Here is a 71,676-nt window from a genome sequence, read left to right on the forward strand (position 1 = left end):
CTGACAAACTGTGAGTCCTGAGTCTAACTTTGACAATTGAAAAGATCAGTTTTTTTAAAATAAAGATTCTTTATAACTGTAAGAATCATTTTTGTTTAAGATCATTTGAAACTGCCATCTTTAACATTGTTACTTTAGCACAGGCAAACTTTTTGCCCCGAGGGCCACATCTGAGTATGGAAATTGTATGGCGGGCTATGAATGCTCATGAAATTGGGGGTTGGGTTGCAGGGGGGATGAGGGCTCTGGCTGGGGGTGCAGGCTCTGTGGTGAGGCTGGGGATGAGAGGTTTGGGGTGCAGGCTCCAGGTGGCACTAACCTCAAGCAGCTCCCAGAAGCAGCAGCATGTCCCCTCTCTGGCTCTTACACAGAGGTGTGGTGCTGGCCGGGTGGCTCTGCATGCTGCCCCATCTACAGGTGCCGCCCCTGCAGTTCCTATTAGTTGTGGTTCCTGGCCAATGGGAGCTGCGGAGGCAGCACTTGGGGCAGAGGCAGCGTGCACAGCCCCCTGACTGCTCCTACATGTAGGAGCCGGAAGGGGGACCTGCTGCTTCCGGGAGCTGCCCAGAGAGGCCAAGCCCCCGACTCCACTCCCCGGCAGGAGCTCAAGGGCTGGATTGAAAGGTCTGATGGGCCAGATGTGGTCCATGGGCTGTAGTTTGCCCACCCTGCTTTAGCAGCTCCAATTAAATGATTTTTAAAAATGTATAACTTAAGTTGTTTACAAACATAATGTACCATCATATATGCTTAGCTTTATTACTAAAGAGTAAGGCCAAAATAATTGTCAAGAGGAAGAAAAAGGAAACTTTCAAAGGACAATATAATGGCAAATCATGTAGAAAAGGAGCAATGCTGGGGATCCAGTACTTATGCCACTGGCACAAGAGATCAAAGATTTCTGTGGAAGCAAGGACAAAAATGCAGTTATTCCTCTACTATATTTGATCCAAGGAACATGCTGTCCTGCACTGACCTACTAGTTAATTTATTGATGTAACTTAGCCTAAACTGTGCTGGATCATGAAAAATATTTTTTGAAATCTTTGTGAAAGTTTTACACTTCAAACTTGTGTAATTTTTGTTTTTGTCTGTTCCCTGTCTTTAAAAAGCATGGGGTTTGGGAGAGGGGCTGGACAGCTTGCAGGCTGATAGCTAAAGGTCCTGTTTTTGTGGTAAGGGACAAAGAGTCCTGTGGCACCTTTATAGACTAACAGACATCTTGGAGCATAAGCTTTCTTGGGTGAATACCCACTTCATCAGATGAATGTAGTGGAAATTTCCAGAGGCAGGTGTCATCCCAATACCTGTGCTACCTCTTCAATGTGGCAAATGCAACTTCCCTAGCAGTTGTTTATCACCTTCTGCATTGTAGATAACTGTAGGAACAACAGTATCAAGTGGCCCTGCCCTAAAATATATCCTCATTCTTCTTGCAAGTTCAAGTGTATAAGCAAAAGTAGTACTAATCAGCCCTATCTTTTTGAGGGCTCATTTTTCCAGATCTTGGAAACTTTGGATGCAGTAGCATGCTGCTTCAGCCATTACTGTACGGTCAGGTGTGCCTCCAGCTCTTCCAAACATCTGTTTCCGGTCACACCTGGTGATGCCAGACATAATGGCCTGGATACAAATACACCTCTACCCTGATATAACGCGACCCAATTAAAGGCAGGTTCACATACAAAGCGGTGAAACTCTGACAGGCTGCTCTGAGCAGTATGTTAAGGGTGCTGGGCCAGGCCGGGGCTGAGGGGTTTGATAAGGGGTAGAGGGTCTTGGGTGGTCAGGGGCTTCCCCCAGGGTCTGGGGGGCAGGAGCTGTGGGAGGGCATTTTTGGGGGCCTCGCAGTCCTAGAGTGGCCTGTGGGATTAGCAGGGGGCCAGGAGCAGCCTGCTCTACTTCCCTTGCCCCGGCCCCAGCAGTGTCGCTCGAGGGAGGGGGCTTGGGGGAAGGGATCCCCCACACTCGCCAGCAGCGGCGGAAACGGAGCAGTCTGGCCTCAGCCTGCTCCCAGCTGCGGTGCTCTGCTTCCTGCCAAAGGTGAGTACAAGGGGTGTGGGGGGCATCCTTTCCCCAATCTCCCCGCACTCACCAGCGGTGGGAAGCAGAGCGATGCAGCCCCAGCCCACTCCACTTTCCTTGCCCTGGCCCAAGCCATGTTGCTGGTGAAAGGTCCTGCACTCACCTGCCCAGCGGGAAGCGGAGTACCACGGCTGGGAGCTGGCAGAATGGAGCTGGCTGGGGCTGGCTGGCGTGGGATGTGGCAGAGTGGCCTATACCACTCTGCCACATCCCACGCCTGGTCTACACTATGCATCTAAACCGATTTTAGCAGCGTTAAACCGATTTAACCCTGCACCCGTCCACACAACAAGGCCCTTTATATCAATATAAAGGGCTCTTTAAACCGGTTTCTGTACTCCTCCCCGACAAGAGGATTAGCGCTGAAATCGGTATTACCATATCGGATTAGGGTTAGTGTGGCCGCAAATCGACGGTATTGGCCTCTGGGCGGTATCCCACAGTGCACCATTGTGACTGTTCTGGACAGCAATCCGAACTCGGAGGCACTGGCCAGGTAAACAGGAAAAGCCCCGCGAACTTTTGAATTTCATTTCCTGTTTGCCCAGCGTGAAGCTCTGTCAGCACGGGTGGCGATGCAGTCCCAAATCCAAAAAGAGCTCCAGCATAGGCCATACGGGAGATACTGGATCTGATCGCTGTATGGGGAGACAAATCTGTTCTATCAGAGCTCCATTACAGAAGATGAAAAGAGAAAGCATTTGAAAAAAATCTCCAGGCTATGATAGACAGAGGCCACAGCACAGTGCTGTGTGACAAGCGTAACGGAAAGCCAAAGAATCAAATGGACGCTTAGGGAGGGAGGGAGGGTGTACTGAGGACTCCAGCTATCCCGCAGTCTCCGAAAAGCATTTGCATTCTTGGCTGAGCTCCCAATGCCTGTAGGGTCAAACACATTGTCCGGGGTGTTTCAGGGTATATGTCATCAATATACCCCCCACCCTGTGAAAGAAAAGGGAAAAAAATTGTTTCTTGACTTTTTTATATGTCAACCCTATTCTACTGAATGCTGCCTGGTAAGCACAGTCTGCAGCAATGATAGAGCATCCTCTCCCCGTCCCCGTGCAACGTACAATATGACTGCTATCCATCACGCAAGCATTCAAGCCCATGAAGTGCTCCTGGCTGGTTCTCAAGTGAGCGTTTGGCTGCGGGCGCCTGGGGTAAAAAGGCATGACTCCTGGTCATCCTGTAGATGGTAACAGAATGGCTGGTACTGCTCCTCATCATGCAAACTGGGGGCTGAGTGCCATTAGCCCCCCCCCACCTTATCATGGTCTAAGAAAAAATTCTGAACGCCTGGACTATCATGAGGGCATGGGATCTGCGCTCCTCTCCCCCGCCACTGTTTAATGTCCTGCTGACTATCATAGAGTCTGGAGGCTGCCTCCCCTCATTTTATCTCACTGAGAAGTCAGTGTCTTCTTATTCCTGCATTCTTATATTAACTCATCAAACAAATGTGAACACTGCATGGTAGCTCCAGGAAAGGTGGGGGAGAAGGGCATCAACGGTGGGTTGGTGCATGGCACCCCCGTGAATGGCATGCAGCTCATCAATTTTCTGTAGCGGGATCTGACATGGAGCGGCTTGTGTTCTCGATACCTGGTGTTCTGATGCACACTTACCCATATTCTAAGGCAGACTGAGTCTATTTAGATGAAACCATAAAGAACGGGATTGACTCAGGGAAAATCTTCCCATTTTGTTTGTGCCCGTGGCCAACCTGCAGCTAAGCCACCTAGGAGCACCCATTACAGCAGCAGATGTACGAATGACTGATACCATCATCTTATGCCAATTACAGTGGCACAAGCAGACATACAGAACACTATAACCACCCTACCTTCATATGCAAATAATACTGCTGCTGTGTAACACTGCAGTACCGCCTCTGTCAGCAGCATCCAGTACACATATGGTGACAGTGACAAAAGGCAAAATGGGCTCCATAGTTGCCATGCTATGGCGTCTGCCAGGGCAATCCAGAGAAAAAGGGCACGAAATGATTGTCTGCCATTGCTCTCATGGAGGAAGGAATGAGTGATGACATTTACCCAGAATCACCTGCAACACTGTTTTTGCACCCTCATGCTTTGGGATCTCAACCCAGAATTCCAGTGGGTGGGGGAGACTGCAGGAACTATGAGATAGCTACGGGATAGCTACCCACAGTGCAACGCTCTGGAAATCAATGCTAGTCTCGGTACATGGACGCACACTGCCAAATTAATGTGCTTAGTGTGGCCGCGTGCACTTGACTTTATACAATCTGTTTTACAAAACCGGTTTATGTAAAATCGGAATAATCCTGTAGTGTAGACATACCCCCAGCCATGGCTTTCCCCAATCTCCAGGCACTCGCCAGCAGCGGGAAGCGGAGGGATGTGGCTGGGAGGAGGTGGAGTGGAGTGAGTGGGGGCTTGGCTGCTCTACTTCCTGCCTCTGCTGGTGAGTGCCTGTCTGGGGGTGAGGCTGGATACGGGGGCTGGGGAGCAGTCAGGATACAAGAGGGTTGTGTAGGGGGTGGGGTCCTGGGGGTGATTAGGGACAGGTGCCTCTGGAGGGGGCTGTCAGGGAACAAGGGGGGGGGGCAAAGCAAGTTTGATATAACGTGGTCTCACCTATAATGCGGTGAGATTGTTTTGTCTCCCCGCGGACCGCCTTACAACGGAGTGGAGGTGTATCTTAGAAACAGTTTTAAAAAGTGAACAGTGTTTGTATTAAAAATGACCCCAGTCTCTCCCTCCAAAGTGAGCCCGCCCTCTAGGCGGGGCAGCTCTCTGCAGCTCAGGTCCTCTGGAGAATCAGAGACCCATAGAGTAGAAGGAACCAGCAGGCTCACGCAGTGTAACCCCCTGCCCAGCTGCAGGTTGGGTTGTGGCTCGGAGGTGGGTGTAGCTCTTCCTTCCCTAGTTACTCCAGCGGGCTGCACGGCTAACGCCGCCTGCTGAACGTTTCCCGCCGCTGCTGGCTGCCCGCAGGGGGGAGCGCGGCCCTGGCTCCCGTTTCGGGGGCGCTGCGGAAGCGTGTCCCCGAGAAGCCGGGGTAGGTGATGTCCTGGCTCACAGCCGCTCCTCAGCAGCCGGGCAGGGGCCAGGGCGTTAGGCACCGGCCAAGGCATGTCCTAGGGCCTGATCGTCCGCGGAGCTGAGCCGAGCCCCTGCAGCAGGGCAGCTCCCCCTGGCTGGAGCGCGGTGAGCCCTGGCAGGCCCGCCGGCCGGGGAGGGTGCCGCTGCCGCTGCCCTCGGGGGAGGAGGAGACGGAGACGCCTTGGGGTTGCGACATCGTCTCGCTCTCCGCGGCTGCTGGCGGGGCAGCTCGCTCAGTCAGCGTCGGGCTCCTGCGCGGTGCAGCGGAGGGGAAGCGCCCGGCGGAGTCGCTCTTCCAATTCCCGGAGGCACCGAGCAGCGCGCGGTGCCCCCGTGTCCGGCCTGCTCGGGGCAGCAGCAGCGCCGGGTCCCGGTCAGGCGGCCTCGCTCCTCCCCTTCCACTTGGTGTCCCCACGCGCGGCCGCCCCGCCGCCGCGGTGAGTCCTGCGCGCGCCGCGCTCACCCTGCTGCGCCGGGGACTCACAGCGCTGCAGGCAGGAGAGATGGGGTGTGTCACAGTGATGGGGGAGGGGCTGCCTGGGGGGGTCTCAGTGCTAGGGGAGGGGCTGCCTGGGACAGGAGAGCAAGGGGGTCTCAGTGCTGGGGGCAGGAGAGATGGGGGGGGTCACAGTGCTGGGGGGGTGGCTGCCTGGGGCAGGAGAGCAAGGGGGATCACAGTGTTGAGGGGGCATGTCACATGGTTGTGGGTGAGGCCTCGGTGAGATGAAAGAGGTCAATGACTGCAACTCACTTCTACAGCTCAAGCTTCAGGGTAGCTGGTTGGGTTCTGTGGCTGCCCCCTGCGGTTCCTTTCCAGAGATCTCATCCCTGTAGTAGGTTTTGAGATGCTACTGCTTTATGCAAAATAAAGAGTCAAGCATCTGAAAACAAATGCAGTTCTTCTAAAACCGTGACTGGGGCACACTTCCCTGGACACCTGGGCCAGTGGCCACTTGCAGAGTTGTGAATGAATGTCATTTGGGTTTGGCATAGGTGTCCCTCAAAGTAGGGTTGCCAACTCTCCAGGGTTCCTGTGGAGTCTCCCAGAACTAAAAATATTTAGTTAAAGATTATGTCGTGACGAAACTTATAGGAATACATCCAAACAAAATTGGCAACCCTACCTCAAAAATATCTATTAACTGCCAAGAGGTGGTGTGTTAAAGGAATAGTAAGGACTTGACTTAAAACACCTGCCTCCAGGATTGAAAGCCCTCGGTTTCGGTTGCCAGCTGCCTGATGACTGTGTGTGTTGTGAGTAGTGGGAGAATTTTCTTTACCCCAGTCCAGTGGCCCATAAGTCTGGCCCGGTGCTTTGTGAGAGCTGGGTTTCCCACTGATAGGTAGGTTGGTTCTGTGCCTCTTTACTGGCTCTTTGCATGGCTGTGCCAATGTTGAATTGTTTTATCTGGGATAGTGGTGGAAGGAAAGAGAACCACTAAGAGATCCAGAGCTGTGGGAGCAAAATATTTCGGGTAGCACATGTCTTTGAAAGAAGTGGATATAAGAGGGAAAGGAGCAGGAAACCAAGGAGGTATCGGATAATGTGGGATGAATTTGTGTGGGAGAAAGGCCAGTGAAGCAAGTATGCAAGGAGGGAATAATGGGACAAATGGGTTAGTGGAGTTGAGAGGAAAGTTAGAGAAATGTACATGGTTAATTAATGAAGTCTAGAAAAATGAACTAGATGTAACTGAATTTGCTTTGACATTTTGGGAGGTGTATTTTGAAATCCTCTCATTCAGTCCGGATGTGTCATCAGGAGTTTGGTCAGTGAGATACAGCCAAACTCAAATTACTAGGTGACATGGAGACAGTAATGTTTTTTTATAGCTACATTGTACAGGCATTAAGTATTTATGATTCTTATTCTAGTTTAATTTTTTTTTTAATCTAGGCCAGGGGTTGACAACCTTTCAGAAGCGGTGTGCCGAGTCTTCATTTATTCATTCTAATTAAGGTTCCGCGTGCCAGTAATACATTTTAACATTTTTAGAAGGTCTCTTTTTATAAGTCTATAATATACAACTAAACTACTGTTGTATGTAAAGTAAATAAGGTTTTTAAAATTAAGACACTGAATTTAAAATTAAATTAAAATGCAGAGCCCCCCTGGCCCAGTGGCCAGGACCCGGGCAGTGTGAGTGCCGCTGAAAATCAGCTTGTGTGCCGCCTTTGGCATACGTGTCATAGGTTGCCTACCGCTGGTCTAGGCTTTGTTTGTTAGTCTAATATTTCCACTTTGTAAATCTGTACTCAGGCTGTGTTTCTAAATTGCAAGGTTTGTGTTTCATGTTTCTTCAGTGAGAGACACTCCCATTCCTCAGAAATTTGGCAGAGGACAAACCACATTCAGCAGGGCTTGAAAAGTGTGCTGAGCAACTTTTAGGCAGAGAATTAAACATAACAGCTAGAGGCTAATACGGGAACCCCACTAGCAAAGCCAGGAGGAAAACCCAAACCCAGCTGCTCCTCCCCAGTGCCACCCCCTGCTGCTGGCAGAGGGAAGGTTCTGCAGGAATACAGTGCATCTACATTACAATAGCAGATCCTGGGTTAACTCTTTTTCCTGGTTACCAGTAGCAAAGCCAGAATGGTCAGGCCTTACGCATGATCCCTGTAAATGGAATATGACCATCAGCAACCTGACAAAGGAATTGCAAGAGAGCCCTATTGAGCTAGTTGTTGTGTACCCACTTAACAAACAGATGGTCCCTGGCAGGAATTAGTCTTACTCCAATCCTTAAGAGACCAAGCATGGAAAATTTCTAGGGCTGTCAATTAATCGCAGTTTACTCACTTGATTAATTCAAAACAAATTAACTTGATTACAAAATTAATTGCAGTTTAAATTGCTCTGTCAATAATTGAATATCAATTTAAATTTATTATAAATATTTGGATGTTTTTCTACGTGTTCAAATGTATTGATTTCAGTTACAACACAGAATACAAAGTGTACTGTGCTCATTTTATATTATTTATTATTACAAATATTTGCACTAAAAAGACAAAAGAAATACTGTATATACTCATTCATTAACCCGTTCGTTTATAAGCTGACCCCCCCAAGATGGTTAGGTAAAAATAGCAAAAACTGTATGAGCCTTTCATAAGTCAGCCCTATATTTCAGGGGTTGGCAAACTTTGGCTCCTGGCCCGTTAGGGTAAGCCACTAGTGGGCCTGGTCGTTTTGTTTACCTGAAGCGTTCACAGGCACAGAGCCCCTCAGCTCCCAGTGTCTGTGGTTTGCCATTCTCAGCCAATGGGAGCTGCAGGAAGTGGCGCGCCACAGGGAGCTGAGGGGCTCCATGCCTGCAGACGCTCCAGGTAAACAAAACAACAATGTATTAGATATTCAATTCAATGATTCCATAGAGTTTAAAATCATCATTTTTTGGTGTAGACCTGTTTATAAGACGACCCCTGCTCTTTGATGTGTCACTTTATTACCAAAAATATTCGGCTTATGAATGAGTATATACAGTAGTATTTTTCAGTTCACCTTATACAAGTACTGTAGTGCAATCTCTTTATCATGAAAGTGCAACTTTCAAATGTAATTTGTATCAGGAGGTAGCTGTGTTAGTCTGGACCTGTAAAAAGCGACAAAGAGTCCTGTGGCACTTTATAAACTAACAGATGTATTCCGTCCTCCCTGACTGAACTAACCTCATTATCTCTAGACTGATTCTTGCCTGCATATTTATATCTGCCTCTGGAAATGTCCACCATATGCGTCTGACGAAGTGGGTATTCACCCACGAAAGCTTATGCTCCAATACGTCTGTTAGTCTATAAGGTACATTTGTTTTTGTTACATAACTACACTCAAAAACAAAACAATGTAAAACTTTAGAGCTACAAGTCCATTCCGTCCTACTTCTTGTTCAGCCAATCACTAAGACAAAGAAGTTTGTTTACATTTACAGGAGATAATGCTCCCTGCTTCTTATTTACAATGTCACCAAAAAGTGAGAACGGACGTTTGTATGGCACTGGTGTAGCTTGCATTGCAAGGTATTTACATGCCAGATATACTAAACATTTGTATGCCCCTTCGTGCTTCGACTACCATTCCAGAGGACACGGTCTGTGCTGATGGCACTCATTTTAAAAATAAAAAATGCATTAATTAAATTTTTGACTGAACTCCTTGGAAGAGAATTGTATGTCAGCTGCTCCATGGTTTTACCCGCATTCTGTCATATATTTTGTGTTATGGCAGTCTCGGATGATGCCACAGCATATGTTGTTCAATGTAACAACACTTTAATTGCAGATTTGACAAAACATAAAGACGGTACCAATATGAGATTTCTTAAGATAGCTACAGGCTAGCACTCGACTCAAGGTTTAAGAATCTGAAGTGCCTTCCAAAATCTTAGAGGGATGAGGTGTGGAACATGCTGTCAGAAATCTTAAAAGAGCAACACTCTGTGACTTTCTGTACCTCGTGGGAACACCCTACACACCCCATGTTCATCGTTATAATATGATTGTGTGGTCTCTAATGCAAAGTTTGTCATGTTGGGTGTCTTTGGAAGGCTCATGATGTACTGAGCATTGTTGCTATGGCAATGTTATTGGTTGTAATTTCATGTATATAGTTATGAGGCTGAAAATGTGTCCTCATGGCTTAAAGCAAGCCCAGGCAAAAACTCCAGAAGCAGAGGGGCAGTTCACACCTCATCAGGGCATGTATGGGACAAACCCAGCCCAGCATCACAGGAACAAAGGACACTGCCCTAGGCAACAACAAAGGATCTGTTGGATTCTCCAGTGAGTCACCCTCTTCCTTTGATCAGTTTGGGACTGCGACGAGGTAATGTTCACCTGACTCTGAAATGGGGGCAAAGCCAAGATGGAAGAATGGGCATGATAAAAGGGAGAGATGTTTGCCATGCTCTTCCTCTCTTCCATCTCCAGCTACAAACACTACCAGCACCAAGCGACTGAAGCGCTGATCAAAGGGTAGAGCCTGGCTGAAGGGCAACCAGCCACTCTGTGGTGAGACGCATCTAAGTTTGTAAGGGAATTGAAAGAGTTAAGATCAGCTTAGAATGCGTTTTGCTTTTATTTCATTTGACCAAATCTGACTTGTGTTTTGACTTATAATCACTTAAAATCTGTCTTTGTGGTTAATAAATCTATTTATTTATTCTACCTGAAGCAGTGCGTTTGGTTTGAAGTGTGCCAGAGACTCCCCTTGGGTTACCAAGCCTGATACATATCAATTTCTTTGTTAAATTGACGAACTGATATAAGCATGTAGCGTCCAGCGGGCATAACTGGACACTGCAAGACGGAGGTGCCTAGGGTTGTGTATGGGACCTGAGATATTGGCTAGTGTCATTCGGTTGCATAATCCAAGGAACAGCTTACATGCCAGAGGCTGTGCGTGAACAGTCCAGGTGTGGGGGTTCTCACAGCAGAGCAGGGTAAGGCTGGCTCCCAGAGTCAAAGATTGTAGAGGCCTAGCAGATCACCAGTCCAGATAACACCAGAGGGGAATGTCACACACTCCAATTCGAAATCTACAGAAAACCATCAAAAAAGAAAATTAACCTTCTGTTGATGACATCTGGCTCAGATGATGAAAATGAACGTGCGTCAGCACTGCTTTGGATTGTTATCAAGCAGAAACAGTCATCAACATGCAAGCATGTCCTCTGGAATGGTGGTCGAAGCATGAAGAGGCATATAAATGCTTAGCATATGCTTAGCACATAAATACCTTGCAATGCTGGCCACAACAGTGCCATGTGAACACCTGTTCTCACTTTTAGGTGACATTGTAAATAAGAAATGGGCAACATTATCTCCCAGAAATGTGAACAAACTTGTTTGTTTTAGCGATTGACTGAACAAGAAGTAGGACAGAGTGGACTTGTAGGCTCTAAAGTTTTATATTTTGTTTTTGAGCACATTTATGTAAAAAAAATTTCTACATTTGTAAGTTGCACTTTCAGAATAAAGAGATTGTACTGCAGCACTTGTATGAGGTGAATTGAAAAATACTATTTATTTTGTTTATCCTTTTTACAGTGCAAGTATTTGTAATAAAAATAATATAAAGTGAGAGCTGTCAAGAGTACAGTATGTTTAAAAACATTAGGAAAGATCATATACTATGAATTTGCCATGTGCAATTTTTAAAAATTTACACCTCATTTCTAAATTTATCTTTAAGCATGTGCTCATCCCATGACCTCAGTGAGACTTTAAGTTAAGCACATGTTTATAAAGTAATGTCCTAATTAGGCATGCTTTCCTGAATTGAGGTCTTAGATACTGTCTTGAAGGGTGCTATGGAAAAGCCTAAGATAAATAAGTCTCTGACTCCTAGCAACTAGTTCAGCTAGTGATGTGTCATAGTTGTTGTTGTTTTCAGAGTCAGTAGGAATGGTTTGTTTTGGACAATCAGAACAGAACTAATACGGGTTGGATTTTTCATTTGGTTTAATTCTTTGAAGAGAAACTATTAGTTTTAAATTAGTTTTTCCTTTACTTTAAAAACAAGTACCAAGGGAAGATCTTCAGACTGATTTTGCTTCCCCATCTTGTATACTCTCTGCCTGTGATTAGGCAGTTTAATCAGAAACCAAACTTAATGGATTAAATATTTTTCATGCTGTTATTGCAGGCCTTCACCCCTTTCCCTGTTGCATGTAAGTTAAGAGGCTTCAATAAGATCCTTTGGCAATAAGTATTTACACTATCAATGAACCACAATATTCTTCACTACCAGATTAGGTGAGCTTCTTGCATCACCAGGCGAGGGAATGGCAGGCGTGAGCAGTGGTTGTGATGGGATTTGAGCAAAAAGAGGATGTGAACAGTAGAAAGCAGAGCCAGTTTTTTTTGGCTGCACAAAGATGACCATTTTAAAGAGCTATTGTAATCAGCAGACTGACTACATCAAAATGGCATCATCTTACTCATCCTTGTGTGACTCCAGCTCAGTGATTGTACAGCACCTTGGTGGAAGTGCTAAGTATATTGTATCTACTTACTATGGCAAGTCTTCACCTATGTCCCCCTTTCACTTCTCTCTCGCCCCAGTCCCCTCCCATCTTCCATTATCCCCAGCAATTCATGCTTCTTTCCCTCTGTTTCCAGCATTGCTATTGTTTCCCCTGTCCTACAGATCCTTTCCACCTTCCTATTGTTCTAATTCCCTTCTCTCCTTTGCTTTTAAACTCCTTGGATGAGCAGTCTTCTCCGTTGATTGCTCCTCCTCCAGTTCTTTGAGCTCATGCATTCTGGCCTTCGCCCTGTTCAATCCACTGAAACTGCTGTCCTCAAACTAACAGCCTGTGCAGTTGGTTACTCCATCTTCCCCTCTTCCACAGTCTTCAAAGCTGTTCCATGGTTATGAGACTAAGCATGCGTAAGGCTCCTTCAGCCTTTCTTCGTAAGCTTTCCTGCTCTCATTCCTTTCACTGACAGAGTTCTCCAAGGCTCAGTCTTTGGCTTTCTCACTTTGGGTAATCTTTGAGACCACTTGATTCAACTCATATCTACACCCAAGGCTCTCAAATCTCTCTCTCCATCTCCATCTTTTTGGTAACCTGTGCAGTCCCACATCTCTCTCTGTCTCTGGTTATTTTCTTTCAGATGTTTCTATCCCACCTCAAGCTCTGTATGTCTGAAATCAAACATACACTATTTTTTACACATAACCTTGCCCCTCTGTCAGTTCGTTACCCAGGTTTGTGGCTTTGAGGTACTGTAAGCGAGTGGAAAGTTTACATCCAATAACAGTTTTAAAATCCACCCTTTCTCCTCCATCCTTGAAAATTCTACCTCCTTTCTGGGTGTTTAGGCCACTCAGATCTATGTATATATGTATCTCTGTTTTAGCTAGCCCATGCTGATATGTTCTGTCTACTTCTCAGAGAAACGCACATTAGCTGTACTTGCAGGCTGGTGTGGTAGGGTTGCTATAGGAGGAGTTCCACTTGCATATCAACTGAGTGATGTCTTATGATGGATGGATCCTAAAATAGCCACTACTAGTCATAAAACAATCCTGAGGTTCAAAGGTCACGTGAGGATTGTTTGTATTCATTAACCCCATCACAAATGCTACATCAGTTAAATAAAACATTTCTTGACTCCAAAATTTTTTAAAAGCTATTTAATATACTAAAATACCTGCCATTGCCTTGTACCCCCAAACTTTTCCAGCAGAATTCTACACGCTGGATAATTGCATTGAGTCTGGAGCCAGCAACTGGAGTGGCTGAGATGGATGCACCTCTGAGCTTAGCAAGTGGATTCTTTCAGCACCTATTTCTAATTTGCAAAAAGATTCACACATCACCTTTAAAAGTAGTGTGTGCATGTAAAATTGATTAATAATAAAACGAATATTGCAAGCTTGTAATGACAAACACACAATACTTCATAACAATACAAGACAAAGTAAGACACATCTCAGAAGACGTAATGGTAGATCAACTGTGTCAGGGCTGGTCTACACTACGGGGTAAAATCGATTTTAGATACGCAATTTCAGCTACGTGAATAACATAGCTGAAGTCGAATATCTAAAATCGATTTACTCACCCGTCCTCACCGCGCGGGATCGATGTCCGCGGCTCGCCATGTCGATTCCGGAACTCCGTTGGGGTTGGTGGAGTTCCGGAATCGATATAAGCGCGCTCAGGGATCGATATATCCCGTCGTGATTAGACGTGATATATCGATCCCCGAGCAATCGATTTTAACGCGCCGATACGGCGTGTAGTCTAGTCGTGGCCTCAGATACTGTTCCTGCTACAGAAATGGCCTATGGACATGCAGACAAGTGTATCGGTATGATGATGTCACCATACTAGTCCTGGGGTTTAAGCGATGAGTGAATAAAGAAGATTAGGTTAGCAAGAATTGTACTACCTAGTTTCTAGTTGCAGGCTCTTCTGAACAGTGACTGTATGTGTATAACAACTGCCACAATGGGTTTCCAATCCTGATTGGGGCCTTTGGGGCATTATCACATCTTGAGGGTTCTGTTTTAGTAACATTATATGGTCTGTTTTAGTAAGATTATGTAGCTGCTTTAGTTTATGAATAGGACTGGAAGGTTCATTACACACTAATACAATGCTCTGCAAGACCCATTAGCTTTTCCAAGAAGCAATCAGTTAAGGTGTTTTTCTAAACCTTGTCCTGATGTGACATTTGACTAATTTAATGTGGTAGCTGAAGACACTCGTTTTTACTGTTTAATTAGACTGATACCTGCTTTCCAGAAAACCCAGCACCTACATTCTTTCAGGGTTAGTCTCACCACTGGACACATCAGGACTAATTAGTGTTGCCAGTTCTCACAATTTTTTCATCAGTCAGGGAAACTCAGCCTCCCCCACCTCCTGTGAATAATTGGATAGCTCTTCTCAGTCCCCTTCCTCTCCTCTTCCTCCTTGCAGCACCCAGATTGGAAAAGGGGAGAAGGGGAACCGGCTGCAGGCACCCCAGGCCTGAGAGAGGGGTTGAAGAACCCCAGCAGTTGCAGGAGGAGCAGAGGTGGGGTTGGGGGGCCAGAACTGATGTAGGAGCTCAGGGCCGCTGTGGGCACAGGATTAATTTGGGGATTGAGGGCAGAATTTGTTGCTGAGCAGGGGAATGAGGAGATGTGGAGGTGAGAGAGCCGCAGTGGGGTCCAAAATCACATTACTCAAATAACTTGGGAGAGTGGGCAGCACTAGTTGTAGCGCACGTGCTGGGGTGGGTAGGCGATGTTCAAAGCACCCAGCATACCCTCTTTTTAAAATGCCTCATGATTCTGGGGACAATCTCATGATGTTTTGGGGTCTGTTTTTTTTTTTAACCTTTAGGGTTGTCAGTACTGCTCCTGATTCCTTCAGCAACAAGTTACATCCAATTGTCAGATTCACAGAATGTTTATATTGCTAACTAGACCTGGAAGGAGTCATAATTCATATTCCATAATTAATATCATTCAGCATCAGACTCACCTAAATCTTTGTGAGAAGAATTTGCACATAATCATCCAAGTAATGAAGCTATCGATTTGAAATTTGTGCAGGCACTGGCTAATCCATTGCCCCATTTGTCGTTAGCTGGAGACACAATATGATCACTAACACAGATGAGAAAATTGTGTGCTAAGAAAAGGCCTGTTAAAGAATGCAAATCTTGGTCTCATTGCTATAGCCAATGTGGCTTCTGGGACAATCAGAACTGTACATCATAGCGTGCATTAAATCAGCCAGCCTCCTTGTATTAATGTTATATGTCCTTGTTGTCTTACAGTGATGAGGGTCAGAGGCCCTTTTCATCTGGATAAGCTAGTGACATTTCCTCAATCAATATGTATGGCTGTGAAGCTTAAACATAGCTCTGGGGAACAGGAATGAACTGCTCTTCTTTAAACAAGGGTTGTCACTATGTAATTGCATTTTTTGGATATCAAATACCAGCTATTGTATCCGTCACAGAACTGATAAAACTGGATTGTAATTAATTACTGTTACTTGTACTTAAATAGCAATATAATAAAATATATGTAATTACTATTTTGGTGCAAGCACTGAACCTACATTTAATTTACTAGCTGAGAACCAGACTTCTTACAAGATCACAATCAGATCCATTCTAAATACCTTTGGAGAATTTGCAAATTGAACTTGAATTGCATTCTTAAAGCATGCCCTACAATTCCAAGGTGGAAAATGTTGGGTGAAACCTTGATGCGGCACTTCCAGTGAGATTTTTGTGAACACTTTTAGATTTCTAATTGTAGTAATAGTAGAAAAAATCTCCCTCGCTTCTCTGCAAGAAATCCAGTGTAGCTGCTTCAAAGTGTATATAATTCCCCAAGAGAATTACAATGCAGAAAAGCTTTCCACACCTTTCTCACCCTCTTTCCCTTTCCAGATATAAATAAGGCCTTATCCACACTGGAGATTTCATCCATAGTGACCAGACACCAGTGCAGACTCTCAGCCCTTTACGTATCCACACTAGAAGCTGCAAGATGCACCAATACAGCTTACCGTTGCTTGAAACTGGGATAAGCTGTGATTCACACTAGTGCAGTTTGTAGTGATTTTGCCTATCTACACTAAGAGCCAGATTCACAACTGGTGTAAATTTGCATAGGTCCACTGTCCCCCAATGTGCACCTCACCAATTTACGCCACCTGAGAATGGGACGGTACTGCTTTTGCACAAGTACAGCTGCAGTAGTGATTGGTCATCAATGGCTAAAACGGGGGCTAATCGCTAGCCTAGACAAGTTCTAAATGTTGCACATTCCTTTAACTGAATGTAATGACAACCAAACAGTCTGGCTAATGTTTTCCGCCACAAGGAACTGATCTGTGTCTATTAGATAAATCCATCTTCATTACACCATTCATGTTACTCATGCAGCTGGGCTGGCTGGTTCCTGACTCACTTGGCTTCCTGGAAACCATGTTGCCGTTTCTCTGTGTCAGAAGAATCTAATTGTGTAAGAATATGAACCTTGATGACTAAGCCATTTTTCAAACACCACTTCATTCTAAAACTTTTGCAAGCTTTCTTTAAAGAGACACTGTCATCATAAAATATGGTCAGTAAGAACATCTGTAACTCTTTTAAGGTATTATACCTGCCCCTGAATCCCTAGATCATTTTTGTTGTAATACTGTATTATTATTATTTTATTTTATTTGTATTGCTGTAGTGCCTCAGAGCCCCAGGCACGAACCAAAGACCCCCTTGTGCTAGACTGTACAACACAGATCAAAAAGACAATCCTTGCTCTAAAGCAGAGGTCTCAAACTCAAATGACCACGAGGACCACGTGAGGACTAGTACATTGGCCTGAGGGCCGCATTTCTGACATCTCCCCCGGCTGCCCTTGGCCCCGCCCCCACTCCACCCCTTGCCTGCCCCCATTCCAACCCCTTCCCCGAAATACAGAAAGGAGAAAAGCTGTTGTTTTGGTTTTTTTAAAGGAAAAGGAAAGGACTCAGGAGAGGAGAGATGCTGCATAATTTCTGCATATGCCCACTTCCATACAGAATATGGTCTATGTTAGGAGATGGACATATACATGTATGGGTTTTCTCTCATCTGCCAGTTGGTGTCATGTGGAACTGGACTGGTAGATGGGGAAGGGATAGAGAGGTATGAGGAAAAGGTGGGAGGGGATGAGAAAGGGATGAGAATTAAAATCAGATCAGCTTCCTCCAGAACTGGTTTGATTTTGGCAGCTTTCTTGGTATGGATGTATTATTAGGATGGCCGACCAATGAATTACAAAGCATGTGTACCTAGAAATGCTGCTTCACAGCCAGCGATCACGTGGTAGCCAAATGCTTCATTGAAGTGATAAGATCGGCAGTAACAGACATAAACTGGAATATGCAGCCAGACCATCTTAAAAACCTAGCTAGAGAGAGGTCTGGGTGGTGCTCGATCTATACAAAGAGGCTATGTCAAGGGCGCCAGAAGAGGGGGGGCTATGCCCTCCGATTTTTTACCAGCCATAAGAGTGAACAATGGCAGAGAAGGAGCGGAGATGAGTGAGCAGGGAGTGAGATCTTGGGGGGAAGAGGCGGCACGGGAACAGGGCCTGGGGGGAAGAGGTGGCGTGGGAGCAGGGCCCTGGGTTTGAGCTCTGGTGGGCCCCCTCCCTTTTAGGAAATTTCCGCTGCTCCTGGGCTATATCCCTTTGGGATTTGCTGTGATGATGTGCTCAATTAGAGGTCCTCAGTTTTTATTGATCCTTATAGGTGGGATCTTGTCTGTATTCTGTGATTCCACAGCTACTTCATTCACCCCTTATCACAGCATTGTAATCCAGGATCTAAGCTACCGCTTATGAGTTTTGGGGAAAAAACAAACAAAACGTGTTGTTAGCCTGTATGGTTGCAGAGGTAACTTTGAAAAGTGGACCAAGTCTAAACCAGTGCAGTGATATTTCCCTGAGTCTGAGCACAGTGTGAAACAATAGTTCTAAGAGGCATGACCTGCCTCTGGCATCTCAATTGGGTGTTAATTCTGAAACCTGCAGGAGATCATTTAATTGTCAACATTATTATTTCATTGCTGATTGCTTTTGCAGAAACATGCAACAATGTGATCTTACCACCCCAAGCTGCCTCCTAAATCTACCCAGATGCCAACTCCCCCGATTTTTAATGTATCTGAAGCTGTTACAGGTTCACAAGGCCTTGTCTGTAGGCAAAATTTTAAACAGATTCTTAACTTTTTGTAGTAAACGAGAACTGACCTGCTCTGTAAGAATTACTACTTTATGATGCAATGTCACTTTGTTTCCTTTCTTTCCTGCCCAGAGACTTTTGGACAGATGCCCTATCTTATCCACTGAAGCATAAAAAGATATCAGATATTCTATCATGCACCAAAGGACAGCAAATAAAGCAGACAGAAATGCAGCACAAGGCAGAATACACTACACTCTTTATTATAGAGTGCCGTGTATGCCTCTGTTAGCCTTGACCATTAGGTAACCCTTTGCCAAGAGCAATGTGAGTTCAGGTGCTAGGGTAGGAAACCAGTGTTCTTGGAAGATGAGATTAGCAACTGTATTCTTGAAAGACTGGAAATGTTTTTTGTTTGATTGGTATTTGAGGAGTAAGTCTCTACAGTTGAATGTTCTTTTAATAGATATACTGTATTGTTATCTGCACAGGTCCAATAGTGTGAAGAACAATCTTTGTTTCACTTGAATTAAACTCCATGCCGATTCCGTGCTGCAAATCTCCAGTCGCTCAAAGATGATGTTAGAAGGAGCAGCCTCTTGCTATCTTAACAATGGAAGGTCAGTCTTGTGCTAACACAGAGATTATCCAGCAAGAACCCTTCGGATCAAGTCCTCCACCCTTCCTTAACTTGCTGAAAATACATCGAGAACTTTTAGTCAGCAAAATCCGAAACACTCAGTGTTTGATTGACAACTTGATTAAGAATGAATACTTCTCTACTGAAGATGCAGAGATTGCTGCACAGTTTCCTACTCAAGCCGACAAGGTACAGTAACTCCTCGCTTAACATTGTAGTTGTGTTCCTGAAAAATGCGAATTTGAGCAAAACGATGTTAAGCAAATCCAATTTCCCCATAAGAATTAATGTAAATGAGGGGGTTAGGTTCCAGGGAAACTTTTTTCACCAGACAAAAGACTATATTTTTTATAGTATATATACACATACACACACACACACACAGTATAAGTTTTAAACAAACAATTTAATACTGGTACACAGTGATGACGATTGTGAAGCTTGGTTGAGGTGGAGGAGTCAGAGGGTGGGATAAGCTTTGCACATTGGCAGTATCATAACCAATGAAGTTAATCTGAGGTGTGATTATTGCTAGTTGAAAACTTTCCCTTACTGCTAAATGATGAACTAGCAGTTGGCTGAGCCCTCAAGGGTTAATTCTCTCACTTTACAAGGCAGCAGTAATGAGGGAGGTATGCGCATTTAAGTACACTGCCTTATTAATTAGATCAGCTTGCCGAGACTGCAGATACTGCAAGCTCCCTGTGTCCTGAGCCCTGGTGTGTCCCCCCTGCTCTATGGAAGATGGGGTAAGCGGAGTGCAGGAGCAGGGGGGAGGGGGACACTCTGACATTAGCCTTCCTCTTCTTTCCTTCCCCCTCCCGCACAGCAAGCAGGAGTCTTGGGGAGCAGCTCCAAGGCAGAGGGCAAGAGCAGCACATGGCAGTGGGGGTGGGACAGTTGCAATGCTAGCCTGCTGGGCAGCTGCAGCACAGGGAACTTAGGGGAGTGGGGAGCTGATAGGGGGGCTGCCAGTCCACCCTGGTTACAAGCCCCCACCAGCTAGCTGCAACAGGCTGCCCTTCTTGCAAGCAGTGGACAAAGTAGGCGGCTGCCAAGTGACATTAGAAGGGAGCATTACACAACTTTAAACGAGCATATTCCCTAATTGATCAGCAATATAACAATGAAATGCCGTTAACTGGGATGACTAAGTGAGGAATTACTGTATATTCTTATTTCACTAGCCAGCTTTAACTTTTGATTAGCCATGTAAAACCCTACAAGTTGAAGTGTATCTGGTAACTTTAGCTCAACTATCTTTTAGGCTTCTATTGTGTTTGATAATCTGTCCAGTTCCTACTGGTTTGAGTTCCCATCTCAGGTATCACTGCCACTAGCTGGCACTCTAGAGGGTAGGCTCAGCACAGAGGCTATTGAATGGGTAGGGTGACTGAACAATTCTCTCACACCTAGAGGTAACCCTACCAATGAGGAGGGTCATTGCTGAGGCAATCTAAGGAAGTTTACACAGTCGCTACCTTTGCTCTGTGGATAACCAGAGAACACCAGTCAGCAAGGCTGCCAGTCCAGCACCTTTGACAAGCACTGGATTGACATGGAAAATAAATGAATGTATCAAGACCATTATACAGGGTTGAAAATCACTGCTGTATTTGGGCAGTGAACAGCCGGAGTGTGGGGTTGGAGTAGACAGACTACCTTATTACCAACAAACTGAGGATTTGATTGTCAAACTACAGAAGCAAACCCTATGGGATGGGACTTTCAGTAGGCACTCAGTGTTGGTCCAGCTCTGATTTTGTTCATTTTACCATCAGAACCCAGTATTCATTTAGGGTTTGAACAAACTCCCGTTGAAGTCAGTGGTAGCCTTTCTACTAATTTTAGTGGGAGGTGGATTCTCTCCCCGCTTCTGGCCATGGTGCTCTGCCCGCAGCCTTCGAAGCAGCTGCAGCTCCAGGGCTGGCAGACTGCAGCCGTGCCGCTCGGCCCCACCCCACAGAGCAGTCTGTGGCAACGCTGCCAGAGCACACTGCAGCTGTGCCGCCCAGCCGAGCCCTCTGGAACATGCTGCGGCCGCGCCACCCAGTCTGGCCTACTGGAGCAAGCTGCAGCCGTGCTGCCCAGCCTGCCGGAGCAGCTCCAGTCAGGTCAGAGACATCCTCCCCTGGCTCTCTCCAGATAAGATGGGAAGGAATGGGAAGTGGAGAGTGTGGGGGTCCTGGGCTGGGGTGGGGCCATGTGGGGGGTGTCATAAGCTTTCCCAAATCTGGACCTTAGCGTCCAGAAATCTAGGTGCCTGCATGAACCCCTCTAAGCTTAATTACCAGCTCAGATTTGATCTCACTGCCACCAGCCAAAAATTCCAGGGTTTTGGCTCCCTCTGGTCTCCCCAAACCCTTCCCTGGGGAACCCCAAGACTCAGAAGCTCTGAGTCTTACTACAAAGGGAAATAACCCACTTCCCTTCCCCCTCTCTCTCCGACCCAGACTTTCCTCTCTGGGCTAACCTGAGAGTTACTGATGCAATCTCTTTACATCACAATACCAAGAAGCATGTCTCCTCTATTCCACAAAGAGACAGACCCCAAATACAAGGAAAAATGATTCTCTCTCTCTTCCCCCTCCCACCAATTCCCTGGTGCTGCAGAGCTTCTTTACCCTCCGTAGATCTAACACAAAGAGAATTCCCCTCCCCTTCGTTCTTCCTTAGCCTACCCAGAGAGAAAAACTCAAACAAGTCTTAAAAAGAAAGCTTTATATAAAAAAGAAAGAAAAAAACACATGAACATATGATCTCTGCATTAAGTTGACAATACACAGGGCTTTTACTTAAAAGAAAAATATGAATAAACAGCCTTATTCAAAAAGAGATACAATTTAAACATTCCAGCAACTACACACATGTAAATACAATAAAAACAATAACAGCCTATTGTTTTTTCTACCTTTGTACTCTCAACTTTGAAACTGAAGATCAGAAGCTTGAAGATAGAAAGAAAGAAAAATCCTCTCTCATAGCTGAGAGCCAGACAAAGTCACAGACCCCCCAGAATTCCCTCCCCTGAGCTTTGAAAAATCCGGTTTGCTGATTGGTCCTCTGGTCAGGTGTTTGGTTCCCTTTGTTAACCCTTTACAGGTGAAAAAGAAACATTAACCCTTAGCTATCTATTTATGACATGCCCCCCAAATCACAGACAGTGGAAAACTTCACTGGCGGTGATTTCTTTCTAGAACTTAAGACTAAACAGATTAATAAAACACATGCACCTTTACATATACTACTAAGTATGTAAACTACAAAACTTCTACGTCTTAAGGACAAGTTTTAACCAGGGTAATCCGGGAAACTCTCACGGGAGAGTGCATCAGCTACTTTGTTAGAAGCTCCTGAAATGTGTTGAATTTCAAAATCAAATCTGAGCTGGTAATTAAGCTTAGAGGGGTTCATGCAGGCACGCAGATTTCTGGATGCTAAGGTCCAGATTTGGGAAAGCTTATGACAGGGGGTGGTCACAGGAGTTACCACCCCAGCTTCTCCCCTGCAAAAAAATTTCCCCACCAGTTGCTGTCCCAGCCCGTCAGGGTAAGCAGCTGGCGTGCCGGGACACTTTGTTTACTTAGGTTTACCTCTGTGTCTGAGGATGCTCGAGATAAACAGACCATCTTGGCCCACCAGTGGCTTATCCTGATGGCCTGGGAGCCAAAGTTTGCTGACCTCTGAATTATAGGGTCAGCTTATGAACGAGTTATAAAAACTTTTCCATTTTTACTTATCCATCTTGAGGGAGTTGCTTTATAAACAAACCAGCTTATGATCGAGTATATACGGTAAATCTCTGTAAATCTGTTTGTTTGCAGTTACAAGAAAAGCTCTAAGAACATCAATTTACAAAAAAATCTGTGATGTGAGCACATTTTTAATTGCATACCTATACTGTTTAGAGCATTGTTACCATGCAAAATACTTAAGAGGGAAACAGAGTTTATTTCACTGTGACATAGGAGGGTTCATAAGTTGGTCCTAGTTTAAAGGGGGGAAAGTGTTCATTTTAAAATTGTAGTCACTTTTTCTACACATACTCTTCTCTTTAAAGAGCTAAGAACATTCTGTATCTTCCTTCATGAAATTGGGAAAAACCTTGATATCCTGACACATTTTGATTTTAGATTTCTGTCTCCAGGAGCCAATATTAGCAAAAATTGCTTGGGTTTCCAATTCTTCCACAAGAGAAAATGTTCCAGGCTTTTTTTCCTATTACAGTGATTTAATACAATACCTGACTCTGACTTCTCTTATGAACCAGTTACGGAGCCTTAGAGGCTTCAGATTTGTGTCACAGCTAGAGGAGAGTGAACGACAAAAGAGACAGAGTCCTGGGCTTCATCAATGTGCAGATTTCCCTAGGATAACTCCTCTTGTTGGTTAATGGACATTGTACCTGTGGTGCTTACTTTGTGTAGCTAGCCAAAGCTGGGAGTTGAACAGTGGTGCATTGTATGATCATCTTGGGTTCTTTTTTTGTTCAGTAGTATAATATAGTAATAAAACAGTCAGTCATATACAGAGGGGAGTTTTCAGCTGAGGCAACGTGTACTTCACAGGACCAGTGGGAAGTTCAGTTTTTGGGCCAGATTGCCTGATCTCCCACAGAGAATCCTGCAGAAGGGACCAGAAGTGACTGGAAATGCAGGGATGGAAAAACCCACTTGAGGCAGCTTGGAGGGAAGGATTCAGTGAGGATCCTCTCAGGGCCAGCTCCAAGTTTTTTGCCACCCCAAGCAAAAAAATTTTCCCGTGCCCCCTGGCCCTGCCCCACCTCCGCCTCTTCCCCACTCCATTCCAACTCCTTCTTCAAATCCCCGGCCCTGCCTCCTCCCCCAGGCACGCTGCATTTCCCCTCGCTCCTAGGCTTGACTGGGAGGGAGGGCGGAGAAGCGGAGTGGCGGCGCGCTCAGGGGAGGGGCTGGAGGTGAGCTAGGGGGGAGAGCAGTTCCTCTGCCCCCCCCAGGATTACTTCCTGCGGCCATCCTCGCGCCCCCCACCGCTGCAGCTCACCTCCGCTCCGCCTGCTTCCCTGAGCACGTCGCTGCCGCGCCGCTTCTCCCCCCTCCCTCCCAGGCTTGCCGCAAAACAGCTGATTCGCACGGGAAGCCTGGGAGGGAGGGAGAGAAGCGGAGCGGTGGTGCGCTCAGGGGAGCAGGTGGCAGTGGAGTGGATGCGAGCTGTGGGGGAAGGGTTCCTCTGCCCCTCCTGGGTTACTTACTGCGGCCCTCCCCATACCCCCTATAGCTCACCTCCATCAAGACCGGCTCCTGGCTTTTTGCGTCCCAAGCAAAAAAAAAAAGGAGCCGGAGTGTCGCCCCTTGGAAAGTGCCGCCCCAAGCACATGCTTGGAGTGCTGGTTCCAGAGCCGGCCCTGGATCCTCTCCTGGAGTCCCCCCCAACTCCACCCACTCCATATTGTTTGTCAGGGGAGCAGGGTTTGACCCCGGAGAATGAGCTGCAGGCCTATGCCTAGACCCTGTGGTTTTTATAGGCTTCTACAAGAGGCCCGGCCTGTTTGTATGGAGGCCCCATTACCTCTCTGTGCCCCCAGCAATTCCTGACAGGGCAGTTCCATTGACCTGAACTATCAGGAACTCCTTCCCCCATGGCTTCCTCTTACGCCGCACCTCCCCAGGATTTCCCTTGAAGGAGAATCCCCACTATCGAGGGGTCTCTGTGGAAGAGGCTAATGCAGCCCCTGAGATTGTTTCCTGATGCGACCACCCACATTTTTACCAGGGCTCCATTCTTTGTTCCTTTTTTTTAAAATTGAAACGATTTGTAGCTGTAAGCTTTGTTCACATGAAATATCTCCTATTTGTAGTTTTCTTATTGAATATCTGAGGTGGAAGGAAAAAACAGATTGTCTGAGGAATGTTTGCTGGCTACAGGTAGGTTTTATCGATGTTCTGTCATAAGAGAGTTGCCCCACTTTTGCAGATCCTGAACTAGAAAGTGCAGATTTCAGACTAGAGGATTTGGGTGAAGGTCTTTAATATCTAAAAATCCCCTTTTTGTTGTGCTCTGATGTATTCTATTCTGCATTGTGGGTTCTCTAGCTCATGAGAGGCCAGAGAAAAGTTGCCTCAGAGATTAAAGAATTTGGAAGTCCTTTGCCTACTGTAGAAATTGAGCTTGTGACTAGCAGGAATGGAATCTAGTCCATAGAGAAGTATCCTTAGAGCAAAGGCTGTACTCTCTAGAAACACTTGCACTAAGGTTGTCACATGCTGGTTGCCCTCTAGATCCACCCACCAAACCTAACCCCTTCCATCTATTAGCTGGAGTCAAACTTTTTTGCTAGTGGGTGTGGACATTAACTCTCCTATGGCTGCTGAATGAGAGGGGCATACAGCATTGTATGCACATGCACGCTGTCTCTCACCCCCCATGCAATCCCCCATAGCATGGGTGGGGAGAGGTGGTCTTGCAGAGTTAAACTGCTATGCTTAAAGAAGGAAGAGCTTGTTTGGTTCTGCATTCAAGTCCAGGCAGACATTCTGCTGTCCACACTGCTATTCAGGCTAGATTCTGATATAAAATTAAATAATGCAACTTAGCCTCAGAAATCAGAGGACCAGGCCAGGAGGTCAAATATCAGTCCTCTGGTTTCATTTAATATGGGCAAGATTTGAAATCTCCTGCATGACTGTGGTGACCACCCAGACCAGGAATTTCCTTTGCATTCTACACTATGGAGCAGCCTGTGTCCCTTATCTTTATAGCTGGTATATGTTCACAGCTGTAATAATGAGCCCAAACTAAAACCTCTGATCCAAATCAGAGTTGCAGGTCCAGCCTCTTTGTAATGCCGGAATCCAAAGACACTGAACTTTGGGATAGTTCAGGTTCAAATCCAGATTCTGACATCCCAGCTTGGGAGCGTAGACTCTAGGCTTTGATTGTGGTCCCATTTCCAATCCTGAAGCAACTCAAAGCATTTCATAAATGTAACCGATGCACAATCCTACGTATCGCTAACATTCTACGTGATATTTCTTCAGGTTCGTAAAATTCTGGATCTGGTTCAAAGCAAAGGAGAAGAAGTTTCAGAATATTTCATCTACATCCTGCAAGAGGTCTCTGATGCGTATTACGAACTACAGCCTTGGTTGGATGAAATAGAATTCCACCCTTCACAGAATATTCAAAATAAACCTGTTGTAAATACAGATCCAGGTAGGAAGAGGTGTAAGAGCCAATGTGCAGGTCAATTCTTTGTAGAAAACATGTCTCCAGAGAAATGTATGTTAATATTAACTGGATTAATTTCATCTACTGATTAGCCTCGCTATTAGTTCTGATTTTCCCAGCCTTGGGAATCAAGCTTTAAAAATATGTAACCAGGGATAGACCCTACATTGTGTTTCTTGTTTTCAGTCTGAGTAATATGGGGTGAGATTTTTATCCCCTCTACTACTGTCTGTGGCAACATACAGGTGTGACAGGTTGGATCACAGAAACCCCCTTGGGAGCTGCCAACTGATGTGCCAAGACTACTTCTGCCCCTGCTTTCCCGGCCAGCTCGGGACTCCAGCAGCCTGTCCTGTTGAGCCAGACATGCCAGTCTGCTTCAGCGCTGACCCAGGGTCTGAACCACGTGCCCCAAAACTGAAGACTTAAATGAAAGAATCTTACAGAAGTGTTCCTGTCTTTAACACTCAGATGCCCAACTCCCAATGGGGTCTAAACCCCAAATAAATCTGTTTTACCCTGTATAAAGCTTATACCGGATAAACTCATAAATTGTTCACCCTCTATAACACTGATAGATAGAGATGCACGGCTGTTCCCCCCCCCCGGTATTAATACATACTCTGAGTTAATTAATAATTAAAAAGTTATTAAATACAGAAAGTAGAAGTTAAGTAGTTCCAAGTATTAGCAGACAGAACAAATTGAATTACCAAGCAAAATAAAATAGAACACGCAAGTCTGTGTCTAAGAAAACTGACTACAGATAAAAACCTCGCCCAGTAAGCTTCCTTTTACAGACTAGTCTCCTTCTAGTCTGGGTTCAGCAATCACTCACACTCCCTGTAGTTACTGTCCTTTGCTCCAGTTTCTTTCAGGTATCCTGGGGGAGGAGGGGCTCTCTCTCTTGAGCCACCTGAAGCCAAAATGGAGGGGTCTCCCAGAGGTTTAAATAGACTTTCTCTTGTGGGTGGAGACCCCCTCCTCTCCCCTATGGAAAGTCTAGCTCCAAGATTGAGTTTTGGAGTCACATGGGCAAGTCACGTGTCCATGCATGACTCCATTTTTACAGGCAGCAGACATTGTTTACATGCTACCTTGAATGTCCTTGTGTGGACTTCTTATGTGGATTGGAGCCTCCCAAGATCCATTGTCCCTTAAGTGCTTCTTGATCGGGCACTTAATTTGCACATTCCTTTCTCAAGAAGCTGACCAAATGCTTTACTAAGGCTACTTAGAAATCAAGCAAGTATACAGCCAGTATTCCTAACTTCAAGTACAAAAATGATACATGCATACAAATAGGATTAATAGATTCAGTAGATCATAACCTTTACAGAGATATGTTACATGGCATGTATAGCATAAAACATATTCTAGTTATGTCATATGTACTTTCATAAGCATATTTCCATAAAGCCTTATGGGAGGCACCGTCACAATAGAGTCTGTAAAAACCAGAGCGCCATCTATGGAAAATACCATGGTGAATGCATTGTGTAGGGCAGCTGTAGGCTTCCAGGCTGCTGGAACTTAGAACAGCCCCTTCTATTACCTAAGTAAGTTATGCTGGTGGCCATTTTAGACCCCAAAGCATGGCAGATCATGAGGGCATACAGGTAGATTAAAGTCACCTTAGTCCTCCCCGCGTAGAGCTGCAAGCAGTACAGTCATGTGTATCACTCCCATTTAAATATTTGAAATTAATTCACTCTAAAAATATTCGGTTTTACTGATTGGCTGCAGGTGACTTTAAAAAAAAAAGATACTTAAAACAAAATAATGAAAGAGCTACCTTACTGAAGCCAGGAAGGGAAAAAGGGAAAAATTTCAAAAAGGTTACCAGGGAGTCAGATGAAATTGCTACACTGTGGTATGTCTGTGACAGGTTACCTGCGGTGCTTTCTGGAACTGGGATACCACTGAGCCCTCTGTCTCACCAACCTGGATTCCCTCTCACACTGATGCTGTGACAAGCTGCAAACCTCTCCAGGTCCTACACTTATATAGCTATCCACAGGCAGGGACAACCCCAGTTCAGTTACATGAATGCTTTCGCCAGCCACCCATGAACCAACAATAGAGAGGCTCCAGCCAATTCCCCCCCAGCTCCCCAGTCTAGCATCCCAGAGCTGTACTGTCTTGCCCTTGTTAGAAGCCTGGCCCGTGTGAGTTTATTATCCACTTGCCCCTCTCTCAGTGTGAAGAGGACATGCACCAGTTCTTGTTACTGAGCAGATTTCCCAAGCACGTCATCCAAAACGCACTGTTTTAGGCAGAACATAAAACAGATTTATTGAGTACAGAAAGATAGATTTTAAGTGATTATGAATAGTGAGTGTACAGATCAAAGTTGGTCACCTAAGAAATAAAAGTAGAATCACAATCTCAGTTCTATAAAATAGATAGGATTTGAATCAAGCAGTGTGTCACCCTGATGAGATAGTTCCTTCATACACAGGCTGGGATTCCTCTTTTCAGCCTGGGACCACCTTCCCTATTCAAAATATTTGTTCTCCAGACTTGTTTCCAGGTGTTGAGTTGTGGGAGGAGAGAGGCCAAGTGAGGATGTCAGTTTCCCATTTTGTAGCTTCTTCCAGCTTGTTGGAAAGATCTTTTGGTATGATGTGAGTCAAGCAGTCTCCATTGTCTATGTGCTTTCTCTGGGATGTCTCAATTGTGTTCTTGGGGGGAGTCCTGTTGAGTGTGGATTCCCCTTAATGGGCCATCATCAGTGTCTGGCTGCTCCATTGTTGTACCTGAAAGGCTGGTTCTGGGTATTTCCAGTCTTACAACATATTTCAGTAACACACACACAGTAGAACTTCACATACAATGATAGCACATACAATCCAACATCTCACAAGGCATATTTTGTACAAAACCTATTATAATCATATCGCCATGGTAAATACGGGGTGCCAGGGTGTTGCTTTAAGGTATAGAGTATCACAACATCAGATCAGCATTTTCAGGTGAACTAGAGATTTCATTTTAACCATGTAACCTAATGACAGCAGTTTAAGCATCAACATTAACTATTTCACTTCCAATTGTTTTTGCAAAAGTGTCCTGAGATTGTAGGTGGAACTTGAGTAGTATGCCACCATGACTGCTGAATTACCCTTATAGATAGGAGGCTCTAACCAAGTAATAGTGTGATAAGGACACAGTTTTCTGTGTATCTAGGATCATCTCTATCATGTATTAAATAACAAGAAACACATATACGCTGTAGGATTTGTGCTATAGCAGCCAAAGAAAACTAATATGTAAACACTCAGCTGCTAGCTGAAATATCTTAGCATTAAATGTAGCCTGACAGCAGCCCCGCCACAGTATTGGAATACAGTCATGAGGATTTAGTTGAACATTTATATTTTGCTTTGTTTATGTAGCTTTTATTTTTCTAAACCTCAAGCACTTTTTTTTGTTTGTTTTTTATATATCCCATAGTGTTGCATCACAGTCTCAGATCAGCTCTAGAATTGATTAGTTTTCAACACACAGCACAAACTCACTGCTCCATGATTATCTTTGGCAAAGTGACAGTCAGCAGATTTTTTGTTATATTATTACAATTAAAATATCACATTTTTATACAGCCCTTCATCTCAAAGGATCCCAAAGCATTTTCCAGACTGTATAAATACAAGACTCTTAACCTTAACTTCCCCGCCCCAGCCCTTCTGAAATGTAGACTGTTTTGCAAGGAAAACACAGGAACGTTGCCCAGTGGTTAGGATTTTTATTATTCTATAAATTATTTTTTAATCTGTTGAGGTGCCTAGAGCCTGGGATGATGATGATTATTAACAAACTAACAAATAGGCAAGGAGCAAAGAGTGACAAAGATGATCAAGGGGATGGAACTCAAGCCATATGAGCAAAGGCTGGAGGAACTGGGTATGTTTAGTTTGGAAAAGAGGAGACTAAGGGGGGACATGAAAGCAGTCTTCAAATACTTGAAAGGCTGCCATAAAAAAGATGGAGAAAAATTGTTCTTTCTTGCCGCAGAGGGCGGACAAGAGGCAATGGGTTCAAATTACAGCGTAGCAGATTTAGATTAAATCTCAGGGAAAACTTCCTAACTGTAAGAACAGCAGAGCAATGGCACAAACTGCCTAGGGAGCTTGTGGAAGCTCCTTCACTGGAGGTTTTCAAAAGGAGGCTGGATCGCCATCTGTCTTGGATAGTTTAGCCATGTGTCTTGGATGGTTTAGACACAACAAATCCTGCATCTCGGCAGGAGGTTAGACTAGATGACGCTTGCAGTCCCTTCTAACCCTGCAGCTCTAAGAACAACTCCTGTAACTGAAACTGCCAGGGAAACTTAGAGGGGAGAATGGAACCATCTAAATTGTCTATGGCTTGGACATCCTGACCTTTAAAGAAAGGGCGGTGGGGTCTATAGGCCCTGGGTTTTATGTCTCTTCCAAAAGATGGCAGCATCAAGCAACACAGTGCCCCCTAATACAGTGCTGTGCCGCTGGGTCAGTACTGACTGGAAGGGAAGAGTGTTTCCAACTGAATCACCAGCACCACTTCCTAGGCAGCCTCCCATCAAAGTACTGGCAAAACAGCCCCATTGAGCCTGTAAGATGTAATTACACCAGCTCAGGGCTGGGGGGAAAGTATCTGAGCCAGGAATTCTAAAGGCACTCAGGAACAGCTCGCAATCAGATCTTTGCAATAGTCCTAATCGCCCAACTTGGCATGTAGAAAGTACCCAATGCTGTAAAAATAACTGCTTTTAGTTTGTTCCTTTTGGACTGAGAAATCACACGCAAACCTGTTAGCCAATTCATGACTATCCAGAAAATAAAGCATGCAGTTGGAAAATGTTGCTAAGCAGAAATTATCTTTCTTATCCCGACAGGAGCTTTGCTAGTGCCTCTCAGATTTGTGCTGAACACATGCAAAGAAAAAAAGAAGTTCACTATTACAAGTTTAATCCACTCCAGAGAAACACTGCTTGTCATTGAAAAAGCCCAAAGAGCCTTTCTGAGGGTCCTGATGTTGCCTCTCTAGAAACTGTATAATATCAAAATTCTCATCATTCCCCCTGTTTCTAGAGGGGCAACTTCAAGACAGCATGTATTTGATAAAAGATAGGAAGGAGTTAGCTGTAGCCTAAAACTCTTTTATACCTAAGAGCTGCAGGCATAAGTGCTTGTATATAGCCAGTCATTCCTCCTTAGTTCCTAAGCATGGAAGGACTTTATATACTGTAGTCCTTATGTTAGATTCGATCTCTTTTAATAATTAATTCTCTCTTTAGTCAGCAGGTACCGTCAGAAACTCAAATATGAATTGGCAAGAGACACAAAGTTTGTTATGTCGTATGCTCAGAAGGAGGAAATGCTGCTGGAGGAAACCTATGCTGCTAGTCTTATCGAGCTGGTCAGTTATACCAATGAGAGCCTAGGCAAGGTGAGCTGCCTAGAAGATCTGTTTGATGATAGAATTGGGTTAATTAACGAAGATGGAGAGACGATCTACATCTTTGGTGATGCAGGTATTGGAAAATCCATTTTGCTGCAAAAGATGCAGAATCTTTGGGCCAGAGGAGAATTGGATGTAGGTGCCAAATTTTTCTTCCGGTTCAGATGCAGGATGTTTAGCTGTTTTAAAGAGAATGAAGCCATCTGTTTGAAGGATCTCCTGTTCAAATACAACTGTTACCCAGACCAGGACCCCGAGGAGGTATTCAACCACATCCTGTACTTCCCTCATACAGTCCTCTTCACATTTGATGGTTTTGATGAGATCAATTCTGACTTTGACCTGAGCAGCATCCCCGAGATCTGCTCACCCAATGAACCTACCCACCCTCTTGCCCTGTTGGTGAATCTTCTCAGTGGAAAGGTTCTTAAGGGATCAAGGAAAGTTCTGACAGCAAGGACAGGAACTGAGATCCATCAAAATATCATTAGGAAGAAAGTACTGCTCCGAGGGTTTTCCAGCAGTAACCTGAAGGAATACACTAAGAAATTCTTCAGAGACGAGGAGTGTCGGGTATTGATGTCGAACCAGCTGGAAGCAAACCCCAGTCTCTGCAGTTTGTGTTCGGTGCCTTTGTTTTGTTGGATTATCTTTAAATGCTTTGAACTCTTCCGTTCCATGTTTGACAGTCATGAGTTTCCAAACTACTCAGTTACACTCACCGATGTATTTTTGCTCATGACTGAAGTTCACTTGAACCGAACTCTGAAAACAAATTTGCTGAAGAAGAACACCAGAAGCCAAGTGGAGACATTCAGGTCAAAAAAGGAAACTCTGTTCTCTTTGGGTAAAATAGCACACATGGGGATGGAGAAGTCTCTCTATATTTTTGACCAGGAGGAAGTCACATCCTTGAACATGTCAGAGCAGGATTTGCACCTGGGATTCCTCAGGATGGTTCATGACTGTGGTGGCTTTGGAGACCAGTCCTCCTATGAGTTCCTGCACTTGACCCTGCAGTCTTTTTTCACAGCTTTGTTCCTAGTTACTGAAGAGAAATTGGGTACAAAGGAGTTACTGAAGTTCTTCGCAGAGTGCTCTTCCATGGAGACTGCCCAGTCTACTTGTCTCCCTATTTCCTGGTTGCGCAAACACTTTACAGGAGAAGATCTGTTCCGAAATAAAGAACATTTTCACTTCACCAATCTTTTCCTCTGTGGTCTGCTTTCCAAAGACAAGGAGAAGCTCATTAGACATTTAGTTTCGCCTGCAGCCATTAAGAGGAAAAGAAATGCGCTCATCACATATCTCTTAGAAAGCATGAAATTTCAATTGCAGAGCCTGATGCGGGCAAGACATAAAGGTTATAAACAGATTCAGGTCATGCCCAATTTTATTTGGATGCTGAGATGCATTTATGAGACTCAAAGTGAAAAACTAGCCAAGCTGATTGTCAGGGGCATGAGGGCCAACTGCATCAAACTCACCTATTGCAATGTCTATTCGTCAGACTGCAGCGCCATATCCTTTGTGATGCAGCACTTTGAGAAGCATCTGGGTCTGGATCTAGACAACAATAATATCAATGACTATGGAGTAAAACAACTTCTACCTTGTTTTAACAAGCTTGCGGTGATCAGGTAGGCTGTCGTGCCAGGTGACTGTTTGTCTTTGATTTATTACACAATATAAGCATTAAACTTACAAAAACTCTTTAAAGCTTGAGAGGGCTAAAGGCACCAAGTGCTCCTGGAAATAAACTGTATTCGGCTTTTAAAGCCTTGTTTCAGAACGATCACCTCAGTATCTTAAGAGAAGGCAGCCTCAAGCAGCAAAATTTGGATCAGAATTTTGAACATCCCAGAGTTTGCCGATTTCAGATCTGTTTGGGTGTGTGTGTGGAAGGTAGAATAGCAACAAGGACCAGCTGTGTGAATTTTGAATCCAGATTGCGAAAAATACCATCAGAAGTTTGGGGTGTTTAGGTCTGTGGTCTTGATTTGGGTCCATCTCAGATTATGTCTTGAAAGTGGTCCAGGTTCTGTGAGAAAGCACCAGGGGTGGGGTGGGATGGCGGGGGGAGCAGGGAAGGAGATGTACTTGCTGATAGTACTTCCCTGACATGAAAATTTGCTAGAGCCTGTCCTGGCTTTAAAATATGCCAGTGGGAGGAATCTGCTATTCAAAGCAACTGCTGATCGGAGCAGTGTGCCTTTTGTGTTAACATGGCTCATCCTGACATGAGGACTGTCATTTCCATTTGTTAATTCCTAGAGAACAGAAAATGACATTTGTAACAACCCAAACCTAATTTCACAGTGTCATTTGAAAAGAAGCAGACTCCTCTGATCTGTAGAAGTTGAGCCAGATTCTCTCTACTGATCAGTGCAGCTGAGTGAGCAAGCTATCAACCTCCTGGAATAAGCAGAAGTGGCTTGGCAGCAGGTCGTTCTCAGGGCTTGTCTGCATGGCAGCACAGTGCGGACTCTGGGGTTGTGAATTGCATAGCATGCAAACAGGTGCTGTAACCGCCCTGTGCAGACCCTGCTGGCGTGAACAAAAATCTACCTGCTTCTCATTACCTTTTAATTCATGCCAGCAGGATCTGCATGGGGCTGTTACAGCACAACATATTAGTGTGCTCTACAGTTCACACCCTTAGGGTCTGCAGTGCACAGTTGTGTAGACAAATCCTTGGCATTGGAGCTTGCTCCAGAAATGGCACTGGTCAAAAATTTTCCACTGAATCAGTTTTATGTTGGAAAATGCTGATTTGTTGAAATGTTTCACGGGAACATGTTGATTTTGATGACATTTAACAGAAAAATGTCTAAACTATTCATTTTGATAAGGTCAAAACAATTCTTTTTTTGTGCCTTCAACTCCTGTATTATGAATTAGAATATAAAAACCAAAATAATAAAAGTTTGAAATAAAATGTTCTGATTTTTCTGAAACAAAGTATCTTGGAGTATTTTGTTTCATGACAAAAATTCAGTGTTTTGACTTTTTGTCCCAATACAGGGCAAAAAAGAAATTTCAAAATCTCCTATGAGATGGAAATTCTGTCTTTTGACCATAGTTCATTAGTGCATATATGTCATGGCCTTCAGAACATGCTTCTATACTCTTCTGTTTTCTAGCCTTTCACTGAGTATGGGCAGGGATGATTAGATGACTGGTGGCCCATTGAGGAGCTGGGTTTTGCTGGGATAGGTATTGTTGCGAGGATGCCAAGTAGAGCATCTTCCGTAATTATAATGAACTGTGGGAAAACGGGGATCTGTCTTTGGTCTGTTGATCTACTGAATTTATTTGTCTTTAACTCCATGTACAGCATACAGAGCCTTAGCTGGGAGCTCTGTTTTTTTAAAGTGCAAGTTTTAAAAACTGAATTCACATTTCTGTTAATGGCTTTAATATATTAAGGTCTGATGCTCTGTTAAAATGTCAGAGGAAGATGTGTAGATCTGCAGCAATCCATGAAGAGGAGGCCATAGAATATCCTGTGGCCAGTGAACCCTTCAGAATCTGACTAATCAGCCATCGATTCCCTTCTTTCTTCCTTTAGGCTGAGTGTTAATCAGATCACAGATCATGGAGTAAGAGTACTATACGATGAGCTCTCCAAGTACAAAATTGTGACTTACCTGGGGTATGTATGAGTTGCAAACAGCGCAAGAGATAATGTTACATTACACCACCTTTCATCCTGAATGATCCCTCAACGCTAATAGCACTAGCAAGGACAGGATGGAAACTCAGGCCCCTTTGGGGTATGTCTACATTGCAGTAAAAGACCTGGGGCTGGCCTGGGACAGCTATTGTGGGGTTGCAGGGCACCACCTGAGCTTGCATGTTTATACTGCAATTTTATAGCCCTGCAACCTGATCCCCAGATCCTGAGTCAGCTGACCCGGGCCAGTCACGACTGTGCCCACGGGTCTTTTATCGCAGTGTAGACATACCCTTAGTTTACTGAACCTCACCATGGCAGGTTTTGTAAGGCACTGTTTTATGTCATAGCGTAGTGAGATGTGATGCAGGTGTCCATGTGACAGCACAGCAGGAGAGGGACAGCCAGTCCCCCATACAGCAGTTCTTCTCCTGTCCTTGATCACAGGATGGATTCCTACAGAGGGCAAAGCTTGCTCATGTTGTAATGCTGATCAGGTATGTTCAGTTTTGCAGCTAAAACTTGACCTCCTTTGTCTCTATCCACCTCTAGTTAAGTCATTTCTTTCTTTTATACAAAGTAAATATAGCTTACAAGAGAGAAGGGGAGTGGAAGGGTCATCTTTCAAGGGGTCATGTTTACTGGATCCTTTTCTATAACCACACTTACCCATGCAGGAAGCAGCAATTTCCTTAAAGACCTAAAAGAAAATCAGTTTTTGTTCAAGTTTGGGCTGGTGGGCTTGTTAGCCTTTACTCGCTACTTTTGGTTAAATAGTGGCATGAAAAGTGAATTTAAGTCTCAAGAATTGCATTCTTCCACCAATGCCCTGTTCCCAGTGTGCCTCCTCAATAATCCGACCTTGCAATGAAAGGAACAGGATGTATTTCAGAGAGCTTTCGTGAATCTAATAAAAGAATGAGCACGTATTTTGCATGCTTACTGGTTTCATAACTTTTGTGTAGAAGTATTTTCATATTGGCACCAAAAAATGGGAGCTGGATTTGCTGGAAGAGATCATTTACGTTTCTTTTTATATATAAACACCTTCCTTCAAATAAATCCCAGTCTGGTCTTAAATTTTATAGCTCTTTATTAAATTATTATCCCCATCACTAGAAAGAAATACTTAAATCTTTATACAGGACCCTCATAAAGACAGATACTCTGTGTGTATCAAAAACATCCAGATTGTATATATTCAGGTAACAGCAGAAATAATCTGTTTTTACCAATGTGATTTTTCTTTAAGCTTGTACAACAACCAGATTACTGATGTGGGAGCCAAATACGTTGCAAGACTCATTGAAGAATGTTCAAGCCTCACATATGTTAAGTATGTCCAGAATTTTTCCTTATTATGCTCCATGGTACCATAATTAGAGTACATCAACTTTAAAGGGAGAAAGAGAAAAGTTTCTTACTTGAATAAAAGAAAACACGTGCAGATCGAACAAAAGGAGGTTTGCGAAGTTAAGTACTTCCTTATAATACTCTGACAATGACTGCTCTGCATGCATTCCTTTAATGCTTAATCTTTACTAAAGACTGCTTTGCACCCTGATGCAAAGGGTCAGCACAACACTCCACTTAGGTCAGGCCTGCACAACATGTGGCCCGGGGCTCACTGTGCGGCCCGTGAGGTGAGTAGGCAAGCAGTGGGTGAGGGAGGGAGGGGGGCTGAAGGGGCAGGCAGGCGGTGGCAGGGGGTGAGCGGGCGGACGGGCAGTGGAGGAGGCTGAGTAGGAAAGCCAGGGGGGTGGGGGTGAGTAGGTGAGCTGCGGGGGGGGGCAGGCTGAGGAGGCGAGCGAGGAGTCAGTGTCTGACCTGTTCTACTGATCTGGTCTGGCTCCCATCCCCTCCAAGGGTTGCAGCTGTCTGGAGGTGCTGCCTTAACGCCTTCCTCAGTTACACCTCATTCATTCAACAGGGCAATTGATTACAAAGTGGGGGAAGATCTTATTCTACTTCTAGCAAAAAGACATTTTTGTTTTACCTTAATTATTCTACCTTAGGGGCCCGTTGTAACATATTACCAAGGTTCAATATCGCTGTTCCGGTGGGGCAGTGCTGGGGAAGGCGGGTTTGTTTCCACAGGGCGGGCGGTGCTGGACAGGGGGGAGTATTTTAGGGGGGCTGAAACAGCCCTCAGCTGTTTTCTTTGGAGTAATATGGCCCTTGCTGCTTTACAAGTTGTGCAGGCCTGACTTACGTCCTATTTTGAGTACTGGAGAGGGACTTTAGCGGGTCATAAACCTTATGCTGGGGCCTCTGCATAAGGATACTGCATAAGGATTTCCCTCATTGTAACTAATTTCCGGTTTGTGTAGACCTGACCTTTTCATAAGTAAAGGGAAGGAATGTATTCCGGTATTGCATTTCAATGAAGGAACAACTAAAAGTCAAATGATGAACCATTATCATTGTTTATAGGGAACTTCTGCAAAGATAGAATGCTTAGCCATACACAATGCCAGTTTTCATCCTCAGGTTAAGTCACGTTAACTTGTCACGTAATTTTTTTTTTTACCATATAAAGTGAAAAGAAGCAACAGAAGCAATGTGAGCTAGTGGAGTGAACACAGTACTGGGAGCCAAGAACTCTTGAATTCTAGTCATGGCTCTGCTGCTAACTTGTGCCGCCTCAGGCCTAAATTTTGCTGTCTAAAATAATTACTTTTGCTCTGGTACCTTGTAACTGAAAGTTTAAATGTGAACAACATTTTAGTCCATGGAAATTTGCAGTAGCCGTAATTGACCTCCATCATTATCTACCATAGGAGTTGGCTGCTAGGGTCAGTGTCTAAGCTGGGGTTCAAATATAGATGTACAGATGAGTTGGGTTTTTTTTTTTAAGAGCTGCATCTTAACAATGAATATATTTTTAAGCAGAATAGGAGCAAACAAGATAACCATGGAAGGAGGGAAATGTCTTGCCCTTGCTATCCAGAAGAGCAAAACGATGTATGACATTGGGTAAGTAAAGTTAGGTACTGCCTGGCGGGAGTCTAAACATGGCATCGGCTGGGGCTGGCAACGGAGCTATGACAGTTTGCAGCAGCTGAAGAACTGCCCTACTGCGTGTAGGAATAGCAGCTTCCAGAGGGGCAGGGCCCGATTAATATATAGGTAAACTAGGCATGTGCCTGTGGTCTAAATTCACATGGAGGGCCCAAAATCATAGGCCAGCGTCTTTTCCCACAGCTGCCTCCTCCTTGACCCGCCCAGGAGGCATCGACCACCTGCAGCAGCACCCTCCACCCCAGCCTGGTACGGAGGGGAGGCCCCAGAGTGGGGGAGGAGATGGAGAGTGAGCCCCCTCTGCATTCACCCCACTGCAGCAGCTTCTGTCCTACAGGGCTCGACCTGGCTCCCTGCTCTGGGCATTGTGACCACGGGGTTTGGCCCAGCCACGAGGAGCAGTTGTCATCTCAAGAGCAGACTGCCAATGGAGGTTCCCGGTGATTTTAGTCGCCCTGATGGCAGTCTGCTATTGAGATGCCAACAACTCCTCTGGCCTGGTATGGTGATAACAGAATTATCACCATTTGATTTTCACATGTTACTGAGGATGGAGAGCCCGCAGGGCTGCTTTAGTATCCAGCTCCATTCCTGGCCTGGCCCTTGCACTGGCGTGGGGCTGCAGTGGGCAGGAGCTTCTTCCCCTACACACATCCTGCCTGGGTTGGGCAAGGGCCCGGTACAGTGGCAGTCTCTGCATGCAGGGTAACAGAGAGACTGTGCTAAGCACCCTAAAGGGGGCAGGGAAGAGATAGGATGATGGTCCCTCCACCACACCAGCTCAGAGCAGGATCAGCATGCATGGGAAAGTATCCCCTAAAGAGGTGTAGCTGCAGGTGGATCCCCAGCACAGTCCAAGAAACACTCCCACTGAGGCAAACTATCTCCCAGTGCTCCCTCTGGGCTGCACCTTTACAGAATTGAACCCTCAGTGCTCAGCCCTGTAAGTGGTTGGGAATCGGGCAGCTCTAGGTATTTTGCTGCCCCAAGCACGGCAGGCAGGCAGTCTGCCTTCGGCGGCTTGCCTGCAGGAGGTCCCGCGGATTTGGCAGCACACCTGTGGGAGGTCCGCCAAAGCCGCGGGACCAGCTGACCCTCTGCAGGGATGCCGCTGAAGGCAACCTGCCTGCAGCCCTCATGGCAACCGGCAGAGCGCCCCCCCGTGGCTTGCCGCTTCAGGCGCGTGCTGGTGCCTGGAGCCGCCCCTGTTGGGAATGGAACCTGCGAGGATCAATGGGAGTGAAGGGGGTCAAGTCCCTCACGGGCTTGGAACCCTGGTCAGTACTATAAGGTCACTGGTGGGGGAATCTGATACGGGTGACACTAGATCCTTGTTCCTGATTTCTCTCTGTTTTCTTTCCTTGCCAGGATGTGGGGTAACCAGGTTGGAGATGAAGGAGCGAAGGCGTTTGCAGAGGCGCTGAGGAATCACCCCTCTTTAACAAATGTCAGGTAATAAATCGGCTTTAGAGAACACATGCCTTTCTAACGGGCTTTGAAATCAGAGCTGATCTGGAGAGGCTTTGTCTGCAAAGTCTGTTTGGTAATGCAGCCTTTCCTCTGTAGGCTAACAGGTCCCTGAGTCAAACAAGAGGCTAACCTGAGATCTGGGATCAGGTGTGATTTTCAGTCACAACGCAGGTTGTCATTTGTACGTCTGTCATTTTCTCTTTTCATAATGCTCCAAGTTACGGCCTAGGGCCTGCTTCTCTGCTGCCTTGCACCATCAATCGTCCCGTAAACCCATTTTCCATTCTCATTTGGTAGCACTTGGAATCTACTTTGTAATGGTGCAAATGACTCCAGAAATCGCAGGGTGATAGAGAAATAGGCCCCTGGTGCACTGCATACTAGTAAAACGTGCTTTCTTGAGGAGAAACAAGCAGCTTCTGTACTATTTCTTAGGCTATGTCTACACTAGAGACCTTACAGTGGCACAGCTGTACTGATACAGCTGCGCCGCTGTAAGATCTCCCGTGTAGCCGCTCTATACTGATGGGAGAGGGCTCTCCCACTGACATACTTAAACCGTTCCCAGTGAGCAGTGATAGCTATGTCAGTGGGAGAGTGTCCACACCAGTGCTTCTGTTGGGGTCACGTATGCCGGTCAGGCAGGTGTTTGTTCACACCCCTGAGTGACGTGTGTTTTACCGACAAAAGTGCTAGTGTAGACATGGCCTTAGACTGTAAACTCTACAGGACAGGGATCATGTTCTGGTTAAGTGTTTGCACAACAGGGCTACCACAGTATAAATAATAGTGATCCATGAGACAGTGTTGGTAATAAAGTTCAGTATCTAAGCTTGAAACTAGTATCTGAAAGCACTAAAATATTTGAAGTTGGCAATGTGGTATGTGGGGAAGTTAGACTTGTAAATCTCATCACTTCAACTCATACCTACTTGCTTTAATGTTTTCAATTCTTGCTGTGAATTTTAAAATAATTTTCATGGCCACTTCCACCCAGTTTCAGTGCATGCTCTCCTCCCTCCCCCCTCCGCCTTTTTTTTGTCTCAGTTACTTTCATTTTGTCTCCCAGTTCCACTAAACTCCATGACCCTCTCTTGAAAGAGCAAATATCCTTGCTTGCTTTCCCCACAAGATGGTGCACTTCACTAGTTTCTTCAGGAGAGAAACAGGGAGTGTGGTTAAGACATTCTGGATCTCTGGAGAGCTCACTGCTGCTTTCTCAGACTACCAGTGATTTCATAGCTAGAGCTCTGCCCTGTTTTCTCTGAGCAGATGACTGCCTGAAACAAAACGAAATGATGAACAGCTGCAGTGACCTAGATTTTTGTTCAAATATAAAAGCTACCTAAGCAAGCCACCTTCTCCTCACTGCAGAATTCCTCTAGAAGTCTTATCTCAAGTGTGATACACCTTGAGCCAGCATTAAGCTGGGTTCTGCTTGCCTGAGTTCCATTTTTACTTATCCATCTTGGGGGGGGTTGGCTTATAAATGAAGCAGCTTATGATCGAGTATATATGGTAAGTGGTTTCCCAGTCCTGGGCAGCTAGCTAGCACAAGGCCTAATCTCACTGGTCATCACCATCAAATCTGGTCAGAGGGTAGTTGTCAGTGATGTGTGACATGGTCATGCCAGCTCATGTTTAGCTTCTAGAGGGACTGAGAAGAGCTGCTTTTTAAAGACCTGAAACTTGGAGCTTAGTGTTAGGCAGATACTCTTACCAATGTGTAGCTGAAGATAAGGTTTTTAAATCTTTCCCTCTATCGTCTGCACTGAAAACTGTGTGTATGTATAATTAAGGCTATGTTTTAGTCACGGGTATTTTTAGTAAAAGTCATGGACAGATCATGGGCAGTAAACAAAAATTCACAGCCCGTGACCTGTCCATGACTTGTACTGTATACCTGACTAAATCTTGGGGGCTCTGGCGAAGTTGACAGCCTGGGGGCACCGCAGGTGCTCTGGGGTGGGAGGGCGGCCTGGATGCTGGGGGAGGGGAGGATGGCATGTGGCCTGGGAACCCTGCTACAGCTGTGGGAGTGGCGGCACGTGGTTTGGGACCCTCACTGATGCTGGGGGAGGCAGGCAGTATGGGGCTGCCCGAGCTGCTCAGGTGGCCCTGGGCCAGATGCACCAGCTGCTGCAGAAGTCCTGGAAAGTCATGGAATCCGTGACAGATTCGCAGCTTTATGGCTGGCTGGGTCCCTGGTGGTTTGGGGTTTTTTGGATTAGCTACTGGTGGAGATGACACTGGTGCCAAAAACATTTTCCACCTTGGCACTCAAAGCCACCGGTCACAATTCTGCTGTCAGTCCTGTAAGTACAACTCTCTGATGCCAAACCTTGTGACCTGCGTAACTGAGGGCAGAGTTGGACCCAGGCTGTACAACAGTAACAGAAGCATGTAGTTAAAATGCTTCCACTTGTAAAGTCTTAATTAGTTACAGTTTGTAGAGCCCTTTGAGCATGTAAATCACTCTTTATATGCTCTGTATTAGGATTGATTAAAAGACAATTCGGGCTTTTTGTAAAATGGAGATGCCGGCTATTTTTATATATTCCTCTCTCTTGTTTCCCAGTCTTGCATTCAACGGCATCACGCCAGAGGGAGGCAAAAGCATTGCCGAAGCTTTGAAGCACAACACCACCGTGAAAATATTTTGGTAATCAATATCCATTCATTCTGTGGAAATATCTACTCCCTTGCTCATTGTTAATGGGTTGCAAAGGGAAGCTGCAACTTATGTTTACTTTCTCATTGGAAAATATTGATCTTTTCACTTTAGAATGGGTGCGAACGTAAAGGACGATTACGTGTTCTTTATGACAGGTCTTTTCCATAGCTGCGTTGGAGTGCTAGCTCTTATCTAACCAGCGCAGGAATGTCTCCTCGAGCTGGGAATCACACCCCCAGCTTGAAGTATAGACATCTCTTTAGGCTAGGTCTACACTTCACTTTCATCAGTATAAAATCCACACCCCTGAGCAATATAGTTATACCAACCTAACCCCAAGTGCAGGTAGTGTTGTGTTGATGGGAGGGCTTCTTGTGTTGGCTTAGCTACTGCTTCTCGTGGTGGTGGATTAACTGCCCTCCTGCTGGCATAATAATGCCTTCAGTGGAGTGCTACAGCAGTGCAGCTGTGCCACTGCAGCTTTTTATGTGTAGACCTGAGTCTTGTCTCTGTCACTTTTGTTACGTGAGACAAGTTTTTTGTTTGTCTGTTCCCACAGCCTTCGTGGGTTCTCTAATGCTACTCTCATGTCTGGACCTGTCCATGTCTTCCAGTGCATTGTATCTACCCTCTCATACACAGCCCCGTCCCATTCTGCAAGGCACACACCTGCCAACCCATGTCACCGCCCCATTGTTAATAAAAATCAAGTAGGTAGTGTCTTTGCCCTTCCTACCTGCTGTCCAGGAGGGGGGTGTCCAGTCTTTGGAAGCTGCTCAGGACAGGAACTGTTTGTGGCTTGTCCAAAGCTGAGTGCACTGTCAGCGCTTAAATAATTGAGTGGCAAATGTTAAAATGGTCAACACAGTTTCTGAACAAACTCTCTCTCCTAATTAGGTTGACTAAAAATGCGATAGATGACGAAGCAGCAGAGAGTTTTGCAGAGATGCTTAGAGTCAACAAGAAGCTAGCGCATTTATGGTGAGCTAATTACATTTAGACAAGCATGGCTCTTTGTCAGCCATCACATAAAAACTTCAACTTCCAAGTCTATGGAGGTCCCAGCGAGCCATCTCTGCGATGCCTGGACGTGTTCAGGCACTCCTGAACTATGTGGGTGACAAGTGAAACTGAGCTGCTGCTTTGCTTTTTTTTGTTTTAAACTTTTGAAAAAACATGCATAAAGTTGGGCACCTGAATCTGCATTTAGATGCCTCAGTAAACGTCCTGAGCACTTGCAGCTCCTATTGCAAAGAGTGTAGGCTCCGGGGAATCACCACCTCTGAAAGCAAAAACAGGCCCTGATTTAGCATGCTTAGCTTTTAAGCAACTACATTCGAACATTTTGGACATGGTTTATTATAAATCTGCCTTAAAATAGTGGGAGCACAGCACCCTTTGGGCCAGAGTGGCACAGTGGCTCAGTAAAGCATAGGTGCTGCTGCCAGTAGACAAGTTTATATCCTGGCTTTCTTGGTTAAGCTACCTGATGCTTTGAAATGGCAAATTGACCAGGGTAGATATTTGTACTGAGACGGAGCCAAATATTCTCCCAGTAGCTGAAAGCATTCTCAACATTTCAATTTGTTGGCCAAGTTCAGAAAGTTCTTCAAGGCAATTCTTCCTTTTCTCCCCACTGAGAGAGATTTTTGAGAATTAATTTGATTTTCTAACTGAGTCCTGGATCTCTGCCAATCCCGGGATCTTAGAGTATGTGTGGCATATCATGACAAGCTACAAGGTGGGTGATGTTCGCCTCGGCTGAGTATTTTTACAATATTTCAGCAGGGGGTAGCTTTTGAATTTGAGACAACAGTTCTACTCTAGAGCAGTTAATGAGGATCCCATGCTCTCTCCTTTTCTATTCTTATGTCTTTTGTATCTTTCAATTTCAACTCTTATATCAAGTGTGATTTTTAACTAGTGAGTGATCATCTTACCTATATATTACTGCAGCTACATTTCTTCATAATCAAACTATAGACTAGACAGAACTCCATTTGGAATTAATATCTGTAGCTCATAACTAATTTGCTGTGAACAATACATGGTGCACACTTTTCCCCCCAGCCCACACAACGGGGAACATATTAACCTTATTTCATCCCTGGCATAAGCGGTGGCAACTCCTGTTGACTTCACTGGGAGTTGCGTTTGCTGACACTAGGGCTGTTTGGTGCAGTGTCTCCAAAGAGATCCCAATCCTTGCCAGCCTGATACTCAAGAGACTCCCATTTAGAATTCCATTTGGATTGCTCACATGGCAAATAGTGATCACTAAACACCCTGCCTGCCCCAGGATTTATGCACAAAATTGGTCTGCTACTCCATAAAGAGTCCTTGTTAAGTAGAAGATATAATTATGATGGACTAAAGCAACAAAGTAAAGAACTTTTCATGTATCAATAGATCCAGTGTTCATAATTCCACACTGATAGTGATCAGCTCCCACTTACCAAACAGCAGATGTATCATCAATGGCATAATTCAGCTCACTAACCCTGAAACACACACGCAAACACTTTAAAACCAAGAGGCTCTAAGACTCTTGGTTTTGCAGGTAGTAGCACAGCTGTTGGGAAGACTGTCTGATGCTGGCATGCCATCCATGCAGATGGTATTCGGAAACTCTCTCATCTTGGCAAACAGTTAACCCTGCTCATCAGTGTCAAGCAGAGCTTACCTCCCACTGTTTGATTTCTGCATCAAATACCCCAAGTGTGCAAGAGAGGGGATGCTACAAGTCAGAGCTAAACAGTTCGTTTGACATGGTGCTTTATTCTTAGGCTTATCCAGAATCAGATTACAGCCAAAGGGGCCAAGTACCTCAGCGAAGGTCTCCAGGAGAACACAACCATTAAAGAAATCTGGTAAGATCAGAGGGTTGCTTCGTAACACTTTCCTTTCAAATGCTTTGACCATATGACACTTGAAGTAAATCAGAATTTAGAGCAGGAGATCTTGACTTCATTTTTTCAGAGGCCCTCTTCTCTACCCCCCTCCCCCTAACCAAATGCTATAAAAATTCCATGGCCCACTTTGCCACAACTGGTTTTTCTGCATATCCAGTGGATTAAACGTCAAGGCTGGCATAACGGGGTGGATAGCAGGGCAGTTGCCTGGGGTCCCACGAAGCAAAGTTGCTTGTGCTTTCTGCCCTTAGCCCCAGTGAGCCCTGGACTCCTGGTTGAGGGCAAATTTCTAGGCAGGGATCTTGTAGATTTTGAAGGACCTGCCCCTTCCAACACTTACACCTCTGCTTTGCTCATGTGAGCAGTCCCTTTGGCTTCAATCTGATCGCTCTCCTGGAGAAGGCAAAGCACATGCATAGGTGTTTGAGGAATCAGGGCCTAATTTTGTAGCCTGAGTTCTGTTTGATCTGAATATTATTTTCAAGCTTTCTTCTCAACATGTTTCTGCTACCAAGGAGCCAAAGCCAGACAAGCAGGTGATGGCTGCATTTAATTAACATTAATAATTTGGTTCACAGAATTTGTGCTTTGATTTTCTTTTTTCAGACAGCACTCCATGCACAGTCAAGGTGCTAAGCTACCAGGAGATTAACTTTTTGCAAGATTTGCTTGTTTTAGATTAGGTAGGCATCACAAGCCACTTGTGTTTTGAGGCAGAAGGCCAAAGCCTGTTCCTTCTGCCAACTCCTAGGAGTGGAATAGCCAGTAGAATTGAGCTATTTTTAGCACTACTGCTTTCAGGCTGTGATTTTGTACACTAAGAAAAAAATGTATATTTTTTTTTAAGTGCCAGGCCATGGTGTTCCTACTTTGAAAGCTTGTCAGTCACCCCCTGTGTTCCACTGCAGCAGGCACTGGGGAGGGGTTCTATTACAAAGCTGCACTTGGGGTGTGTGGTGTGTGTACATGTCTTCTCTCATTGTTTGTCACCCACCCACCCCCTCTAATATTTTCAAACTGAAGGAAAGTTCCCAAGTCTATATTTCGGTTTCTAAATAAAAATGGTTTGTTTCTCAGAGGTGCTGAACGGTGGTAGGATGTGAAAACCAGGCTATTTATGTACAAGGGCATAATTTTAGGCAGCAGCAATTGAAAATGTTGACCTAAAGCAATATCACTATTAAAAAAAATACTAAAGGAAACATCCCAGCAAATTAAGTTGCCCTTAGTATATTTGCTCTGCTCAGGCAGATAAGGAATAATGAGGGCAAAAGCGGGAACAAGGCTCTGTTCATTTGGTTACACAAGATTCCCCCACCTGGGGAACCTTAGTCAGCTGGATCCCTCTTTTCATAATACAATCAAACATCCTGTTCATCTCCTGGGCAGTTCAAAGCAGTAGGGGATTGTCTTACTCCAACTGCAGAGTCACCTTGACTAGCATAAAGCTAAAACATCTAATGTTGGCTGTCTAAGTTAGCCTTCTACCCAGGGGCCTGGGTTCTCAAGAGTACAGAGCACCCAACCAGCTCTGATTCACTTACATGGGAGCTGTTGGGTGCTCAGCACAGGAGAGGGCCTAGAGAGAAACTAATTTTAGACACCACTTCTTGAAAAATCTTGCCCCGTGTGTCCATCAGAACTACACTGTGACCTACTTAGGGGGGAGCCCAGGTATGCACATTTGATGAGTGAGTAGGAGACAGAGGCCTAGGAAACTTAGATTGCCACGCCAAAAGCTCGAAAAAGCAGAAGACATGAATTACCAAAAAGTGCAAAATAAGCAAAAATTCATAATTTTTTTTTCCTTTTTCTCCCCCTCATATTAGCTTAAATGGGAACCCAATCAACCAAGAAGAGGCCAAAGCCTTTGCAGATGAAGAGCGGATTATTTGCTTTTGAGTGTGTTCTTTCCAGTTTGGACAAGCTGATTACTACAAGTACCGTTCCAGCACTTGGAGACAGCAGGGTTACCAAGGCATCCATCTGCACTGGGGACGTCACAGCATGTAAGAGAGTCTGATTAACTGGCTTTTTAAGAACACTGCCCTTCCCCCGCCAGCAAGGCGCCTGTGTTGTTACTCCACACTTTGCTGAGTGGGACAGAGCCTTAGAGAACTATGTCAAATTGTGTAAGCACCATACAAAAGTGCTATGTCCGTGTAATCAAACCAAACCCCTGGCAGCTCTGTGTACTTTGAGACATGGATATGATGTATTATGTAAATAAGTCTCTTTATAGCTTATTTATATGCACAATTAAGGGTGCAAGAGCCACAAGCTCACAGCCATATCCCCAGTGGACTCAGAAAAAGCTTGTGAGCATTGGGAGATCCTGAGTAGAACTGTAAGCCATCCATGCCTGGCATTTTCTGCTGTTGCCTTCAGCATTGATACTCATTCCTGCTTGGTACCTGAGGTCTAATTTTCTCATCAACTGTCAATGGAGGTGTGGATGCTCAGCAGGGCTGGCTTAAAGCTGATTGGGCCAATTCCCCGGAATCAGGGCCTGCACCTTAGGTGCCTTTTTAAATTTTTTTTTAAACTCACCCTGGCAGCGGTCCGCTCTGCTGAGGTCTTCAGCAGCCCCATTCCTCTGGCCAGAGCACGGCAAGCCCCGTGGCCCCGCTCTCCTGGCCGGAGCTCCAGCCAGAGCACGGCAGCCCCACAAACCCGGCCGGAGTGTGGCAAGCCCTACAGTCCTGCTCTCCTGCCTGGAGCTCTGGATGGAGCACGGCAGCCCCATGGCCCTGCAAGCCCCGCTCTCCTGGCTGGATCCCCATAGCCCTCCTCCCCTGGCTTGCAATCCAAAGTGCCACTGAAGACTGGGTGTGCCGCCCAGTGAGCACAACCCCCAGGAATCGGGCCCCGCACTTGCTAAAGCCAGCCCTGGTGCTCAACACTCCTGAAAAGCAGGATCTTGGACTTTAGGTGTTGGTTATTTTTAATACTGCTTAGTGGAGCTAATTCGCACAACCACCCCCAGATAGTCAGCAACACTCCTGCCATTTTGTTAGAATGTAATTACAGGGGCTGTCTCAATACGGACCACACAAAAGTGTTCAGTTTGAGGGGATTCTGGAGCTAAACCTGAAGAATTGTCTAGTATCTGAAGCTAGAGGCCAACTTTACACTGGACTTACAAGGTATACATTTTTAATAAGAATAATTAGCCACTGGAGAATCCACCCCACCCCTGCGTAAATGGTTCCATCACTGATGATTTTTAAATCAAGGTTGCATAGTTTTCTGAAAGATCTGCTCTAGGAATTATCTTACGGGAAGTTTGAGGGCCTCTGTTGTATAAGAGGTCAGACTAGTTCAGGGGTTCTCAAACTGGGGGTTGTGACCCAACTGTCAGCCTCAACCGCCAAACCCTCCCTCATCTCCAGCATTTAGAATAGTGTGAAATATATAAAAAAAGTTTTTAGTTTATAAGGTGGAGGGGACGTTGCACTCAGAGGCTTGCTGTGTGAAAGGGGCACCAGTACACCAGTTTGAGAACCCCTGGACTAGATGATCACAATGATCCCTTCAGGCCTTGGACTCTTGACAGGCTGCTGCTGGCAACACACCAACAACAAAGAGCTCGCTGCAGCATGGAGAAAGTAGAAATGAAAAATTAATTGAGTTGAGCAGAAATCTCTTTCCCAACAACAGGGAAGTGCTAAAAACTGTTAGCAAATGTAAGAGGTCCCTGCCAGTCCTACCTGAATTAATAGAAACATTGAGAGTGGTGGTAGGAGATTGGAATGACAAGCCACAGTCGTGAGCTAGACGAGTGAAAAGCAAAATGATTTTCAGTAGGAGCCAGTGATTTTGGGAGCCCAGCCTGAAATGCCTTAAAGAAGCCTGATTCTCAGAGGGCAGGTGTGCAGTACTTTATGAAAATCAGGTCCTTTTTACTGCTTCTCAAGCATTGAAGCACCCAAAAGTATTTGACTAAGCTTTTGCATGGTGTCTATGTTCCTTAATTTTCCTTGAATGAAAATTTATTTAACTAATAGATAGATTTAAAATAAAACAAAAAACTTGTGCGCGCGCGCTGGATTCTCCATTTACTAACTTGCCCACCGACCTGGGTGGGATGAAGGAAGCTGTGGCATAGGTTCTAGTAAAAACAAACAAACAATCTTAGATCTCCACAAAGTAAAAATAGTTAAATAGTTTTCTATTTTAAATCCACACCCACCTCTTTTTGGTAGTAGCACCCTCTTCTTTCCCACCCCCATTTACTCCTTTTTTCCCCAAAACACACTTTCAAACATTGTAAAGAAAAATATTAGTATTTGTTATTTTCAGTGGGCTTTTCTCACTGGCTGTTATGTCAACAATGCAGCTCTCCTCCCACGGAGGTGAAGTGATATTTCCATGTCTTCCTAGCGAAATCAGCTAACTGGAATGATTCGTGCGTCTGGGCCACTGGTTACTGAAGCAGAGAGGTGCACCGTTAGACATGCAGTATATTTTAGCTGTAAAAACATCTGCCAACACAAAATATTTAAAAAACCCTGTTAAAGGCTACTTCTCTCTTAGGCTGTGTCTACATTGGCACTTTCATTGTTAAAACTTTTGTTGCTCAGGGGTGTGAAAAAATACCCCCTTGAGCGACAAAAGTTTTAATGACAAAAAGCACCCGTGTGGGCACCACTTTGTTGGCAGGAGAATCTCCCGCTGACGAATCTACCGCCCCCTCATTAGGAGAGCTCTCTCCTGGCCACAAAGAGCAGCCGCAACGGCACAGCATTAGGGACATAGTCTTACAACAGCGTAGCTATGTCTAACTGCACACCTAAGTTGCACTAAGGTCTTCCCAGTCCTTCACCAGGTGGCAGATACAACCACCACCAAGAAAGGGCGTGAGCCCAGGAGGTAGCGAGTCCTTAGTTCCTACTGTGCTCAGCACATCCCAGGTGGTAGTGATAGCAGAATTAAACCCTAGAGCATCAGCGAGGGAAAAAATGCATTTTCATGTTCCAAGCCTTGTCCTCCTTTTACTGACCAGTTACTGATGTGAAAATACAGAATGTCCATTAATTTAATATGCTCGTTTGGGGCTTCTCCCTTCAGCTTCTTCTGCACTAGGGTCTGACACTAGTGCTGGGGCAAACCCTGTTACATGCTTACCGGTTACGAAGCGTGGGTCCGATGCTGCAAGCACTCACTGAACTGTGTTTGGCACGAAATGCCTGCAGCAACAGGCCGTGTGTTAACCCACGTGCTGTAGACTGTGGGCCTGTTAAACACTCCTGTCCAATTAACCATTAGCATCAAAGGCGGAGCCACATACAGAGAGCTCAGAGGACTGCACCTTGGCTGTGGGCAGAGGTCAGGCTGTAGCGTTGTTGATTCTGAAGCCCTAGCAGATTTCTGTTCCAAGTGGAGCTGTGACAGCGATTTATTTCCCGCATCACTTCATAGCATCAGCTTAGGGAGAACATGGCTGCCATGCGTGGAGAAGCTTGAATTTCCTGGCACAGAGTTTTGGGCTGCACTTTTTTCTTCATAGACTTAATGGGCTATTTACAGTGAGCTCCCAAGCTATAGCTTGGCCACCTACAAAGGGGGACTTGTTTACCAGGTCTCTGAGGAGGACACTTAGATTGTAATTAAATACATATTTTTAAACTTGGAATGAATTTACTTAAAGTTCTTTCTACAGAACCATGTATTTTTTCATCCCTTTGTTAATAAACAGCTTTTTAAGAGCTTCTCTAGCCTGCTCCTGTGATTCATTGGGGTTTATTTCAGACCTGCCAGAGAGACACTGGGTAGATTCAGTCCTGGATGAGACAGCATAGCCCAGGTTACAGAACACTATTAATGAAAATTCTTCATCTGGTGGGAAGAGCAGTTGCAGCTGCTCAGTGGGTGCACAATCAGCCCTCCTGGAGGGGACCTACAGCTGGCCAAACTGTGGGCAATACTAGCCAGGCAGAGGGCATGGGCAGAGCTGCTCAGACTGCACTGTTATAGTGCTTCACCTGTGGAGTCCTGGTCACGAGATGACCCTAGCAATCGCTGTGTGCTCCCCTTCGTTCCAGGGGTGGACTCCCCACTGGCTCAGGAAAGTGTCATTTGTACTTGGCTGGCACAGACCTAGCAGGTTTGTTAGAAACACACATCCCAGCTTTGTACAAAGACTAAAACACTGGCCTTTGGAACAACCAGGTTCAACTCAGTCTCACACTTCTGCACATTCTATCCTAACGCTGCGTTCAGAGAGAATGTTTAAAAGCTGTTTTAATACCATGAACAAGCTGACGTAAGTATCACCCAGAAACTGTTTTTAAACAAGCATTTAAGAGCTGGTTCTTAATATAAGGTCAGGATTTGTGAAGTGCAGCACTGATCAGGCCTTACAGCGTCTAGTAGACGCTCTCCTTCATGCTGATAGTTGCTACTAGGAGGACGATGCACGGGGTGAGAAGCCCCCAGGAGTTTCCTGTTGCTCTAAAAGCCAGCGTATATTACACCCAGAGCATTGCCCCTGTGCTCCAGGACACACCACTTCTATGGCATGAGTGAAACTGATGTGGACCTTTAACAGTTTGATTCTCCTCCTAGTAATGCCCCAATAAAGTTACTGTATGCAGCCTTCTGCCATTTTAACACAGAAGCTGCACAGAATCATTGCATCCCTTCCAGCCCGTGCTGGATCTAAACTCATGAATTTTACAGAATGCTAAAAGCAGGAGAGCCCATTTCTGTCCCATGTTCATTTCGTTTTATCACCTTGGCTACCTGAGCTAGACTCTGACACTCTTAGCATCCCCTGCCTTTCATAAAACCTTGTGCCATAAACAGCATTTAAGAGCCAAGGAGTTTAACTCAGAGCACACCTGACCATAGGCACTGAGGCTGCAGAAGCCTGGAAAGGCGATAGTAACTAGAACAGGAAGTAACAACAAAACGTACATTCCCTGAGAAGACAGGAGCAGCAGCTCAAGAGCAGGATACCTATCACTGTAGGGGATGTAAAAAAAATTGAGCATGATAGATGGAAAATGTACTCCTGGTAGGGCTACATCCTGCTGCACTCAGGGATTGTCTCAGTTCATCTTTACACTGCTGCTGGCTGTTAGCTTCTCAGGGCAGCATCTCAGCCTGCCACTAGGAACAGTTCAGGCTTCTAAAACGTTATTTATTTGGAGGAGATGGGGGTAAGTCCTATTCCTGATGCCAGATTTCTAAGCTACAAGCAGACTGAGGGATCCTGCCATAGCTACAGGTATTAGGAAATTTCCTTGGTTGAGCCTGACTTGTTGACGCTGGATCTCCCTGGCTGAGGGAAGCTTGAGCTTCTTTCCACTCTTGAAACACTGAAATGAAAAGAAGTGTCAGGTAAAGCACTGAGTCATGGGGTTTTGAAGTAACTGGGCCCAGTTCCCTATTACAATTTGAAAGGAGGCTCTATGTTACAGGGAACAATCATTTTCTATAGTTCCAAATCCATGCAACCTTCATAAGGCACACATGTGAGACAACATACATTAAGGAACTGGGTGGTCTGGAGCTTCATGAAGGGACAGCTGTAATCAAGGTGACTGGTAGAGTATGTATACACACATTCCCTAAATTGCATTGACTGACCTAACAAAGAGGGCATACAACTCAATCAAAATAATCCATCCCCAATCAAGTCCCGTATGCCAAAGGGAATTAAAAAAACCCTCTTCATTAGATGGGGACAGAGCAAAAGGGAATGCGATCTCCACATCTAGAGCTGCCTTCAAATCCTGTCAGGTCATTCAAAAACTATCCCCCTAACGATCACCATATTATTCCTTCTGCCCCTAACAAACCTGGACACTAAAATCATTTTGTGCAATGATAGTTTTAAAATTAAGAGCAAACCAGCTCTACATACCTCCTCTTGTGGAAGTGAGACCAGCAACAACACAGGGAGGACACCAGCAAGGCTCTGACAAAGTCTGTACTATCTGCTGTCTGCTTAGGAACTCAGAACAGACTTGGTGGTCCCAGAGATTGGACACTAGGTGTTGAGGGCTCTGAGTTACTACAGACATTTCTTTCCCAGCTGTTGGGGGAGGAGGGGGCCTCACCCACATGCTCACAGTCTAACTGGTTGCAATGTTTAGGGTCAGAAAGGAATTTCTCCCCAGGTCAAATTGGCAGAGATCTTGGGGGATTTTTGCCATCCTGTGGAGCATGGGGCCTGGGTCACTTGCTGGTCTGAACAAGAGTAAATGTGAATTCTCTGTAACCTGAAGCCTTTAAATCATGGTTTGAGGACTTCAGTATCTCAGGCAGCGGTTAGGGGGTCTAGTACAGGAGTGGGTAGGTGAGGTTGTGTGGCCTGCAATGTGCAAGAGGTCAGACTAGATCATGATGGTCCCTTCTGACCTTAAAGCTGAAGAATTTCAGTCCAATGCCTAGTGGCCAAGTATTTGATCACAAAGCCACACAGTTTACAGTCTCAGCTGAGATCAAATACTGAATGGGGGCATGGCAACCAAACCATCCCTCTGTCCTGCAGAGGGGCCCTGTAGAGCAGAGTTGTGCATATTAGCCAGGCAGTATGGGCTGCTTACCCTGCTGCCACCTGTGCTGTACCTCGTTGGTGGCTAAATGGAGGCACTCAGTCACCATGACTAGCAGCACCATCTTTCACCCACCCCAGATGTTAGTGGCCTGCGACAGGACAAGAACCCGCAAAGTTAAAAGGAAGGCGGTGGAGGCTGTGGCTGCTCAGTACCTTTTGAGTATCAGGCCATAAAAGGTTTATATTGATCACTGCAAAGGGCGGGGGTTGTAGAGGAAGACTACATTCAACTTTTTCCTCAAGAACTCAGTGGGGAGTTCTGGAAGCCCCCTTAGCACTAATGGACAGTTATACCAGCTCATCACCTGAAAAACAAAGCTGGGGTATCTTTGCATGGCCAATACCAGCTCAGCAACTTCCCTTCTGGGCCACTGAAGGGAATTAATTCAAGAGGCAGTAGCCACTTCTGTTATCTGCTAGCAGAGCATCCAAATGTGGTGCCCATGAAAGGGGATGGTCATATAGCTAAGAACCTGGGCTAGTGCCAGCTGGGTCTACACAAGCTTCCCAACGTACTGTGTACGGTCAGTAACAATAGTCTGGGCTGGGTGTAGCTCAGCACAGTAGGGTGGGAAAGACGGGAAGAGAAGTTGACTGACTCAGAAGAGGTCACTTCAGAGTCACTCACAGGGAAGCAGCTTTATTACTCTCATTCATTCGTTCCCAGGGTCTGTTAGCTCTTCTTTTCTGACATGTTTTTTCCACTTTGTCCACAGCCTCTCAGGGCATGCATGACCTTGCTTCTGCTCTGACAGCAGCATCACAAGCACTTCCAGAATCTGCACACTATGGGGCACTGCTGCTTTCAGAATTATCCCTACATAGAGTTAGAGGGAGAGAGAGTCAGCTACATGGAGCATGCTCTTAAAGGATCCACACACAAATAGCAGGGCATCAGCTCTCCGAGTATCTCCAGTGCCTGTTCAGCCTGTGACTTTTCTGCAGAGGCTACCAGTTATTCTAGTGATTTGGTGATGTGGGCACAGGTATCCTAGGAATTGGGTTGGGACAACTCATTTCATAGAGCTCTCAACAGCCATCAGCCAATGACCAGCCAAGGCTGGATTTGAACTAAAGCCCTGGAGGTGAAAGTCTCCAACTCCCATAACAAAGTCCCTGAGCCAGCTGGTGCACCCGCCTCAGTATACATTTCAAATGAGCTATGTGCACAGAACATGAAGCTTCCCAAGAAGCATGATTCAACGGGTTAAATTTTGATGACCAGGTTAGTGTAGGGTCAAAATTGAGCTTAGAGTGTTGTCACTGCTGGCTTGGGGAGCAGTCATCCTACAGGTTCCTTCAATTGCAACCCTAAACTGTATGATTCTGCATCTCCCTTGGCTCACAGACATGAACAGACTGATAGGTCTATTCCCCTAACACTGAATAGCCAATGTGTCACTCAAGTCCTCAGGGAGCTGTCCGGGGTGAGTCAATGGAGTCAGGTCAAAGCACAGTCCATGTTCTGTTTCCATCTTAGCAGAGAACAGTTGTGTGGGCTGCAATCCAAGAGCAAATTACACTTTGTGCTGAACTTAAATTCACTCGCAATGAGCCCAAGAGAGACAAATTCAATTCCTGTGACACATGGAAGAAAGCCAGAAAAATGCAATAATAGGAGACCCTCTGCAAATAGCAGTGTGGCTGGGTAATCAATCTCCTCCTCACTTTCTGGGAGTTTGCTCTGCTTCTGGGGATGCTGCAAGGTCTAGTTATACAGGCCTTTTTCTGAGCAGTGCGTTTGTTTTGTTTTGTTTCTGTCTTAGGCAGTTATACTGCTGCCCATCAGTGCAGTATTTGAGCACCTTTACATAAAATCAATTGCAATAGTGAAGTCGCTAATAAGCTTCACTGAGGCTCTAGCACTTCTCTTTTCTAGAAGTCAGAACTCATCGTGTATGGGCTGTGGTTTTCATTATTTTTGTAATTAATCTCCTTTTTGATAGAGTTTAGATATGGGGAGGTGGCAGTGTTGTGAGTTTGCCTTTGATAACTTGAGGCAACCTAAGCTGTAATTTGCAGATGTTTCTCTTTGGTTTTGTGTGCCCATAGGCAGTGAAAACAGGCACTGTCTCTACCTTACAAAAATAAATGCTAAATGTATCGGTCAGGATTGCAAACAGAAGATCAAGATACAGATTGAAAAATTCTGGGGGTGGTTCCTCCTTTCCTTTCCACCTCATTCAACCAGTGTTGTCACCTCCACGTGCTGTTCTTTGCCTTAACCTAGATTTTAAAGCACAAGCACTGAAGATCTTATCTTCCTATTCATTCTTTAAGACTTCTTTGTTATTGCTCCCCATAGAGGGGGTTAGAGTTGCTTCCTTCCCTTATATAGTTACCCTGCTCCTTTCGCAGTTATGGTCTCTATTCCCCAGCTACGTCAGTCATCTTTCAAGTACAGAACAAAAACTCAAGTCAAGCCTGCTGACATGGGATACCGGGACACTACTAGATCACTAGAGGGCAGCAGGCGTGCACTGCTTAGTCCATTATAAACACACTCCTAGGTATATGGCTGAGACCAACTCTGCTTAAATAAAGCCCAAGAGAGTGTGCCCCATCTCTCTTTGATGTGCAGGATTTTATCTCTGCCAGGGTGAGTTAGAGCCTGGCAATGTGTCCTACGGATGGGCCTACCATTCTAAGTCCTTCGTTGCCAAACGCAGGTGTGGATTTACTGACCTCAGCCAAAGGCGGGAAGTCAGAGGCAGAACGATTTAGCATAGGCACCCGGGGAGGCTGGTTAGGTTTCTCGTTCTTTGTGAAAATGTGAAGTCTGGACAGGAACAACATTGACAATGCATAGAGAAGCAATCTGTGAATTGTGGACATGCTCACACAGATTGTAATGGGGGAAGGAAAGCTACGCAGAAGCCTGACACTAAACATCACTTAAATAATGGGCCAAAGCCTGAGGCATTGAGTGCCTGCCATTCCCACTGAAATCAGTGGCAGCAAGAGATGGAATCCAGTCAAATGTTGTTTATCCTGCTGCCTTTAGAGGGGAGCGAGTCAGCTTGCTGCTGACTATGGGTTTTATATAATTACTTAGTTATGGTAAGCCCTCTCTGCTAACAGCCCAATCTCATCCCACTCCAAAAACGGAGGCTTTATTACATGACAGCTGGAGAACTCTGTTTCGAGACTATGGGGATGGTGTTTGAGAGGCTTCTTGCTATTTCACATTTGGCTAGTAGTGAGACAATGCATGTGAACGGAACCGAAAAACCTCAGCGAGCAAAATCACGAATCATTTTGCGACAGACTCGCCCAGCTCTGGAGCAAGATTAATGCCCGTACCAACAGCAATGCTTTACAATGTTGCATGAAGCTCGCTGTGTAGCTGCTGTAATTCTGCTTTGACAGTAAACATCAAGCATGTCCTACGGCTTTGTTGAGTTCTCCTGACTCCTTCGTCCCTCTTGTGAGAGCAGAGCAGACGTCGGCGCAATGGCAGCGGGCTCAGTGCATGCCCCTTGAAACACCATCATATTAAGGAAATCCAGTAAGCATGCCTGAAAATGAAACACATTGATCCAGGGCTGTCACAAGGTTTATCTGAAGATGCAGATTCCATCTAGAACAGTCAAGAGAAGAGGCCTTCAAAAGCACTGACATCATAGCAGTGAGTTTGACTAGAGCTTCCTAAATCCTAGAGGCAACTCTATGGGTAGCAATGATTTCTGTCATGCTTACAGTGGAATGGAGAGCAGCCACAGAGAAATTCTTGTCTGTCTCTTCTTGGTTTAATTATTTAAGGGAAAAGGGGACTATTCCAATGTCCTTCAAGAGGACATTGATTTAACCTGCATTCTTCCTTGTCCCTACAACCACCACTCTCCAACTCAGCAGTGGTTGCGTTAGCAGAACTTGCCACATCTGTTACTTCCCAAAGCTGAGGGCACTTAGGACAGTCAAGCTAAAGGAAGAGGCATGGCATTGAAAACAGTATTACAGCCTCTGCTGAAGGAGCAGAAGTCGTAGCTAGGGCAGGCACCAATCTTTGCCTTGTTGCTCTCTGCAATCCTAACTTTGAAGGGACAAACTTGATTTATCAGTACAAGCTGTGACACTTACAGTGTGGGCTGCTCATGCAGAGACAGTGAGCTGGGCGGGAGAGGGGCAGGAATCCCGTCACTTTTTCTGTTTCTCAAACATCAGTGATGCCATGGAACAAGTAATTTGTAACAGAATCCTTTATCATCGCTCCACTTCCCTAACACAAACACTCTCTCTCCTCAAGCAAGGTTCTAGCAGTACTCTGGGCTTGTGAGGACACTTTTTGGCACCAGTAGGTGCCTGTAACACATGCAGCTGAGTTCAGGTTAGTCAATGGCTGTCCCTGCCCTGGTTACTGCCTAGGATACCAATTACAGGGATTTTCCTTCACATCTCTCTCCATTTCTAAGCCTCTCCTTAGACAAGTTCATTTCCAGTGAATCTGCAAGGACAGAATGGAGAGATATGCCCCCGCCCCTCATCTGCTGTTTGGGGACCAGTCCTGCTTTCTCTTCACTCCCAACAGAAATGCCTACAGTACATTTTAAGTACAAAAACTAGCTGGCATTCAGAAATCTGGATGTTTACTACAGAAAATGTCACAAGGGATAGGAAGATGTTAGCCATCTCTGAAAAATCTCACAGAGCTCTCTCTACAGATCCTTGACCATCAGAGTTGGGAATTCAGCTCTATCAACTATTTTCTCCATCTTAACTATTTATATGGCTCCCATAACCATACTGCCTGAGCACCTCACAATCTCATCTGTTTATTTTCACAATAATCTGGGAGCAAGGGGAGTGCTATGATCACCATTTTACAGATGGAAAACAGAGACCAGAATGGCTCAGCGATTTGCCCAACGTCGCAGAGGAAGGGAACCGAGATACAGATACACAGAACAGGGTCTCCAGAATGAGAGCCTCATGTCCTAACCATTAGATTATTCTTCCTCTGCCTTCTCTGGAGCTGCCTGGTCTCCTTTAAAGAGACTTTTCCAGCTCTCGTCTGATCCTTTAAATCTAGGAGAGGAATACAGTTGCCTCCCAAAGGTGGCCATTTGACACGGACTGCTGCAGGCTACTCCTTCCCTTCCAGCTGATAAGTAATTTTATCTCCTATTAGGGGCTCCCTCTCTCATCCATAACACACATAGGCCAAACATAGCTCAATCCTCACACGCAAGGCAGACAAGTTTTACCGCACCTGAACTTTGGGCCCAGCTGTACACCATGCAGCACTAACATTTCATGCCAATAGCCCCACACAAAAAAGGTCCACCTTTCTGCAGTATAATCCCTAGAGCACCTGATTAACATTCTGGTACAGGCATCTACAGTAGATTAACTGCCAAGCCCAATGAAGCACAACTCTGCTAATTGGAGGCAGAGCTGATGTGTTCTAGTGATACGTAGTCAGGCATAGTATGAAACCAACAGATGCCACCAATTTAAATTCAACACATGAACTTCTGTACCTGCTGGATTGGAATAATTTCCAGCAGAATTCCTGTTGCTAAGCCAGACATGGTTATCCTAATTATCAACTGCTTCCACAATAAAGCTCTCTTTTCATGTGTCCAAAGTGGCGGGGGTGGGGGGGTGGCAGGAGAGAAGAGCACATGCATTAATGACAACGAAGAAACTAAGGCTTAGCAAAACCCGATGGGGGGGGGGGGGAGAATCACAGTAGCAAAAAATGTGGGCACATTTCATCGGCATTATAGCCAACTCCCTGTTGGTGAAGACATGAGTGTGAATAATTCATGTATTAAACTCTATGGACTCCCCCAGAAAGAATCTTAGCAGTGATAAACGGCCATATTTCCCTGATTGGCTTTGCTGCTATTGCTTTACATTGGTTGCCCCAGCTCTCTATGGAGGGGGGAGTGGGGGCAGACACCCATCACAGTGTGGTGATGGATGGCCTATGGAGGAAATGGGCTAAGCCCAGAAAGAACCGGAGAGTTTTATAGTCAGTTTTTCTTAATAGCAAAGAGCTTTATATTCCCCCATACTGCCATTTTAAACCACTTTCCAGTTACAGTGAACTTGTTTGTAAGTAGCTGGCAAATTAACTCTGACATCAGTATATAACAGGAGGAGAAACCTGGCCACTGTATATTGTGCAAACCTCAGCCTGGGGTTATTAGTAGCAGTAGCGCCTAGAGGCCCACATGGAATTGAAGGCTTGTGCATCAAGGCAAAGGCACAAACACAGCGAGGGACAGTCCCTGCCTTGAAGAACTTACAGGTTAAATAGGAAAGATGGGAACAGGGAGCAAAGGGAAAACTGAGGCACAGAGCAGTGAAGTGACTTGCCCAAGGTCATGCAAGAGGTCAGTGGCAGAACCAGGAATATAACCCAGGTCCCTGGGCTTCCAGTCCAGTACCCCACACACCAGACCACACTGTTTCCCTGGTTAGGAGGCAACATAGGCCAGGAGTGGGAGGAGGGAAGGACCAAATTCTGCTCTCAATCAAACTGGTCTAAGTTTGGAATAACTATTGGCTCCTGTGGAGCTACTCCAGATTCCCACCTATATCACAACAAAGCACCACCTGGAACATAGCCAAAAACTGAACACAACTGGCATTTGCCAGAAAGTGTTACTCCCAGGACAGATCGGTTTCCTGCCTCAAACCTCTTAGAACCTCTCTTGGCCACACTGAAGGGAATTAAACAACAAGGCAACAGAGGGCTTGAGAAACTCTTTCCAGAAAGGGGCTTTTAACTGCAGCTGTCCACTCTCTAGGCTCACTTTTCTCCAGTTTGGGAAACTGTATGCTGCTGTCACTGTTGATGTTTTGTTCCAAGTTTCGTCCATACACTGCAATGAGTTGACAGATTCAAAGAGAAATCTTTCCAGCACCAGTGTCATCATGCAGTAGAGCCTGCGTTGTTTCACTGCATGAATGGCCGCAATCAATTTTGTATCCTTGTGTACTTGCAGAGCACCACAATGGCTGTTTGCAACAGCCTGGGTGCTGGTTTGGGAGTGGATCAGGATGTAGGCAGTAGAGAAATGTCTACACAGAAATGGCCAAAACTGATCACAGGGAGAACAGTGTGGGAGTCTCATGTCCTGCTGACAGTTTGGGAGTGAATGGAGGTAAAAAGGATTTTATTCCCTCCTCAAACTAGCTATAGTTCCCCTGCAACAGGCCCCTTTATTCTGATTTTGCACCAAGTATGATGAGCTGGCCATAAGCCACTGTCTATGCTAGTGAAATTTGGTATGCCAATCGCTTTTTGATCTACCTGACAAGCTCATACCACACCACATGACCGTGCACCTAAATGTTTCCAATGGGGCACATGCAACAGCGCCACCATCTGTATAGTCAGCATGTGGTCAATGTCAGTGCAGACAGGAAGTGCTGGTGTAATAGTCCTAATGGCATCGTTAGGCATTCCACCACTACCTCACAGTGGACAGCCCAGATAAGCCATCGGCTCTTTTATCTGCCCTCTTCTAACAAGGGATTATGTCTGCAGAAACCACTTACCTGTACAAATTGCTCTACCCTCACCAGAGAACTTATTTGTATGCTGGTTTGCCAGCACCTGCTTCTTCTGCAGCACTGTCTGGTGATCAGCTCCTTTAGCAGCAAAGGTGTTTCTAGGGAAGCTCTCTCATTCGCATTCTGCCTGCTGGTCAGAAGCAGATGTGGGGCACTGACGATCATCTGACGCAATAAGGAAATCCACTCACAACTGAACTGTTGACATAATCAATGAAGCATTACATTTTAAGAGAAACAGATGAGTTGTAGCACAAGAGTTTAAATTAAAGGAACAAATGTACTAACATATGATGCTTCACCCTCTGATCTAGCTGAGACAAGAGATATACCAAGGAGGTTGTCTGACACTTTTACCACCCCCATCCTCCTCTCACCTCTATTATTCTGAGCCTGGATAGTGGGTCTCAAGGCTGCTCCAATTTGTACTGATCCCCAAAAGACAGTTATGCCATCCAGAGATTACCAGAAGGTACAACACTCCAGTCATGTCCTTTCTCCAGCTCCGCACACACACACACACACACACACACACACACACACGACACTGGAAGCAGCATAGTGTCAGCAACCTCAGCTCTAAGCTGCTAGAGGAACCTTCAGCTGGCAAGTTAAGCCGGCTTTACATCCTCTTTTAGTGCAGGATCCAAACGGGCCATATCGGGAACCAGAAGCTTGCAGGATACGTCTGAATTCCTACGTCTAGGGCTATAGCCGCCTCGAGGACGACTGTTTCTCCTCTATTTACGGGGGTTCCATAGTATTTAATAGAACATGGAGACAACAACTCTGTCCAATCTACAGCATTATTCTTTCTATCAATACTAAAGTTACCTGGAATCGTGACAGAAACTGTGCTTCAAAAGATTTATTACATATATTTGTACATATTTTACACGAATGGAATGTTAAACATAACCTAAATCAATAAAAAAATATTTAATTCATGATTACGTACTGACAGACCATCAAAAAATGTACCTTAACACAAGTCATCTTCCAATCATACTGCTCAATTACAAAATTTACAAACATGTTTTACATTGCAAATTATATTCTTACTTATGCTCAGGGTAATGAAGGAAGACTTCTTGTCCATTACCATTACAAATAATTGTAGCATTCATAAACTATGACAGAGTTCCATCTAGCACTTTGTGAACACTTAATTTTGTGGAAACAGGTGCATGAACCGGTGGCTACACTTCACCTTCTACCATGAGATTGCTGCTTAATGGTAAGAAGAGAGTAGGTGAGTTTCTCAGGCAAGTGGAAAGGTTCCAGGCTGAATCACCACTTGTTAAAATAGGTTGAATTTTTTCAATTGACAGTCATTAAAACATCCCATCAATAACTGATGCACTCCTCAAGTGCAGCAGTTTTGCAAAGTCAGTTAGAAGAGTTATCCGCCATACAATGATCAGCTTTATTTTGACATGTATTTTAACAGAATCCCCTATACACAAGGCCATACCCGGATGTTCCCATTAATTATCATAACCCCTGGGAGCTTGTGACCACCTATATTTACCATTCAAGTACTTTCCAATATAACAAAGTAGGGGTTTAAAAAAAGTAAAATAAAAGGAGAGCTTCTGAGGAAAAACAAGAACAGGATTCAGCAACAGCCTATTTACTGGTGGGCGGGCAGATTTACTTGCATTTGAAATTCTGCCAGAGTCAACTCAATCTCATCATTGAAAAACTTTGTCAAAGCAGACCCCAGGGCAAAAGTGTCATACAAACATGTTAATTAGAAGCTGACACAAGGAGATGAGCAAGTAGCAAACGGGTAGGCAGCAGGCACACTAGTTACTGTACACTGACAACTCGTTAGGGAAAGAATCATCGATGCCAGAGCCAGAAAAGGCATACTAGTCAATCAAGTCCAACCTCCTGAAAACACAAATATGCTATAGTTATTTATCGGAACCAATCTCATTAAGTTAGTTTACAATTTATCCAGTCGGTGACTCTGACATACCCATTAGGAAGGTAAGATAGCCTGTAGTCTATAGAACACTGTACAGTGGCATGAGAAATTTCTGGAACAAGGATTTCAAAACCTCAGTTTCAATTTTAGAAGCACAACCACAAAACAGAAAAATGCACAACTGAAGCACAGTCAGGCTCCTCCATTCCAACAGGGAAAACATCTTGAAGGTGTCGTGACAAAGCTGATTTTAGAAGTGTGCAATGCACTTCTCTGTTCAACACGTGCAATAGGGCACAGTGCAAACTATATTTCATAAAGAAAACATGGCCACTGTTTTGTTCAGAATCTCCTGCTCAAGACCATTTCAGATGGTAAGAACTTAACTGGTACAAGCTGCACCTGCTGACAAAAGCACTTCAGAAGTGGTTGACACTAGAGTTCTGACAAATGTTCCTCTTCCAATGAGATAGTGTAATGTATTTCTAATCAACATCAATGGGAGCTTTGTCCAAAGAAGGAGGGTAGAATAAATTCCTAAAAATCATATAGCATGTTGGGGTAGGAGGAGGAAGAAAAAGCTTTGAAGCTTATATATAAAGTTTGAGGGAGAGAAGTATGAACAGCAAAATTTTGCACTGGTCAAACCAGAGCTGAGATAACCGATTGGCACAGATAAATTGAGAATCTTCATGTTAGCACTTCAGTATTCTGTCAGGAAACTCCCTCTCTACCACAGAATTACCAAATACAAACAGCTATACTGAATCTCAGTGGAATCATTCTATTCCATGTGACAAAGCAGCTCAGATTTCACAGAAACTTGGAAAGGAACTGAAAGCAACTGCATTTTAAAAAATATTGTTTGTCCCTGTTTCCTTAGCGATATCAAGATTATTAAGTTTTAACTTCCTTTTTTTCCCTGGAAGATTGAAGAGGGAACATCTTAAGCCCTTAAATAAAGATCAAGAGTGCTCAATCTTCCAACAAGAAAGCTTTTCTCCCAAGTTTTTGTCAGGAGAAGTTGGTTGATATAACCAAAACAAAGTTGCAAAAGTTCTGACTCAAAATTCCTTTTCCCACAATTGCTCAGGTTTTAGTCTTTTCTGAGGTCATAATCTTACTAGCTCTCCAGTCCTTCAGCAAAAATGGAACTCAAAATGAGATACTTGTAACCTTTCAGGGGAGTTTGTTTTGGTTGTTTTTTTTTTAAATCATAAAACACCCTTTACATCATAAAAAAAGCAAAAAAGATCACAAAATTCACTCCCACCATTGTGGGTTACCTTCAAATGCCCCATTTAGAAATCCTGCAGTACACTTCCCCTTGCACACTAGAATTGGGAGATGCTCTAGTTTAATCTATTTAACTCATTTTCCCCCAAAATAAAATAGCCTACTTCAAATTTGCAGTGGGCTTCACCATCTTTCCTTTTACATTCCACTCAAATCAATGTCTAGAGTACATGCACATGGAAAACTAGCTCACTATTTAAAACAGAAGTGATAACCGATGCATTAAAGATACAAAAGACAGGATAATCACAGCACTGTAACTATTGGCAGCATGGCTCTCTTGATACCATATAGGATGATCATATAAAACCCAAATCATAACCACTCCCGATCACCTTTAAACAAAAAACTTTTACTGGAGACGTTTGCTATATGAGGTTTTGAAAAACCTGACATAACTTATATATGTCTACTCTTTTCGGTAAGCAGCATGTATATGGCAAACCTGAGTATGGGAATTAGTTCACTCTTACATACTTGGGCAAGATATAGGTCAGAAGAAAGAAAAACTGAAGCAATATAAATTGGCAATCTATATATTTACAGGCAGAAAATGTGGCACATCTAAATTTTATCATAACCCATTGGCTTCTAATGTGTGGTCTTCCTCTACTCAAGGAGGGAACACATTTCCCCCTATTGAAGCACAGTGGTCCAAGATCTTGGTGAGGGGATATTTTTAAAATGAGGGTAGGCTTAATTATGTAGTTTTGTGTACACAATTTTTTTTCATAATAGTCTGAGATGAAAGTTTACATACATGAACTTCCACAAGGAGTTCTGAACATAAGCTTTTGTTTAATCTTTCCATATCGTTCCAAGCTTTGTCCACATTAAGGATCTAACCCTTCTTTCTTTGGCTCAGTCAAAACTTCCATTGACCTCAGAAGGAGTTTTGGATGAACCAAGAATCTAGGATTAGGGCCCAGGACTGAAGTCATCCTAACAATCCCAAACAGTCCAAAAAAATCCACTCTCCCCAATGGCCAGGGGGGCAAACCTACAAGCAACCACCATATATAAAAGTATCAGCTGCTGGCATGTTTAAACTACAGCATGGACACTGGCCTTGAACTTCTGACAGTGATGATAAATGCTGGGGAGTTTATTCTTTCAACTATTTACTTAGGCATTTAAATCTAGAAGATTCAGGTTTTGGAAAATCAGCAAATGAACTCAAAAAGTGAACTACTGAAATCACACAAATTGTAAACAGATTCATGTTTAAATACTGATCTACTTAATCCCTAAGCCAAAGACTACCTACGACCTTGCAGCACAGGACACCAAAACACCCCAAACTTTCCTTGTAAATTACAGAGGAATTTCTGCTCCAGCAGTTGAGCCCACAGTTTGTTATGGATGGAGGATGACGAGCACTAAAGTGTATTGTGCATTGACACTGTATGGCATGAAGTCAATATAAATGCAAAAAAATTACTTTCAGAAGGTAAGTGATTCAAAATACCAGGAAAGTACGTTTCTAGGCAACAACATCCCTAGTAAAAATATTACAGCTTCTGCAATTTCTTCTTCTTAATACAAGGCAGCAAAACAATTCCTTGCAACAAAACCTATACTGGAAACTACTATCAACCATTGGTCAGGAGAGCTTGTTTGATGTAACTACACAGTTTAAAACACGCCAGAGTCTGATCTTGCTCCCACTGAAATCAAAGAGTATGACTGGGACCTATAACAACAGATTCAATTGAGAGTGATTATGCAAGGAAAAAAAGCCCCATGGAAACTATATGTCAGTTGTCAGCATTAACCAGTTTTGATCGTGTCAGATTTGCAGCACAACAAAAGGCATTTCACAGCATAAAGTTCAAGGAAAAAGGTTCTCTAGACTAAAGTCATTTGACAAGCAAAATGGAGGATTCTTATAGCAACAGGGCTTTGGAGCGGAGCCCAGAGCTGCAGGTTTTTTTGCCTGGAGCTGGAGTGGAGCCAGAGCACAGCTCCAAGGCCCTGTATAGCAATGCACTAATTCTTCTGGGTGGCAGCAGGTGCTCCCGTACTTGCCCTTTTTAATATGAAAGAGCAGCAACAGAGGAGAAAAATATAGACTTAAGGATACAATGCCAGCCAAATTAAGCACACAAGACAACACTTAGACACTTCAGAAAAAGGTGTTGTGCAATTTATTTTTGCTATTGAAACTTAACTAAAAATTGCAGTCACTAATAGTCATAATCTATCCCTGTAATGTGAAAATTCAGAAGCTGCTACATATCCGTTCCTGAAATAAAATAATGTTTTCCTTCTAAGCTGTGATATCCATTCCAGTTTTTTTTTGTAAATTGTGATGTTTTATGGGAACTAATATTTATCCACAGTTTGTATGTTGTTTCCCCCTATGGATAAATGCAGGTGCATGTTAAAAATACTGATGTCCACATAAACAGATAAGTGATGTTAGGTGCAAATTACTATGGCTCTGCTATAAAAAAAATTTCAATTAAAAAAATTTACGTATAGAAGTGTTTCAAAAGTTAATGTAAATCCACCCCCGTGTAATATCATTACTCTAATACCTAGGAAACTTCGCTGTGACCATTTTCGCAGTTATTCCCCTAAACCTAAATAGGCAGCCTGGAGATGAAAGTAGTACAATAAAATAATTACCTGAAACATTTAAAAAAAATACCCGTTAAACAAATTACCATAACTGGCAGCACTTAAAATTGGTAAATTCTCCCATTAAAAAAAATTGCATAGCTGCAAGATTATGCTTTGCTGCATTTTTTAACAAGCTGTAAAACAGAAATTTTAGTACACTTAAATAGCAATACAGCATCCAGATTTCAACAATTGTATAGCTTGATCAATATAAATTAGTCAGCTGCCTTGGTTTTATTCTTTGGACAGCATTCTGATAAAGGTTTAGTTAAAAAAAAACTTTGAAATACAGTTTTCCTATGCAGAAGGAGTTTTCATTTCCTGTTCTTGAAGAAGGTGAAGAATGTACTGAGGACAGGGTGTAAATTCAGTGAATAAGGTCACACTGCTAGACTGCTTGCCATTTACTCTTCTTCAGCCCAAGAGAAGATTAAGATGTTTCCGCTCAAAAATATGGTGATCCTCATGAAAATGTTTCTGATAGTGTTGATTGAGAACGCATCAATTTCCATTTGGGGTAAGAAGAGAGACAACCATAACCTGTTTCTGCAGAGAACTTAAAAGTTAGACTGAAATTAGTAACTTTGGCCTTTCAAATAGAAATCATCAATAACATCTGTGGCGAGAAGATTGTTACAGGATGTGCAGCGTTTTCAAAATCCCTGCGTGTCCTTTATATGCATGTTTGGTATGCTGACTCTACTGGCAAGCAATTGGACTCGGCAGTTTTGTTCCACACGTTTGTCTATCTTTGCCTTTTCCAGACACACGGGAACACAAGTCTGAAGCCAAGTATGTTCTCAAATGTGTGTTCAAAGACAGAATCTCAAATCCCCTGCATTTTCTGATCCACGTAAGAAACTGTGAGAAAACCAAAGATGACAAATATTACTTTCCCAGCTAGTTCAGTAAATTATACACAGTAAGGCATTACTTGCTCAAACAAAAAAAATCCAAGGAAAATCTACTTTTCCCTACTTCATATTTCCTAGTGTATCACTCCTATCTTCTACAATTTAAACACATTTGATTGAAAATCCTGAGTGAAACATCCTTAAGTATTTTCAAAGATAAACCTCATCGCAAACAGCATCTTGTGCTTCTCCTGTGGGTCAATACACCAGGGATAACGTGATGCTCTACGTACATGTCCAAGTGAAAAATTAGTCCTAGTCTTGTGCTATGGGAAAAAAAGTTGTCCCTGCAGTAATGTGTTCTCTGGTAAGTGTGACAGTGCATAACCCTCGCTAATAGGACTGCAGTGTGAGCTACAATACATACTTGTGAAATAAAACAAAAAAAGCAGAACACTGAAACAGTGCTTCAAAAAACCACTACAGTGTTTGAGGCAAAGAGTTCATACTCCCTGATTGCCATAGTGTTTAATATAAACCTAACGTGTTTTGTAATGATTGGAGCTGGTAGTTTAGTGTAAGCGAGTTACCTGAAAGAATAAAAATGCCCCTTTAGTCCTTTGACTAACTGGTTTCCAATCTAAACCATAATGCACAATACTAAACCAGGAAAGCTTTGTATCTGTGTGAATGGGGGTGGGGCGGGCTGGGTTGTAACATTTGATATGCATTGCAGAAAAACAATGAATGATCAAATCTGTGTAAAAAGCAGGATCTCACTGAAAACTATGTAACATCCCAAATGAAAAAGTAGATTTCAGTCCAGAAAGAAATGGTCATTCACTTAAACTACCAAAAATTCTGGGGATTTGGTATATTAAGTAGGCTTAGGTTACACAACAAAATAATCTTAAAAGGCTAATTAAAATTTCAATGGCACTGCTGCTTGTCACTTTGCAGTAATTAAACTGCAATTTATCATTCCAGACTACCGGATGTGAGGGTGTAGAAACCATTTGTGAAGTTTAATAATTTAAAACAGATAGTAAATATACTGGAACTACAATGAATTTACCGATTATTTTAGGTCAAATTTAGATCTGAGTGAATATTTATGTACTTATTTATATAAAAGTCTTATTACTGACAAGATCAATTAAATATGTAAAAAGAAGTTACATACAAAAGAGGAATCTTGTCATCTCAATCTGAAGGGTGTTCAGGACAAGATCTATTTACTTCAAACCACTCATCTATGCAGCTGTTGAAACATAAAAGAATAAATGGAATATAAGTATATTGATTACAATTACTAACAATTGTGTGTACTAAATAATTTTATCGTAGTTAAAATAAAATGACTAGAAACATTTGAGAGTGGCGGAGAGAAAGAGAGAATGTGTTTTAAAACCTAAGATACTTCAACTAGAATGCATGGCACAGTATTTTTTGACATTCACTAATCATTTTTAACATCTCAAAATTCCAATAAAATAAAGCATACCATGCATTAAACATTAGAGAACACAATGTGTACGTTGTTGTAACTGTTTATTTCAGAAGTTTTAACAAATGTACGAATTACTTTTTGTACTTTTCGTTTCTTAAAATGTTAATTGTTCCTTTAAAAATCCCTTATAAAAATTACCCAACCAATGTTGGCATACGGCATTTTTTTATCTGGGAATAATACAGCATGAAGAATACTTGCCCTTTATGATAGATGCATAGACAAGGCAGTCGTGCTATAGTATCCCCTTGCTGCAGCTCTTCCAGGCATATTGCACACTCCCCAGCATCTTTACTCAGCACATCCTCTGTAGAAACAGGGCAGTTTTAAATGGTTAAAAAAAATCAACACTTAAGGCAAAACTTTCATAGCATTAACACAATTATACAACAAAAAATTTTAAAGGTTCCCTTTCAGTACAAGACGTGAAATTAAGCATGTTTATAATGTCTGAGGATGTAAGAGGTCTGTTATCAGGAGTCTTAAGAGATAAAAGGGAACTACAGCTGTGATCTAGTCTCTGACTAAACACAGCTGTACAACAAAGGGAACTACTGTAGGACTAAATAACAAACACACCACCGTACTGAAATTTGCAAATAACATTGGTTTTATGGCAGTGCTGCTATAGTTAAGGGTCAGTTACTCTTAAAATTGACAAGAGACAAAGAACCCACCACCACCATCACCCTAGTTCTGAGTTCAGAGCATCTGCACGCTACACTGCATAGAAGCTGTAACTCAGTACCAGTAACAAACATTGAAGTTGGATTCTCAGGACCTTAATGGCTCCAGTTCATTTCATGGGGAAAGGGTTTTTTCCTCATTGCCGCCGCCTCCTCCTCCTCCCCAAGTGCACGTGTTCTGCTTTAAATACACACTTGAGCTAGAGGCTAAGGCTGAGCCTGGACAAGTGACTTCTCTGAAAAGAAAGTTGCAGACTGACACCTTCTATATCCTCCACCCCCAGAGTAATTAACTAGGTAGAGACCCCATTGGCACCCTCCCTCTAAGTATCCAGTCCGTCCTCTTGCTTCCTTCCATTCATTCCTTTACTGTATGCCTGACCCCTTCCCCACCAGCTCTCCTGTAAGCACCTGGTTCTGCTGTTGCCTCCCACCTATCAGCCTGTTTCCTCTCCCCACTTCCTTCCGTCCCATTCCTATCATCCAGCCCTTCAAGAGGAACCAGAGCTCTCCATCACTGCAAACTGGTGTATGGTATGGCTCACAGACCCTAAATTCTGCAAGGTCCCCTGATTTTGTAGAATCAATACTATATCCTGCAGTTAATGGGAAGATGAGGCAGCTGCCAGAAATGCACAGAAGCCATTTTTAAAATGGAAGTTTCTATGAAAAATATTAGAGTGATATAGTAAAAAGCTGTATTTTCTGGATACTTTTCTTAGCAGCAGTGCATGATGCAGAAGTCAGCATTGGTACAACACAAATCAAGAAGCCTGACTACCCAAATTTAGGTCCACTGTACTGTAGACATAGCCTAATGTGGATTTACACAGTGCAAGGACCATAACCAAAAGGCACATTCAGGGTGCCACAGCAAAAGAGCTGGCAATCCATGGCAGAGCTGAATGATGCACTCCTAAACAGAATAATGTGTGTGCTGAATGCCCCTTTTGACTAACTCTTTAGGGTACTGGTTTTCAAAGTGCAGGGCACAAGGATATCACTGAGCACGAAGGACCAGGCAACAGCAGCGAGAGGGTACGGGGGAAGCCCTTCCCCAGCAGTAGCCTGCTACTCTCCCTACTCCTCTCCAACTGCTGGGGACTCAGACTCTGCATGCTTGCCCCAGCCCAAACTTCGTTCAGCCAGAGCAATGTGTATTTTAAACCCTTCAGAGCCTGCAGAAACAAGATACTCTGTGGTGGGGGAGGGGGGGAAAGAGAGGGGAAGGGGAGGAGGAAGAGATGAGGAGTTGCAGTCTGCACTATGCT

At 44.4% G+C, this 71,676-nt stretch overlaps 2 protein-coding genes and 1 pseudogene across 4 annotated transcripts in view; 2 read left to right on the plus strand and 1 right to left on the minus strand.

Annotated features, from left to right (window-relative positions):
- The first annotated feature begins 5,027 nt into the window (after positions 1 to 5,027).
- NOD1 (nucleotide binding oligomerization domain containing 1) lies at positions 5,028 to 51,121 on the plus strand. Of its 3 annotated transcripts, none has more exons than XM_032784108.2 (12): positions 5,028 to 5,614; positions 18,856 to 19,193; positions 26,021 to 26,195; positions 31,492 to 33,295; positions 35,227 to 35,310; positions 36,584 to 36,667; positions 38,224 to 38,307; positions 39,721 to 39,804; positions 42,401 to 42,484; positions 43,394 to 43,477; positions 45,283 to 45,366; positions 47,238 to 51,121. In XM_032784108.2, the coding sequence occupies exons 2-12, from the start codon at positions 18,978 to 18,980 to the stop codon at positions 47,308 to 47,310; spliced, it is 2,856 nt and encodes a 951-aa protein (XP_032639999.1). In that variant the 5' UTR covers positions 5,028 to 5,614; positions 18,856 to 18,977; the 3' UTR covers positions 47,311 to 51,121. The 3 variants fall into 3 exon arrangements, with proteins under 3 accessions (XP_032639999.1, XP_032639998.1, XP_074918589.1); XM_032784107.2 differs by having other exon boundaries at positions 5,031 to 5,133; XM_075062488.1 differs by lacking the exons at positions 5,028 to 5,614; positions 35,227 to 35,310; positions 36,584 to 36,667 and having other exon boundaries at positions 18,888 to 19,193; positions 47,238 to 47,635.
- Positions 19,479 to 19,598, plus strand: LOC116827025 (U4 spliceosomal RNA; annotated as a pseudogene).
- Positions 51,122 to 62,349: 11,228 nt separating the features above from the next.
- The window catches only part of ZNRF2 (zinc and ring finger 2), an 86,665-nt gene continuing 77,338 nt past the window's right edge, over positions 62,350 to 71,676 (minus strand). Inside the window, 3 exon segments of the mRNA XM_032784102.2 lie at positions 62,350 to 68,216; positions 69,393 to 69,470; positions 69,921 to 70,026. Of these exon segments, the coding sequence (XP_032639993.1) occupies positions 69,413 to 69,470; positions 69,921 to 70,026 (164 nt within the window). The 3' untranslated portion in view covers positions 62,350 to 68,216; positions 69,393 to 69,412.

The sequence above is a fragment of the Chelonoidis abingdonii genome, chromosome 2 (assembly GCF_003597395.2).
Source record: "Chelonoidis abingdonii isolate Lonesome George chromosome 2, CheloAbing_2.0, whole genome shotgun sequence".
In the NCBI taxonomy this organism is placed as follows: domain Eukaryota; kingdom Metazoa; phylum Chordata; order Testudines; family Testudinidae; genus Chelonoidis; species Chelonoidis abingdonii.

Excerpts from the sequence above, each read along its gene's own strand:
- NOD1 (XM_032784108.2), top strand. The coding sequence starts at position 18,978 with ATGGAAGGTCAGTCTTGTGCTAACACAGAGATTATCCAGCAAGAACCC. Across the intron at positions 35,311-36,583 it reads AAAATTGTGACTTACCTGGG|CTTGTACAACAACCAGATTA; the intron begins GTATGTATGAGT and ends TTTTTCTTTAAG. Across the intron at positions 38,308-39,720 it reads AAAACGATGTATGACATTGG|GATGTGGGGTAACCAGGTTG; the intron begins GTAAGTAAAGTT and ends TTTCCTTGCCAG.